We start from the raw sequence: 72,089 nt of genomic DNA, 5'->3' as shown, positions 1-72,089 counted from the left end.
AGTGAAACACAGCATTTTTAAGCCACTTTTCATGAGCAATAAATAGATCTTAATCACATCTAACATAGACAAATTTTAATCATCTGGGGTTTCCAATTCTTGCTTAGCTCATTGTTCATTGTTGGAAAGTTAATAAACCTCAATCACATCTAAGAGAACAAACAGTTTTGGGCTTTCCATATCATGTCTAAGTCATCATTAGTCATGGGAAAAATCTGTTACAAATCCTAATCAAACATAGATGAACCAAATCAACCCAAACTTGGCATTGCACTTTATGTCTAATTGCCATGGAATTTATTCCTTTAGACACTCTTATCGTGGAAATGGTGATTTAAAGTCCCAAAAATATTTCATTCCCAAAGAACATATTCACAGATGATGTTAGAATCTGATAAGAGTATTTATATCCAGTGAGGATGAGATAAGTTTTAGACATTTCTTTCATTCCTTTCCTTTTTGCCTTTTTTCCTTTTTTCCTTTCTTATTGAAAGAATATGAACATAGCTAGCTTTCTGCAGAGTGGCAATGTCTGGTCAATCTGGTTCACGGCACCAAATAAATTAGAGCTTTCCATGGTTTTCAAGTTACTGATTTCAGATTGGATTTTGGGAACCCAATAGAATTCAGGTACTTGTGAGAATGGTCTTTTGCTAGCATTGGTGGTTGAAGTCTGAAACCCGGATCAGACCAGCCTATTGGAGCCGGCGATGTAAAACTCATGCGTATAAATGGTTTGGTTCAATACACATCCTTCTGGTTTGAAATGCCAATTTTGACTGTTGAACCATTTGACCAAACTTTGAAGCTAAATCTAGAACAGGGTAATTCTACTACTTTGGGTTGTTTTAGGTTACCTGATTTGACTCTGTTATTGTTCAGACCACTGGCCTGACCAGATTGAACCGGCCTGACCCAACTTTGTGTCATTATGCGATGATGACTTGGAAATTGACTCTTTGATTGTGAAATGGGAGTTGTTGAGATGTGGGTTTGGTGGAGAATTAAAAAGGTTTGGGAGTTGATCACGTGATGATATGCTTTCTCAGTCCTCCATTCCTATAAAGAATTTCAGAAACCCTAGTTGAAGCCCAAACAGAAAAAGAACAAAGAAAAGTCTGTTTGAAGAATAATGGTGTTTCATGAACAGGAGGTGCCGTCCACTGTTTAAAAATTGGAATTATATTCGTTGAATGGGCTGTGATCAATCGATTCTGGATGTTTTCAATTCTGATGTTTATAACCCTGATGATTTTTAAGATATGGAATCGGATTTAGCTGATTTCATTTGATTCCATGGTGGTGGGTTACTGTTCTAATCTTCCTGAGAATTAGTCAAAATGTGCATAAGTTGACCCCGACACGTTGATTAAAAAAGAAAAAAAAATCTGATTCCATTTTAGATTAATTGAAATTGGCCAGATTCTGCCTAAACCCTAGAACCTAGATTGAATCGTAGGATTAAGAATAATTCGGTTCGAGATCAGGCTCTGAATAAATCGATTCACCCGATTTGATTCTGATTTTGAAATCCAAGGATGCTGTGCTAGTCATTCTTCTCCATGACACAAAAGTCACAAAGTCTACTTTTCTGCATAGTGGACCAACTAGACTTGCATCAATTCATGGTTGATAGAGCACTGGAATATGGGAATATGGGTGGGAGGGTTGGACTGGTCCATGTTACTTTCCTTTCTCCATCTATTTCGAGTGAAAGAATTTTGTGAGAATTACCTTAAGGCAAAGTGAGTTGTTTGCCTAGGTGCCTAGGTGCCTATTTATAAAAAGAAAAGATTTTTTTTTCCCATAAAATGTGATACAAAACACTGAAAAATTACTCTTAATTTATTTTTAGAGGCACCAACATTGTATGGCCACATCATATTGTTGGTTGGTTGGGCTTAAATTTCACGGTGGTCTCTCTATTGCTCATCTACTCATGTGTCAAATTTGCACGTTTAGCCTGATGGTTGTGCCCTGCGGTTGTTTTCAAGGCCAACGACTATGTTTTATATGCATAAAATCCTTTGTAGGGAGGTAGTGAGCGATAATGAGGATCAAACGATTAGGGTGCATGTCGGGCCCTCCTAACTATTGAATCGTCGCTGTCACTTACTCTCACCACAGAAGATTGAGGATTTGAACCCTCCTACAAAAGGAGAGAGAGAAAAAAAAAAAGAATAGTAAAATAAAAGGAAAGGAACCCGCCAACAACAAGAGCTTAATCCATATTGCTTTCGATGCTTATAATGGATTATAGAATCCATAGTTGAAAATATGAAGGCCTTAATCAACTATTGAGGTAGATAACATAATTTCAGCTGATTCTTCCGTCATGATTTTATACTCACCAAATCAACCTAAACATAGAGACCTATTGTCCCAAATGTGATGACCACGCAGAACCCATAATGAGAAGATTATTAGGCTTTGGCTAAGCTTGTAATTCTACGGTTGGACACAAATTGGGCCTGGGCTGAAACCCAAATCCCCTGGCTCGTCTGCACTTGGTAGAAACATTTGTAACTAGTATCTGAACTTCATTTGGGAATGGATATTTTCCTCTCACGCAGTCATAGCCTTTGAGCCTTTCTCTTCTCTCTCTCCTTATTAAATATTCCGTTTTGCTGCCCGCAATTGGCTTAGGTATAAGGGGCCGTGTTGATCCACCATTTTTTTTTAATTATTGCCAACTGCAGAACCGGTTGGGGGCTGGGAATTGCTACCTGGTGGCGTGGCCATTGATTGTGTCAGTCTGAGGACCAACCAAGAGGCTAAGGGAGGCACACTTGAATCCAACCAGGGGTAGAGTGGTTTGTTTTGCCAACCCTGTATCTTGGGGTAGAGGTTCACAACCAAGTAGGGATCTTTTTCTCCATTTTTCAAAATAAGGAGAGAGATTGCTACGATATCAGAGTGTAGTTTCCCACCAATAAAGGGGTGGGAAATTGATAGGGACATAGTAGAGGATGGAGAGAAAATAGGAAAGGAGAAAAATTAGGGGTGGGAATAGGAGAAACAAAATAGGAAAAATAAAGGATTTTTGCTAAATAGGAGGATGCCAACCTTTTATATCATTGGAGACTAATTGGGTTTCAAATCTCTACCATGGTTCATTCCCACTTTCTACTATATAAATACATTAAGAAGTAGTTATTGATTAGTACTATAACTCGTCCCATATTCCACCCATGATCACATAATCCTGTAACTCTTAATAACTCTTTCAACCACAAAATAACTTCTCCCTATAATAATTCCTACTTACATGATAATTAAGGATATAATGACATAATACTTTACATATACTTATGCACGTAACAGATATCGAATTGTCCAGTAGAGAGTTTACTTAGGAGAGAGAATGTGGGGTTTATAGGTGGGGTGTGAGAGGACGGGCATAGAAAATTGTAAGTTGGTGCCGTAACAAGTCTTTTCCTTTGAAATAAATCCCCAGAGAAAGTTTTCTTTCACCATGCCCAAGAATCTAAGATCATTATTACTCTTCCCAATTTGTTAAAAGTCTGAAATACCTATTACTAATCCATGGCACTCATCATACCACAATGAAGGCCATTGGTGAAGGAATTCACCGTGGCTTGAGGAAAACTGTCCCCTAAACCTCCATTAAAAAATAGAAGAAGCTTAATAAATTTCGTTATCTTTTCAATGTGGACAATTTAATGGCCTACATATATCAGATCCATTGATTGCTTCCATGCCCACAGCATTAAGGTCTGAACCAAGTTTCGCTTTGAATCAAGATGATAAGAGGTGGGTTGGACTTCATTTCAGGCCCCTATGGGCCTTCGACCGCATGGAAACCCATATATTTTGCCATTTGCATGGGCATTCTGCAAGTAGTTTGCGTGGCTGGGCTTGTGTTGGGCCATCAGGCCTATCCAATGAGATGGAAAATGCAAGCACAGACTAGGGGCCTCAGCCCATGTGGGTAGCATAGTATGAGTTAATGGTTTCCAAAAACACCTAGATCTCCTACTATCATTATAGGCCCAAGCCCATTTAAAAAATAAAGCCTTGGTCCAGCGGCTCCAGCCAGCAAGAGATCTATATCTACCCATTTTTGCAAAGAACACAGGTGGGGTTATGAAGACCAAGTCTTAATCAATAGAGATAGGGACGGGTCAAGATGGGTCCCCATTTGACCCGCCCCATTACTATCCAACTAATTGGGTTTTGTTGCTGTCCATAATGATATGGCAACCCATGTGTGGGTTTAACTGCTCCAACAGGTATTTCTCTCTGTCTACACTTGTCTCACTTTCAGTTTATTTCGGAATCTCATTTTACTCTCTGTCAGAGTTAAGATCCCTCCACGTACGATTCTCCTCAACGTACACTTCAGATTCCAACACGTGTCCCATTTAAAACGTGATGCCGTTATGAACCGTTACAACAGTTGAAAATGTCGTTACTCCCATAGCTCAGGAAATACTATTTAACGTAACGATGAGCAAGATGGTTAGCGTTTGGACCTGTTATCCACTTAATAAGATCAAAAAATTGAAATTCTAAAATCAGTTTCTGCGGTTCCAGGGTTAAGCAAACGGTCAGCTCAACAGTTGCTTTAATGGCATTCAAGAATGGGGATAAACCAGAGATACCCATCTCCAAATTTGGCTCCTTCTACCCTCAAACCCAATAGACCTGAGAGAGAGAGAGAGGGAGGGAGAGAAAGAAGAAGGGCGGGGTTGGGTGGCTTTAGTGGTATCCAATCCTGACTTCTTCCTCTAATGGAGCCCAAATTTCTTCGACTCATCTGTCACCAGTCCTTATTCTCCGCCGTACGATCTGGTAATATCGATTACCTAAAGCTCATCCTTGAAAGAGGATCCAATGGGGGTGAAGGAGATGATAGAGCTTCAATCCCTGCCTTAATGGCTTTGGGAAATGACGCCGGTCAGACGCCTCTGTACATCGCTGCTGAAAATAATCTAGAAGATGTCTTCAAGTACTTGGTGAACTTCTGTGACCTTCAGACCGTGATGATCAGATCCAAGTTCGATATGGATGCATTTCATGTCGCTGCTTCGCGCGGGAACTTGGGTATGCTTCCCTTCTTGCCTACCCTCTCTCTGTTTCTCTCCTTCGTTCTGTTATTGAATTGGGTCAATTTCAGACTTTCTGCCATGGATTTATATGTGCCATATCAAAACCTATGGTTCATTCAAACAATTTTCTTATAGTGTATCTCTTCTCATTATGGATTTCAGTCCCATAATCTTCAATATCATTGAGCCATTAGCGTACATTGAAGATGGTTGGATTGTCTTGGATTTTGTATAATAATCACAGGGATTGGGCTTTAAATGTTCAATCGTATCGGGAAAGCCTTGATCAATTTGTTACAAGAACTGGGCAGGGCCTGTTTTGTATAGGCATGCATGGAGAAATTCGCATCTATATTTGAATTTCCCAAGAACTACCAACATCAGATGGAGGAGTTCTGTTGTTTTATGTAAATCCTTGACTCAACTACTGTCAAGAACACCCAAGAATGTACTTTCTACTAGGCCTTGTAAGACATTATTAGATTTAATCCAACTCTTCCTTCAAAAAAAATGTATCCTCATTGATTTTGGAGCATATATAGAATTTTTTTTGGGGGGTGGGGGGTTCGGAAGAGCATATAGAATTGTGTGTAGACCAGATCAAAGGATTTGGACCCTGGGATTCCTGGTCACTTCTGAAAGGGATCAATGTAGAGTCTCTACCAGACCATTGTTAAACATTGCTGCATCGCTAACTGGCTGTAGAATTGGATGGCCTTATTAATCTGACCAATGGCTTAGGAGTCAGACTCTTCTTCTATGGCTCACTTTCCCTTGTTATTACAAATCCAGGCTTGAAGCAAAATCTATGCCGATTAAAGTTTTCTATCTCAAGAAATTCATGATCACATTTTCTATAATCATGTGTCTTTTGTTGAAAGATCCCTTCCTCTCTTGATGAATTGGCATTCGTATGTTGGTCAGTTCCTGGTTCTACCATAATAGCATCTTGTCTAGAGAATCTACTCTCTGATCATGATGACATTCACAAACAAGTATTTAAAATCTTAATTCTAGAATGATAAGAAAATGTTGTGTTTCATTTCAATTTTAGAAGATTTAAATTTTTGACGAACTTAATCTAAATCAACAACAACAACTAAAGCCTTATCCCAACAAAATGGTTCGGCTACATGGAGGTTCTAAGTAAGGACAAATGCAAGGATCCATGCAAAAAGATTGACCGGTTATGGCTGATTATAATAAAGTGCTGGTTGTCTACATGACGCACCACTATAGATCAACCACAAGCTCATTACGGCAGACTATAATAAGGTACCAGCTGTTATATCTGTGCCTAATTATTTCTTACTCTTGATGGCAAACTACTAGGGGGTTGTTTCGGGTTCAAGTTTGACAGGGACCACTTTATGCAACAAATTTCATGTGTTAGGACTGTTTCAGTTCATCCAGGATCCTGTGAAAGTGGGATTTGAACAGGGTTACAGCCCTGTATTATGGTAAAATATTGAAACACTGGAATAATATAGCGTATAAATCCCTAGGAACTGTAGGAATTTGGACTTCTATGTGATGGTGGTTTTCTGCAAATATACTGTTATGAGTACATATAACAAGAATTCCTGTTAATTTATTATGAAACATTATCTAAGGTAGTAGTGGAGCATTTAAACAGAGTGTAATTTTTGTGTCTAGGGGTCGTGAACGAGTTTTTGAGCAGGTGGCCTGAGCTTTGTAAATCATGTGATGCCACAAACACAAGCCCTCTTTATTCAGCTGCTCGAAAGGACCACTTGGAGGTGGTGAATGCCATATTAGATGCTGATGAAAGCACAATGAGGATTGTGAGAAAAAATGGGAAAACTGTGCTGCACAATGTTGTTAGGTATGGCCTTGATCGAATAGTAAGAGCTCTTATAGACAGAGATCCAGAAATTGTTTCTATTAAAGACAAGAAGGGCCAGACTGCACTTCACATGGCTGTTAAAGGTCAGAATCCTTATATAGTAGAGGAAATATTATCTGCTGATCTTTCAATACTTAATGCACGCGATAAGAAGGGAAATACAGCTCTGCATGTAGCCACAAGGAAATGCCGTCCACAGGTGTTTCTCTTACTTTAACATATTTTTTAGTATAAATTGTCATTATTTATTATTGCATTAGTTTTTAATTTGGAAATTTTAATGCCAATTAGAATTTTTAAGCATTTTGACAAGTTATAGTAATTTTCTTGCTGAATTTTTGTCTTTATGAATTTCATGACAACTTAATAAGCAGCATTTGGTGATGATTGTCATATCAGTCTATACTATTTTCCCTTTTTGATGAAAAACTTTCCCTACATATATTCTTTTTGTGAGGGGCAGTAGGAGATTAGGTATTTCGAACAGTAGATATGCTCATAGTATGCTGAAGCTTTGGTATATAGATCAGGATCACATTACTTGAAGTAGTTATTTTCAATATTCCAGCAGACATTGATTTGCTCAGGCAAGCATGATTGGAGGTGGGGTAAGGAACAATGGTAATCATCGGTTGGGCAAAGCCTTGATCATCGAAACGTAGTGCATCCTGCCTTCTAACTTAGTAGTTTAAAATGCTCATTCAAAAAGCAAATTATCTTAAAGAGGAACACCCAAAATAATATTAGGATCTAGAGTCCTGGCTGTAGGGATTTGGGTTGTGTGATTTATTTGAGTTTGAGTTTCTTGAAAGGAATAGTGGAAGTTTTACCAAATCAAGTCTGGATCTCATGAAACTTTATGACATTAGAAAGCAATGTAAATGAACTAGATGGGAGAAATTCATTTAACTCAAGAAAATAGGTTTCTGATTAAATAAAAGAACAGATCAGCATGGAAGATAATATACTTCAATTGGTTTCAAACTTGCTAGAGTGATGATATCCAAACAATTGTTGCTCTGAAAGATTTCTTGATTGGAAGAATATGATCAAAGAATATGTTGGTGGCCTGATCAGAACTCAAAGATTGAAGAAAAAAATAATAATAAACATCCAGAACTTGTAGATGGCAAGTAGAGGCGCGTTTGATAACGTTTCAAGAAATGCGTTTCTGTGTCCAGAAACAGCAGAAACGGAACAAAAAGTGTTTGATAAAACTGTTTCGTTTCACTTGCTTTCAAAATTGAAATTTCTACCTATTTATGGTTCAAGAAATGACCCAGACGTGAAACACGTTCTACTTGTTTCGCCGTTTCTGGAAACGACTCGTGGCCATTCTTTCGCTAGTTACTATCGACTTCCAGAAACATGACTTATCAAACACCTTTAATTCCGTTTCTGTTTCTAGAAACGGAAATTTATGTTTCTGCCGTTTCTTGAAACAGAAACGGCAGAAACGTTATCAACCGGGCCCTAGATCTTGACATGGCTATGAAATGTATGATCCTAACCTGGTTGTCATTTAAAACAGCGACCTGGGATTTTTTTACTATAATGAACATAGCATCTAGAAGTAGGTAACAACAGCAGAATAAGGCTTAATCAGCAAGGCATGCCTTACAGCCTGGTAATTCTGCAGGAAACTCAATTTTCTTATTTCCAAACCCCCAAAACTGGACACATAAGCCCCATAACCTGTATATATTTACAGACTCCATTGTAATTCCTACTTCTAGGGCTAGGATTAAGAATGTAATGTGGATTAAAGATCTAACTACTTAGAATGTTGGTGCTCCTACTCCAACCAGGACTTGGTTGTTTTACTCCAAAATAAAAAATTAAAAAAACTACTGTTCTCACAGGACCAGGATTTGAAAATGAATAAAAGAAACTATAAAAACTACTGATTGAAAACACTGAAAAATAATTTCCTATGACTTGATGTGGAGCATGTTCAGCATTCCCTATGCACTCTCGTTCAACTCTAGCCTTTTAATTCTTCAGATTCATGGATCCAGTGGACAGATTTGCGAGGACTTGAAACGCCCTTTTAGATTTATGTAGCTGAGGACGAAACTTTGGTCGGTTTCATTTGTGAACTTTACTGACAGAACCTGAAGTCTAGTTTGGTTGGGCTGTCATTTAAGACCTCAATTTGGTTTCATAGGGTTCTCAGGCAACTCATCCAGAGCCAAAGAAAATGTTCTATTTCTAGTTAGTATGAATTATGACCATCACAAATGTCTGGCTTGGTTTTGGAGCATTGCTTTGTGTTTGAGGTGTTTTGAGTTCAATTCATAACATTTACTCAAGGTTATTGTAGGTTGTTTAATATTAATCACACCTAATTTCATGCATCAGGTGCAGACCTGACCTAAGCTGCTTGATCCAACATGTAGCAACTTGAATCAAGGCCCAGGTTGTGCACTTTGGTATTATCCTTAGGTTTGTCGCATTATGAGTTGACAGTTCTATTCTTCAGGTTGAGCTTCAGTTGACCCAATAAACCCAATTTCATCTCTAAATAGCATATTTTTCAACCAGTTCAGTTTTATTTCTGACTTGGAAGGAAGCAAATCAAGATATTGAGAATGATTTTTTTTCTTCTGTTCTTATATTTGATTTTCCTTTGTAGAGGTGTCAGTTTATTGTTTTCTGCCATTAATGCAGTTCCTTCTGTAGATAGAAAGACATACATAATATGGAAGAAAATTGGATCCGGCCTTGTTTTATTCAAAATCCAAGCTTTCTGAATTATTTGTTCATCAATGTTTTATTTAGTTGTATCCAAAAATGGATTTCATCAATTTTAACATGTGATCTCTTTCTGTACAAACACTGTTCTGAAAACCCATAGATTTCCTCCATTAATGATTATGTTATAGGACTTGTAAAATCTTATTTTGTTTTTAAACCATGTCTTAGTTGGTGCTCTCCTCTCCCTCAGATAGTGATCCTTCTACTGGAATATGCTTCTGTAGAGGTCAATGCTATTAATTGTCAGAATGAAACTGTGATGGACTTGGCAGAGAAACTCCGGTATGGAGAACCTGCATTGGAAATTGTAGAAGCTCTAACAGAAGCTGGCGCAAAACTTGCTAGGCACGTAGGCCAAGTGGATGAGACCATGGAGCTGAAAAGAACTGTTAGTCATATAAAGCATGAAGTACAATCACAACTAGTACAGAATGCAAAGACTGACAGAAGAGTGTCTGGGATTAAGAAAGAGCTGAGGAAACTGCACAGAGAAGCTGTCCAGAACACCACCAATTCTGTGACAGTCGTTGCTGTTTTGTTTGCCTCCATTGCTTTCATGGCTATATTTAACTTACCTGGTCAATATTTTCGGGATGGAACAGATGTTGGGGAAGCTCAAATAGCTAATTATGTTGGGTTTCGTGTGTTCTGCCTTTTGAATGCTACATCTCTGTTCATTTCTCTGGCTGTTGTTGTGGTTCAGATCAGTTTGATTGCCTGGGATACCAGAGCTCAGAAACAGGTGGTTTCGGTAGTGAACAAACTAATGTGGGCAGCCTGCATTAGCACATGTGGGTCTTTTCTCTCACTAGCTTTCGTGGTAGTGGGAAAACACAGCTCTTGGATGGCTATTACTATAACAGTTCTGGGTACACCCATCCTTGTTGGGACTCTTGCTAGCATGTGTTACTTTGTTTTCCGTCAACATTTTAGAATATCTGGTGATGATTCTCAGAGACGAATAAGAAGGTCTGGTGGTAGCAAATCCTTTTCATGGTCTCGACACTCTGGCTTTTCAGATCCAGATGCTTATGACTCAGAGAAGATCTACGCTTTGTAACCTAGTATTCAAAAGTATAAAGCATGTAAGAGACTGGTTTAAGTTGTAAATATAGCTAGTTTTGGAAGTTCCAGTAGCTGTAGCTTTAAAGCTACTACTTTGAGTCCACCATCAGAGAATGCAGTTTTGGTTATATAGATATATATGCAAGAGGATTCTTTCTTTAATGTGGAAGGGTTCCATTTATGTATATATACAGGAACATTATGTGAATTTATGTATATGCAAGGAACAAGTTTAGATTATGCAGCTCTCATTGACTGTTAACCTTCTTAAGGCTGAACCAAAAGAAGGTCATGAACCAGCTGATCATTCATGTTGGGTTGTCATTTGTGAATGCCTCAACTTATTGAGGATCTTACAAAATCAACCCACCTCTCAAATGCTAGGCATCTGAGTCTTCTTCAATGAAGCCAGATGCAGCTGTATTATTGAGCTGATGGAAGCCTGAAAAAACCACTGGTTCCAGGACAGGCAAAAACTAAAGGGGATATCACACCAGCACCAGGTGAATGACTGTCAAGTTGTGGTGAGCAAGTAGGAGGACAAATGGATGCACATTGGAGCTAATTTTGGTATTATAGTTTCCATCACGGAACCACGTAAAGATTCCCTGGTTTTACCAGGACAGCCTCAATTATTATTCTGAAAGGAAATTATCTAGTGCCACCCCTAAAATCGAAAATAACTTGGAATAACCCCTAAAAATGAAAATAATGTCTACTGCACCCCTAATTTGTAACACCGTTAACTGAAAATGAAAAATGTCTCTTTTGCCCTTATACTTAAACTCTAAATAGAGTCCATTTTCTTCCAAATCATTACATGGAAGGTCCAAGTATCAATATACATGCTAAACCAATCCAAATTGACAAGAAACTATTTCCAAATCAGACCGATTGGTTTGGTTTCAGATTCAGTCTTTCCTGAAACCGCCCACGACCACTACGCCGTGATGAGGACTCAAATGGAGCCGCTGCAAACTCCGGCCAAGCTAAGCTTAGGATTAGAGCGATTATAATCAAAGGGGGAAAGTAGAAATTAAGAGCTCCGATTATTGCAAAGGAAAGTAAAAATTAAGAGCTTCGATTATTGCAAAAACCCAAACTGTAATCAAGTTAGAGCGATCATAATCCATGCTAATTTTATACGGTGATCGATTCGTGTAACTCCTTGAATTCAGATTTGGCAATGTTTGCTCCATCAATTAAAAGAACCCACAAATGAGTTCAAAGCCTCCCGGTTGGGCCTCAGTCTCACTTTTGTTGATGCCCTTGGCTCTTCCCCTCGAAATTCTTCATCTTTCACAACTCCCTGTTTCTCGGCTCAACTTCCGTCTTCCATCGATTGGAGGGAGAAAGGTGCAGTCACGAAGGTGAAAGATCAGGCGAGTTGTGGTATATCTCTTTGGCTCTTTGTTTCTCTTCACTTGCATCTTAATTATGATGTCTGCTTTGAGTACCCTTTAGAAAATATTTCTGGTTTATGCATCCATGCTTGATTCATTACTTCATAAACAAGTATAAATACTAAGGAAAGCATTTCATTGAGTGGTTGGCTTTTCAGTGTCTCCACAAACACCAAACTGGTCCAAAAACTAAGTTGTTCCTCCTTTTTAGTCATCGAAAACCCTAACAAGTTCAGTTCCTCTAATGTATATTGCATCTGTTAAACAACTTCTCATACCGTATAACAAACCATCTCACTTACTCCAGGAGTTGTAGAAAGAGGCATTGAAGAAGGGGGTTGTGCTGGAGGTGGTTGTGAAGGGGGAGCTTGAACACAAACAGGTCGAACTCCTTGAATTACAATTCTCAAAGTTCGACGGGTTCAGATTCCGTAGCTTGGAGGTTATAAATTCCATCGGAGATGATTCTGGAACCACTTTTTCTGCAAACCCATATTCCTTCTCCTTCTCACCTTCCTCTTGTCTCAATGTGACTTCTTCGTTTTCTCGCTCTAGTACCCATCAAATTTTACAGAAGAATGTCTGCAACATTACAAACTCTAAAATGAAAAACAGAATCACGAACAAGAGAGAATTCAAAAACAAATTCTTAGATGTTCTTAGGTGTAGTCTACGCAGCAGCGGCTACCAGAGGTTAGGGATATCAAAGTAGCGGTTGTCTGCTTTACTAATTGGGGGCGAAGGTCATTATAGTAACTTAACATATCTATAAGGGTAGATTGGTCAATTAGCGAAAAAATGACTGATGACATCATCACTTAACGCCTTAAACTTAACGGAATGGATTTTTAGATATAATTTTATGAAGGTGAGGGGTCTATTGGACATTATTTTCATTTTTTGGTGTTACTCCAAGTTATTTTCAATTTTGGGGGTGGTACCAGATAATTTTTCCGTATTCTAAATTCCAATAAAGAGACTTTCAATCTTGGTAATGCAGATACCAAAAGTGGAAAATTGTTCCAAAATGGGTTGAACATACTTGTGGTACTAGAAATCCCCTCGCCTTGAGGCCACTCCTAGAATTCATTCTATTTTTACCACCTTTATTTATTTATCTAAATCTTGTCCGACCTTTCCATTGGCCAAACAATGCTTCACATTCAAGATTGATTGAAACAATGGTAAATTTCATTGTGCATACATCTGCTTAACAGAAAGTCCTTAGAAACTAAGCAATCCTTGCAAGGAAAAAGAATGGTTGAGTGATAAGAAGTGATATTTATGCCGAATTATGATGCTTCTCTCTGTGCCATACATATTCTGAATCATCAGGGATCACTACTGCACTTTCAGATTCCAGGACAAAATCAAGACTTTTTCATGCCTTTGGGTGCAATCAGTGTCTCAAACTACCCTGAACTAACAAAAGGCTTCTGTTTATGGAGCATCAGCATCTCCAATGCATATGGCATTTCACCAAACTGTGCACGTACTCTAAAAAAACCATTGGCTCTTTTAGAAAAGCTGTGAACAAAGAGATTAAACTTCATTAGGGATTAATGGTTATCATTCAGGTAGGGAATAAGTTGAAGTAGCTCCTCTGTTATGAACCCAACGACTGGGGAGATCTTTTTTTTATTGTCAGTGAAGGATTGGCTACTACTGCAATTTTGGTTTTCTAACATCTTGTCAAAATCCACACACATCATCACCTTGTAGTATGAAAACTGAAAGTCAGAAAATTGTCCGGGAGAACTTTTGGAAAAAGTTCAGAACTGCTGAAAACTTGCTATAATAGTCCAACAAAATGTAAGGTATACAGTTGAGAGAGGCCACTATATTAGAGAGGTAACTTATCCAAAGAACCTAGCATTGTCATTGAAAATTTACAAAGCTTTTGGGAAAATGACCTCAATATTTTCACAAAATGAAAAAGACCTAATATTCAGTAAATTGAAACAAAAAATTAAATATTTCCCGCAAAACCTTCCAAAGTCAGACCTAATATTGGACTTAAGTCTTTTAGACAAGTCAAAACCTTGTTTTCTAACTGACCGACTCTCAAAGTAGCCAATACCGGATATGTCAAATGGATAGCCAAACGGTCGAAGTCCCTGGTCAATTTTCAGGCATATACACTGCAGGCCTAATAAAGGAAAAACTAATTTAATAGCAAATAAAAATGAAGTTTATATCCTACAAAGGTATGGTAATTGAACATGTACATTATGATCAGCAAACAAAAAAATAATGATTGCTTTAACATTGGCAAAAGACAACAATGTACATAATTCTTTGAACGACTTATTTTTTCTCAGATTGCTTTAACTGCAGACCCTAAATATTGAATTTGCCCTCCTGCCCACATGGTCTTCAATGGAAAAAATAACAGAACCACATGAGCATGCCCCGGTTTGCAAATGCAAAAGAATAGGCTTGGGAACATCCCAAGCTCAATCTTGAGTTAACCCCAATTCCCAACACCCCAACCCTCCAGAAACACAACACAACAAACCTCTACGATATACAATTTTACAATTACACCAGATCTCACCCATGGCTTGCAAAATATGGTATCTGATTAATATGCTCCTCGGGAACACAGAGATCGGTGGAATAGAACCCTAATCAGAGCCAAGAAAAACCAACATAATTAAGGTTGTGACTGTCCTGAGCCTCTCCATGATGATCTTGAAGGAGGACGGATAATTTCTGACACTGATGCAGGTCTGCGATGTTCTTCTGGTCTTTGCACCTCCTGCACATTAAATTGTCAAAATCTAAGGCGCTACCCAGAAAAATCCAATTACAGGTTACCTTGAAAACTGAAAATTCTATTTCAGATGAAAATACGCCATCAATACATAACATGGGTCATGAAGCAGTATGTAGCATGCAAGTATAAGCAACATGGTGGCAATACATGATTCCAAATATAGACCTGTGATAAGGTAGACGAAGTGGAATTCCGCGATTGCATCTCTGATTTTGAATGCATTCTATGTTGCTGCTGCATGCGCTCAAACTGTTGCAGTCGCAAATAAAAGTTAATCCCATTATGTGCATTCCCTGTATCATGGTTTCTTTCACCATCCTCCATGATATGTGATCCACTTGGCATCTGATGTAAAATCTGGTATGGATTCCCTGATGATGTTCGCTTGAATTGATCACCACCAAAGGAGTAAGAAGGTACAGTCTTCAGTCGAGTACGCAATATTTTAAAGGCTGAACTTTGCTGCAACAGGTGAAACCATCATCATCATTACTATTTAGGCACCTGGGGGGGGGGTGTGAGCGCGGAATAGTACCCAAAGATATGTATTTGAAATTTTGGGATCATGATTTATACTGTCAATGGCCTTTCAAGCTTAAACATATCAAGCATCTCTAAAACCAATGTAATTATGATTGGAGCTTTGATGCAGCCAATGGAGCAAAATTCCATTATTACGCTTGCGGGTAATGGGTTCAAAGGAAATTGAAGGAGAAACCCCAAAAATAGAACTAAAAAGGCAATTTAATGGAGAGAGAAGATTATAGCACAAGAAATAAGTACAAAGCTAGGAATCCAAGTCAGATCACCAGCCCCTTACCCCCAGGATAACAGCAATGAGGAAAAATGAGCCACAATTCTTACTCCAAACCAATATAAATACCCTATGGTTCAATTTTGTTGATGTATACATTGACCGTGCGCTTCCCTAACAGTTTGAGCTTTTAGGTGAAACGGTACTGAACATGGTACCATAACAGGGAGGTCAAGTGTTAGACTCCAGGGAAGTGCACCAGAAGAGTATTCGCGATGTCTCTTCTCCCTTGGTGCCGTGCGAAGGAAATGCAGCTTGACCTCCATGTGCAAGGACCATTGGAACTTGGATTGTACGTCTAGGGAGTGTTGATGTATACATTGACGCTGCCCTTCCCATGCCCTTCCCAAACAGTTCGAGCTTTTAGGTGAAACGATAGCAAACAAATTCCATAACACCACAAATAAAGTTGCTTACAGCCCTATATAGATCACACTTCTCAAAAAACGAGATTACAATTGGACTAAATATCCAGGAATAGACTCTCTTCCTTAAAAAGAGTCCTAATATGAATCTAGTAACAATATAGAAAATGCAATGAGTGTTCAACCCTTTAAACTAAGACTCAATAAAAGATACTAACAAAACTGGACCCGAAATAGAAAACCTACTCTGACTATACTTCCTAAATAAGAAATCACGACACTTGTAAACACCTTGTCAGCAAAGTAACCATATCTCTCCCGATACAAGTCGAAGTCACAAGATCTCAGTCTTGTGGGATATTGAACTCAAAAACCTCTCAAATGACACCAATTCCATGCAAAGAAGAGAAGTTTTGACCATCCAAAATAAGCTCTAAGAAAAATGATGGAAATAACACAATTTCCTATAATGTAGCGCTACCAAACACCAAAACTGATCCAATGGTTTATCAAACCATGGGAATTCTTCTCTATGTTGCTTCTGCATCAATCTTGCTATTAAAACCAATCAAGACCCTGTTCATCAGAATTTCAAATCACTTTTTGAAAATGATATCTAACAGTTTTTTGTGTACATTTAAAATAGATCTTTGGATGGGACTCCACCTTTTCTTACAGGACTCTTTGAATCTAGCCAATGGCTGGCTCAATAAGATTATTTCCTTTGGAATCTTCACTGCCGAAAGCAACATAACCTCCAGAAGCAGGGGAAAAGGGTGCTTCTTAATTTCTACAGCTTATGGCGGTCAAGATTCCAAGCAAAATAATCTTATTAAGCGTGACATTTTAAATTCCCATTATCACCAAAGGTTGGCCTCTACAGCCAAGAAGTAGAAGCCCAAGAAGCTTAGCCAAACATGCACTAAGAGTAATTAACGTCTCCCAGCCCAAGCATTCCTCACCTCAAATTAACAATCGAAAGCTAGTGAGTTACACAAAGGAGAACATGAAAGAATTAGAAAAAAAGAAAAGGGGGGCGGGGGGTGGGGGTGGGGGTGGGGAAGAGCTCTTCAAACTTACCTGGGGTAACAACATCAGTAGACCATACAATGCTTTCAACAACCATATGTATCTTCCAGGTTCAAGAAGCTGCAAAATCCATAGAATCAGTTAAGGTGACCAAAAGAAAATCCTAATCTAAGAAGAAAAGGTAAGAGTTTATCAATAACGGGACTCCTCTAATAGGAACACTAGCAAGGAAATTCAATGAGCATTTCCTGGGACCAAATTTTGAAACATGATTTACAATTGATACTGCATGTACAACTTCACTCGAATGCTTAAAAAGTTAACACTCTTATTTAAACTGAAGAAATCAAAACTAATTCAGAAGGAACTTCAGTCCTCTTACCAGTCCACCTAAGGGGAACACTAGATAACACAATTTCCTAGATCTGAAACACCATTTAAATCCTTGAATAAGTTCCTTCAAAAGCACATACAACTTGATCCGTGTTCCTCACACATTAAGCCCCTACTATGTATCAAGAATATCTATAATCTCATTTAGACTTATGGGTTCAGCTTCCTCCATGTAATTAAAGATATGTATGAGGGCATGGTGACTGGTGTGAGATCTATGGGAGATCAGGGCAAGAAATTCCTAACTACGATTGGTTACATCAAGAATCAGCCTTGGGCCCTTATCTATTCGTGCTTATCAAGGATGATTTAACCAAGGGCATTCAAGACGAGGTCCCATCGTGCATACTCTTCGTTGATGATATAGATTTGGTGGATGAGACAAAAGCAGGGATTAATGCTAAGTTAGAGCTATGGAGATCAACCTTGGAAACAAGAGGCTTTAAGTTTAGAAGAACGAAGATGGAGTATATGATGTGTAATTTTAGTCACACTATGATGGATAATAACATGGTGAAAATTGAGGAGAGAGAGATATTGCAAAATGACTATTTTAGATATCTGGGGTCAACTATAAATAAAAAAGGTGATAGACAATTAAAGTGGGATGGATGAAGTGGAGAGGTACAACCGGAGTACTGTGTGAGTGACGTATTTCTTTAAAGCTTAAAGGAAAGTTCTACATTTCTGTATGACATACTAGGATGTATGGGACAGAATATTGGGCAGTCAAGAAGTGTCATGTAGAGAAGCTGTGTAGCAAAGATGAGGATGTTAAGATGGATGTGCGCAAAAACTAGAAAGGATAAATGAATGACCGTATTAGAACTGATTTGGGAATTGCTTTGATCAATGACAAAGTCTGAGAAAATTGTTTGAGATGGTATGGCCATGTTCAACGAAGGTCTGGGGACACCCCAATGAAGAGTGATCTGAATATTTGATTCAGATTGAAGGAGCTAAAAGTGTAACGCCCCGGCCCTATTAACCTGGCACAATATTGTCTTCTTTGGCCCATGAACCTCAAGGCTTTAAAATGCGTTATGCCATGTTAAGGAGGCTAGAGGTTATTAACTAACCCAGTAATCTCCCCCTAGGCGATGTGAGACTAAAGTTTGCACACCCTCACCAATCTCCCAAACCCCTTGGTACTTGCTGTATTCTTGGTGGGGACACCTCACTGGTCTCCCAGGCAGGTCTGGTACTTACCGTATTCTTGGGTCATTACACTTCCCCCCTTTCAGCATAGCGTCCCCGCTGTGGCCCCAAGCTGTCGGGGTCAGCTCTGATACCATTTGTAACGCCCCGGCCCCATTAACCTGGTACAATATTGTCCTCTTTGGCCCACGAGCCTCAAGGCTTTAAAACACGTTGTGCCATGTTAAGAAGGCTAGAGGTTATTAATTAGCCCAGTAATATTTCCCTAGGTGGTGGGACTAAAGTTTGTACCCCCTCACCGATCTCCCAAACCCCCTAGTACTTGCAGTATTCTTGGTGGGGACACCTCACCAATCTCCCAGGCGGGTCTGGTACTTGCCGTATTCTTGGGTCGTTACAAAAAGAGCTAGGAGCATGCCTAAAATGTCTATAGAGAAATTGTGAGAAATGACATGCATAGTCTTGTCCCAAGTATGACCTCGGATGCCTATTGGAGGGCAAGGATCCATGTAGCACAACCCCATGTAGCTGAGATTCTCGTAACTTGTTGGGTTGTTCCTCTTTCCTCTTTCATTTTTTTCTTTCTCATCTCATTTCTTCATCTCTTCATTCTCCCTTCTTTGATTGGACCTCAGTTTTCCCTACTTTGTTTTGCATGGATTATGTAGCCGACCCTATTAAGTTGGGATAAGGCTGAGTTTCTTGTTGTTGTTTGGTTCAGCTTCCTCCATAAAAAGTAATAGGTTGCATTTGTACAAAATTAGTTGTATGGGATCAAGGACTAAGGACAACCTTCAAGGAAGAGATATTAATAATGTCCCATTCTACATGGATTATGGCCCAACTGATATGAATTTAAATACAGTAACGTTTTCACAAATAGATTCTCAGAGTTATGTTGTGTAGTTCTCGCCTTTGTTAGTTAAAACAGGAACGACAAAAAAAGGTTGTTCGGGACAGGCGTGTTCTAAACTGATCAAAACTTGAACGAGACGGTAAAAAATACGGTCAAATACGGGAAAAAATAAAAAACAAATGGTACGCATTTTAAATGTTTAAATTTAAACAATACGGTGCCAAAAAAACGGCAACATACATGCATAAATTGGTAAATAATAACCTAAATACCTGCATAACACGAACCAAGGAAACTTGTAATGTCAAGAATGGTGAACGGATAGCAGAAAAAAAAAACCCAAAAACCTTGTTAGCCTAGGGTTTTCAGAAACACGAACCTAAAGAGGCTATGGAAGGTGTAGAATGATCTATACCCAGAAAGGTAAACCCAAAACCTCACTTGAAAATAACTAATATTGTTTTGACAGTGAATACAGAAAAATTCTGGAATACAAAATATTCTCAAGAAAAATGGGAGAAGCATATTCTCAAGAACAAGAAATAGAGAGAGAGAGAGAGAGAGAGAGAGAGAGAGAAACGCCCCTAACCTGAGTCTTTTGCTTGCCGTTGAGAGAGAAGACGAGAGTCACAACGAGACCGAGTGAGCGGACAGTGGAGTAGCGGATTGGGTCACTGGAGTCGAGTGACTTTAAGAAGAAGGGGGAGAGTGGGACACGGTCACAAGGACTCATGGGCTTAGGTTAGGGTGAAAGGTGGGTTTTCTTATTTTCCCTTCTTTTTTTTTTTCTTTTTAATTGTCATGTCCGCTTTTTTAGATTAAAAAAAAAATTGCGTTTTAAATGCTTTTAGAACTTTAAGAGCTGCCGTCCCCGTTTTTTACCAACTTACTCTGGGCAGTTCGGAATTCGGCGTTTTAAATGGCAAGAAAACGTTAAACGCGAATTAACTAACAAAGGTTCTCGCCCCTCCCCTGACCTCACACATGCAAGAGCCTTGCACATTAGGTACGCCCTTTTAATGTTTTCACAAATAGACCAGAGGTCAAATCACTATGGCTGAGCACTTCAGAGGTCCAAACAATCAGAACCATAATACAATAACAATATATATATATATATACTAGAAAATTTGCACGTGTTGTATTTTGTTATGCGGCACGAGTAGTAATATATGATACAAATTAATTTATTAAATAAATCATTGCTGCCTTTTCAATGAGGTCATCCATAGGAAGACCTTCATGTTCCAAGATACATGTTTGTTCCATGCCAAGATGCCGCCCATCTATTTTGTAATAGATAATTGGACACCTATTTAAGCCCAAGAAGAGGTTAATTAATATTTTGAAATGGTTTAACTGTTCAAACTTTGCAGAGTTTTTAACAGTGAAGATTATATGTTATCATGAAATTTTGTAATAGATAATTGGACACCTATTTAAGCCCAAGAAGAGTTAATTAATATTTTGAAATGGTTTAGCTGTCCAAACTTTGCAGAGTTTTTAACAGTGAAGATTATATGTTATCATGTAAAGCTACACATAATTCAATAGCATGAACTTAGGATTTTGACAATTCAATAACTGGACTTAAACAAGATGGATTTCCACATGGGTTTTGTCTTTTTAGAAATATGGTAAATCAAGTTGCTTCGTGTACTCACCGTTGCTATCAATGTAATTGACTTCAAAGACTTAAAATATTTTGCTTCCAAGGCCAAAGCAATTATACATCCTATAGAGTTTTCAAGCAATTGATCGTTTGTCTGCTACAACCTAGCGGAAGGAAGGAAATGATATTAGAGGAGGGTAGGAGATAGTGATGAAGAAGGGGTAGGAGATAGTCAATATAAATAAAATTTTTGGAACATCAAAACTATTTCTGATTTTAAATAAGCAGCAGTTGCAAAAGAAGATTATCAAAGAGCAATTTGCAGCCAAAATAAGGTGCAGTGTTTCTATTGTATAGTATTTTTTAAAGCATGCCTAGATTAATACCCCTAAATAAACTGAAGGAGCTCAATGGCGTAGAAAATTGGTGTTAACAACCCCAATAAATCCAGTATGCTCTGGTTTTTATTCTACTTACCTGTTCCAAGGAAGATTGAATAAATTGTTTGTCTGCTGCAACCTAGCCGAAGGAGAAGATATTAGAGGAGGGTAGGAGATAGTGATGAAGAAGGGGTGAATGCCAACTAAATGAGATTGAAGAGATTTTGAAAACATACTTGATCGTCCCCAAGCTTGAATGTCTGTTCGGGTTCCTAAGGGCTTGAATTTCTTTTGGTGGGGGATGGAATATATACATTCATCCTAGGTGACAGTTGAGGATCTCTGTAGTGATTAGTCGTGTCTTTTAGGACTTAGCGCCTCATCTGGAGACGTTTCAAGAGAGGAGTGAATGAGAGAATTTGGAGTGAATGAGAATCATGACTTTAAGAGAGGAGTGAATGAAAGAATTTGGTAATTATTTCAGAAGGTGAGAGACTCTAGGTTACAAATGGGCAGCAATTTGCTAAGTTTGAAATTATAGATAGTGGGGAAGGAGAGAATTTTTGTCCTCCACGTTTAGGGAAGAGAGAGATAATTATGGGCAGTGAGACTTTTTTAAAATAAAATAATTATGAAGAGATTTAAATTGATAAAGTTTGCCTAAAAAATCGTAATTTAAGTACTAATCAGGGAAGGATTCCTAATTATTACTCCACGTTTAGGGAAGAGAGAGATAATTATGGATAGTGAGGAGGGAGAGAATTTTTCTCCTCCACATTTAGGGGAGAGAGAGAGAGAGAGAGAGAGTTATGGATAGTGAGAGGATGAGTGAGAATTTAGTAAACCGAGGGGGGTATATCATAATTATAAGGAAGGATTCCTTGATTCCTAATTATTATGGATCTCTGTAGTGATTAGTCATGTCTTTTAGGACTTAGCGCCTCATCTGGAGACGTTTCAAGAGAGGAGTGAATGAGAGTAGTGACTTTAAGAGAGGAGTGAATGAGAGAATTTGGTAATTATTTCAGAAGGTGAGAGACTCTTGGTGTTACAAATGGGCAGTAATTTGCTAAGTTTGAAATTATGGATAGTGGGGAGGGAGAGAATTTTTCTCCTCCATGTTTAGGGAAGAGAGTGAGAGAGAGATAATTATGGATAGTGAGAGAGGATGAGTGAGATTTTAAAAAAAATAAAATAAAATAATTATGGAGAGATTTATATTGGTAAAATTTGCCCAAAAATCGTAATTTAAGTAGTAATCAGGGAAGGATTCCTTGATTCCTAATTATTACTCCACGTTTAAGGAAGAGAAAGAGAGAGATAATTATGGATACTGAGGAGGGAGAGAATTTGTCTCCTCCATGTTTACGGAAGAGAGAGAGAGATAATTATAAATAGTGAGAGGATGAGTGAGAATTTAGCAAACCAAGGGGCAATATTATAGTTGTAAGGAAGGATTCCTAATTATTACGGATTTTTACTTCCCTCTTTCTCCTCAACGTTTTTCTCCTCCACATTTAGGGAAGAGAGAGAGATAATTATGGATAGTGGGGAGGGAGAGAATTTTTCTCCTCCACGTTTAGGGAAGAGAGAGAATTATGGATAGTGAGAGGATGAGTGAGAATTGTTTTTTAAAATAATTATGGAGAGATTTAAATATGGAGGGATGTTAAATGGGGGTATTAGTCATAATTTAAGTAGTAAATGAGGGCCTAGTGTTTTTTGGCAAACTTTATCATCTGACCCAAATGCCCCCAATTACTATTTAAATTACGACTAATGCTCCCATTTAACATCTCTCTATATTTAAATCTCTCCATAATTATCTCTCTTCCCTAAAAGTGGAGAAAAATTCTCTCCCTCCCCACTATTATAATTATACGACTAATGCCCCCATTTAACATCTCTCCACAATTATTTTAAAAAAAATTCCCTCATTCTCTCACTATCCATTATTCTCTCTCTCTTCCATAAACGTGGAGGAGAAAAATTCTCTCCCTCCCCACTATCCAGAATTATCTCTCTCCCTCTCTCTTCCCTAAACATGGAGAAGAAAAACGTTGAGGAGAAAGGGGGAAGTAAAAATCCGTAATAATTAGGAATCAATGAATACTTCCTTACAATTATAATATTGCCCCCCTCGGTTTACTAAATTCTCACTCATCCTCTCACTATCCATAATTATCTCTCTCTCCCCCACCTCTCTTCTCTAAACATGGAGAAATAATTAGGAATCAAGGAATCCTTCCCTGATTACTACTTAAATTACGATTTTTTTGGGCAAACTTTACCAATTAAAATCTCTTCATAATTATTTTATTAAAAAAAAAAAAAACCTCACTCATCCTCTCACTATCCATAATTATCTTTTTCTCTCTTCCCTAAACGTGGAAGAGAAAAATTCTCCCTCCCCACTATCCATAATTTCAAACTTAACAAATAGTTGCCTATTTATAATACCAAGAGTCTCTCGCCTTCTGAAATAATTACCAAATTCTCTCATTCACTCCTCTCTTGAAACGTCTCCAGATGAGGCACTAAGTCCTAAAAGACACGACTAATCACCATAGAGATCCGTAATAATTAGGAATCAAGGAATCCTTCCTTACAATTATAGTATTCCCCCTCCCCCCAGTTTACTAAATTCTCACTCATCCTCTCACTATCTATAATTATCTCTATCTCTTCCCTAAACGTGGAGGAGAAAAATTCTCTCCCTCCACACTATCCATAATTATCTCTCTCCCTCTCTCTTCCCTAAACGTGGAGTAATAATTATGAATCAAGGAATCCTTCCCTGATTACTACTTAAATTATGGTTTTTTGGGCAAATCTACCAATTTAAATCTCTCCATAATTATTTTATTTAAAAAAAAAAATCTCACTATCCATAATTATCTTTCTCTCTCTCTCTTCCCTAAACGTGGAGGAGAAAAATTCTCTCCCTCCCCACTATCCATAATTTCAAACTTAGCAAATTGCTGCCCATTTGTAACACCAAGAGTCTCTCGCCTTCTGAAATAATTACCAAATTCTCTCATTCACTCTTCTCTTAAAGTCACGACTCTCATTTACTCCAAATTTTCTCATTCACTCCTCTCTTGAAACGTCTCCAGATGAGTCGCTAAGTCCTAAAGGACACGGCTAATCACTATAGAGATCCTCAACGGTCACTTAGGATGAATGTATATATTCATCCCCCACCAAAATGAATTCAAGTGCTTGGGAACCCGAACAGAAATTCAAGCTTGGGGACCCTCCAATCTCATTTACTTGGCATTCACCCCTTCTTCATCACTATCTCCTACCCTCCTCTAATATCCTCTCCTTCCTTCGGCTAGGTTGCAGCAGACAAACAATTTATTCAATCCTCCTCGGAACAGGTATGTAGAATAAAAATCAGAGCATGCTGGATTTATTGGGGTTGTTAACACCAATTTTCGGCACCATTCAGCGCCTTCAGTTTATTTAGGGGTATTAATCTGGGCATGCTTTAAAAATATTATACAATAGAAACACTGCACCTTATTTTGGCTGCAAATTGTTCTTTGATAATCTTCTTTTGCAATTGCTGCTTATTTAAAATCAGAAATAGTTTTGATGTTCCAAAAATTCTATTTATATTGACTATCTCCTACCCCTTCTTCATCACTATCTCCTACCCTCCTCTAATATCCTTTCCTTCCTTCGGCTAGGTTGCAGCAAACAAACGATTAATTGCTTGAAAACTCCATAGGATGTATAATTGCTTCGGCCTTGGCAGCAAAATAGTCTAAGTCTTTGAAGTCAATTACATTGATAGCAATGGTGAGTACACGAAGCAACTTGATTTACCATATTTCTAAAAAGACAAAACCCATGTGGAAATCCATCTTGTTTAAGTCCAGTTATTGAATTGTCAAAATCCTAAGTTCATGCTATTGAATTATGTGTAGCTTTTCATGATAACATATAATCTTCACTGTTAAAAACCCTGCAAAGTTTGGACAGCTAAACCATTTCAAAATATTAATTAACTTCTTCTTGGGCTTAAATAGGTGTCCAATTATCTATTGCAAAGTAGACGGCCGGCATCTTGGCATGGAACAAACATGTATCTTGGAACATGAAGGTCTTCCTGTGGATGACCTCATTGAAAAGGCAGATTGATTTATTTAATTAATTAATTTGTATCATATATTATTACTTGTGCCGCATAACAAAATACAACACGTGCATTTGACTGTGCAAGTTTTCTAGTATATATATAATTAATATCAACCAACAAAGCTGAGTCATAGGTAGTAGTAAGTTGTTTGCACCTGATACGAGAAGTCATGAGTAAATTTTCACACACCCATTTATCAGTTATTTTATCATAATTTCGACGGTCTGAATGGCACAAATGATCCATTGGAACCCAAATGTCTATTGACCACCCGATGATTAGAACTCACGAGTGGTCTTGACCTAAAATCTGATTGTTAGCTATTAGCAGTTGACAATCTAAAATGGCCTGATCCCTCAATCTAAAGGTTCATGCAAAACCCTTATCATGCAGAATTTAAGTCTTGATACTTTTATACATGTAACTTAATACTCTATCAAAGAGTGATCCAACTCATACTCTGCCATGCTCGTCACAACTCATTCTGTCAACGGTTGTCAATGATGGACCTTTGTGTAGCTTGGCTCAGGCTTTTCAGAAGAGGGTTTTCCTCAAGATTGGCTCAGGCTCAAATCAGCTCACTAATTACTGGATATATTAAGCCTCAAAATTGCAAGGCCACGAATCCAGGCTACAACCCTAAATCAATTAATGAAAATAAACAATAAATCCTAAAATTAGTATCAGGGGAAAAAAATCATGAACCAAGATTTACAATCTTTTTTTTATATTATAAACATAATATAACATCTTGACAGGCCAAATCCTGGCTTGGCTGAGGATTGGCTCACAAGCTGGAAAATTGAGCTAATGCTCTGCTAATGGCAAACTAAGATAGTTCGGCTAGTCGACATCCATAATTATATGCCTGCCAGTGAATTTTACAATTAAAAATTCTCTAATTTTTATGTTTAGATCAGAATTTTTCCCGTGCATAAACGTGTGACCCATCTCCAATAGAATCAGCATCCATCAGGATCTGAAAATGACAATTGTACTTTGCGAAGCTAGTTCTTCCTTGAAATACTTATAAATTTCACCTTCAAGGCAAACAGAAGAGACATGCGTCTCAATTAAGCACCACTAATTAGTAATCATCACAGCTGGGAGGTGCAATTGTTTGTCATCTTGAGTAACCACCACTAATTAGTAATCATCACGGCTGGAAGGTGCGATTTTTTGCCGCAATCATAAATGTTGTATTTTTGCTGCCGAAAACTCTAAAATAGAAGGTTTTACTAGAATTAAGAGAAAAAAAAAAAAAAACTATAAAGGTCAATAAACCTCCACTGGGTACATGCATGGCAAGGAGAGCATCCAATCCCTAAATCAAATCACCATGGCACTAGCATCTTGAAATGCATATGCTTTCATGTGTTCTCCATCTTAAAACCCCTTGATGCAGTTAAATCATCTAAATAGGTTTGTTTTATTGGAAGCTGGCCCCACTAAGTTGGGACAAGGCTGAGTTTGTTGTTGTAGGCTTGTTTTATTAGAAATAAACCAGAACTACATTGCCCCTCTTGCAAACAGATAATTGAAGCCAATTCTACAAACTGGTGAGAGCTTATATGGAGACATGATACTGGAGCAAAGCCTAAATCTCTGTGATGAAACTAGATATAATGCAGAGAAGCTACACACCTGCAATCTTAGATAAGCAAATATTGGCGTCTCCAGCAAGCGGATCAATTTGTCCAGCTGGACCAGGAATTTGACATTGATATCTTCCTCCCCTAGAGACTGAATGACAGAACTTGCATGCTGATATGCCTGTCAGGAAAGAATACAAATAATAAAAAGAACCGCAAAAATAATATCCATGCAAAGATGGTACAATTGCCTGACAAAATACGTACCTGAGCCAATAAGCAAAGACTTAGTGTTGCCATTGGTGAATGGCACCAGGAAGAATACAATGACACAAATAAGTCCTTCCCAGCAGCATTCACTAGAGACTGTTTTAGAAGATCTCTCAGGTCAGATAATTCAGATGATGTAAGCAAAATCAAATTCAGGGCCTGAACCATCATAGATGCAAAATCCAAGTCTGCTTCTCCCTCAAGGATTGTTGAAAGCTCCCGGTAAACCCGTTCAGCATCCAAAAGCACACAAAGACGGCGGATTATTAAAGCACCACGCCTGATAAAACACCAAATTATGAAACTCCCTTCTGAAATACCAAGATTCATTACTCATTTGCTTTTAAAGAAGAACAAACTTATAAATATGGATTCCAGAATATCGAAGAAGAAACTCACTTCTCAAGAAGCGAGTGATCAACCCGGAAGTTATGCACTAGGAAAACGACAAGATGCCGAAAATGGGGCGCATCTCTTGCTATACATGCATGAACCTCAAGTACCAGGAGCACTACCTGTGGATAAACAAAGAATGAAGCCTCTTTGGATGGATTTTTTAAGAACCGAGGGGGGATGTCAAAACAGGAGATCATTAACAAGGATGCAGAAGAACAAGGGCTTGATAGTAGCAATGCTCATACACCAGTTAAGAACTTAATATGCCTCAATTTCAGAATAGAGATAAACAACAGCAAGAGAGAAAAAAATGCTTTATATTAATTCATTGTAGTCTCAGCAAGCAAGCAAGCCAGCAAGGTTTTTGTAGGTATACAAAGCCGTAGATAGTTGGAAAAGTTGCAAATAAGGACATCAACTGGAAGAAAATAGAGAACTGGTCATGCAGATTCGTCACTGAACCAGCTTGACACATCTGCCATCCAAACCAAGATGAACCAGGTCCAACATTTTTCTGGTTCAGTAGATATTAGAAGTTGATTTATTTATTTGAATTATCATGCAATTTTTTTATTGGAGTTTTAGTTAGACTTAGATACATAGAAGATTAGATTTATTTTCTAGTTTCCTAGTTAAATAGGTTTCCTTAGCTGGGTATTCTTCTTTTATATAGCTTGTAGCTACAATGGATTTCATGATAGAGATTGAAATTGAGTTTAGGTTAAGTGTGAGCCTGCATGGCCCCTTCCCCTCTCTCTCTCACTCTCTCTCTCTCTCTCTCTCATCTCTTCTTGTTTCTTTCCCCTCCCCTGAGAGACCTTTATTTTTCTTTGACCTTCTGTTATTCTTCTTCTTTCCCCTCCTTTCTTGTCGTTTCCCATTCCTTTCTGTTTCAGCCCCAAAACACTGTTTATCGTGCTCTGTGTCTGGGCGGTACCCCAACCCCTAAAACTTGAGTTTAAATTCCCTCATTCCTGATACTTTCTTCCAGAGATACGAGGGTCTAGTCAGTGTGGCTACTGAGGAGAAAACCAAAGTGCAGAATTGGTTTCTTTGTTCCACCAGGGGCTGTTTGCAGAAAAGCTAATACACTCGCCGTTAGATCTTTGGACTTCCTGTTTGTGGATTTCAAGAGGTCCAGATGCTGGGAGCATACGTTTGAAATCTGGTTGAAGTTGAATCAAGAGAGTTCACACAACTGAAGCAGGGACTTGGGTTATCAACACAAGAAGACCTTCCCCCCCCCCCCCGATTCCTTCTTTGTTTCTTTATTTTATTCTTCTACTTCCATTTATGCTCCTCCCTTTCTTATTTATCTCTACTCATCCTATACTTCAACTTTGTTCCAAGTCTATCCGTCCCTTTTAATCCATAATTCCCCTTATGTCCTACCTTTTATTCCTTAATAGCCATTTAAGATTTCTTTTATTTACAATCCTTCCACTATATTATAAATTTCAGTTTATTTAATGATTTAACGCTTTGATTGAGTGTTCTCTCGCTCGTGTGTGTCCATAGTGATTCCGAATAGGTTTTCTGAACCCTGGGAACGCACCAACTGGATAATTCTAGTTACAGCTACAAACACCACAGAGCCCCAAGTGACGAAAATTTGCATAGGTACATCCATTATCAACATCAAGCTAAACTAATTTTGAATCAAAATAATTCTCTCTCTAAATTTCTAATTATCAAATAACCACCACCACTTAAATGCAAAACTGTCATAACTACAGCAGCACCCAGAAAACTTAACTGATCTAATTGAGAACAGAAAAAGGGGGGGGGGGGGGTGGGGGTGGGTGGGCAAGAAGGCATAAGCAGACAAAACAAGAACAATATTATAACCATTCAATCATAGTTTTTAAGGCGCTGGTAAGGCGACGCGCCTTGGCGCTGATGCGGTCTAGAGATGGTAAGGCAGTGCTCTGCCTTATGTGAAGTGGCTATGGCAATCACCTTATAGCATAAGGCACTATAAGGCGTCTTAAGCGAAACTTAGGACGACTTAGGACAAAGGCGGTCGCCTTATGGATTTTTTTTTTTTTTTTAAACACATTTTAAAATTGCTTGATGAAGATTCCAAATATATATTTTTTATTGGTAGGTGTATGGTTTTGTTAACACTTGAGATGTATGGGATCAGCTTTACTCTACCAAAAATAACCAAAAAAAACAAAAACACGATTCACAAACAGGGTTTGGATTTTGTCAAGGGTTTTGAGAAAGGGCTTTGAGAAGGAATCAAGGAACAAGGAAGAACCACTGATCCAGGTGACCATTTTGCTCCGGCAAAGGTGAGCTTACTCCGGTGAACAGTCGTACCCCCTCTACAGGTATGTTTTTGTGTCTTTTTTTTCAATATTATTTCTTGTTCATGCAGAGCTACGGTGAGTGGTTTTTTTTCCTTGCTTCTTTCTTCTTCTTCTATTCTGCAACTACGGTAAGTTTTTTTTTCTTTGCAACTACGGTGACTGAGTGTTTTTTTCTTCTTCTTCTTCTTCTTCTTCTTCTTCTTCTTCTGTTCTCCTCATCCGCAACTTTTGCTACGATACTTTTTTTTTTCTTCTTCTTCTTCATTTTCTTCTGTTCTTCACTGCACGGATGAGCTCTGCTATCTCTTTTTTTTTTCCTTTCTTCAGATCTTTTTTCTTCTCCCTTATTTCCCTTTCTTATTCTGTTCTACAACTTCTGCAATCTGCATACCATACTTTTTTGTTTTCTTCTTCTTCTTTCTTCTTCATTTTCTTCTGTTATTCCTGTGCTTCTGTTTTTAATTAATTAATTCAATATTTCAATATGCTTATAGCCTCTTATATGCATCTATATATTATTTTATTAGTTATTACTGCCTAGTTTATTCTGTTAGATTGCCATTAAGTAGGTCATCAGTTGGACAGTTGCTGAATTGCATTTTGTTCTTAATATGACCTATTTTTATTTCAATTTTTAATTATGTTTGCTAGTTCTCAGCTCTAGTTTAGTCAGTGTTTTCAAAAGCATAAAGCAAATCAATCATCTATTGTCTTTCTTCAATGTTATTCTATTTTGTCTAATGTGTAAATGTGCAATAGGATTCAACTAGGATTTGAGTCAAATAGATTGGTTTTACAAAAAAATTACATAGGAACACTTTAGTCAATAAGGGACGCTTTATGCCCACCTTATTGCTAAGGCGCTCCGAAAGACCCTCAAACGCTTCTGTCGCCTTACCGCCTTAAAAACTATGCATTCAATACCTTCAACATTGACAAAAATCTGTACAATCAAGGTGTCAAGTACCAGTATCGGAAAGCTGGATTTAAAAGATGTATTGGAAAGATGCTAAGAGATGCTAGATACGCTTTGATATGCCTGAATATGATTGTGATACATGCAAAACAAGTGTTTTAATCATTGTGCACCATAATAAGCGATAAGAAATGATATCCAATGTAAGGTTCTCTCTGTCTTCATGGCATCCATGTGATTCAAATCTTCATAGGCAACTACTAATAAGTAATAAGAAGCGATTAAGTAAGAATATTTGAAAAAGAAAAACCTATTTAAGTATTAGAAATTTATGATATTGGCTTAAAGTAACCCTTAAAGGTCCAAACCAAGTAAGCAATATGTAAGCGTGAATACTGACGGTAGAAGTTGTGGGGGTTCAAAAGTAGAGCATATGTAACAAATATACAAGCATGTTTTTTTAGATGATCGAGTATACAAGCATGTTTTTTTAGATGATCGAGAAGTGAATTTCAACATGGTAAAAGAAAAGAATGATTTTGACCATATGAAAAACTTTTATAGCTTTGACGAATACATCTCTTTATGATGATTATAGAAAACAATCCAATGCATACCCCCACCCCCAAAGAGAGAGAGAGAGAGAGAGAGAGAGAGAGAGAGAGAAATTACCTCATCAGAAGGATCTGATAGCACTCTAAGAAGGGTGTCAAATATGTCATCCAAGAAAGATAAAACCTGTTACAGTGCAAGCACCGAAATAAAACAATTCCACATGAAAAAGAGTTCCAAGCTTGAAAACTAATGAAAGGAGTATAGAAACATGAATAAGTTACGGGTAATGGATTTAAATAGAATAAAATCTTTGTAGAAAATTAAATCAATCATTAAGTGGCCATGATGACCAAGGATGAGGCAATGGATAATCTATTAGCAGAAAGGAAGATCGAGGTACTCTAGATAGGCCGACAATAAAGAATCGAACGTTCCATAAAACTAGTTTCTTAACAGGTTTGGTGGCTACACTGCATATCATACAGAGAAAAGTGATCATAATGATTCTTTCTTGGTTTTTGTAGCCATCAAATCTTATGAGCTTTCGTTTATAATGGAGGGATACCATGCAAACTTGCATTTCTGTTAAACCTGGATTTGTTAGCTTTACACATCAACGACATTCCCCGCACTCCAGAAACCAGAGTTCTCTTCAAACTTGCACAATCAGGCTCATCGGCTTCAGTCTAACACTCTAACCCACTAGACTGCTTGTGAAACCTCCACCCCCCCCCCCGGCCCCAAAATGAGAAGTTTTCTGGTCTGCCGACCAGGTAAGGGAATCCGTGGTCTGGAGCTCCAAACCATGCAAATGGAATATTTCTCCCCCTCCCAACTATTTGACAAGGTCGATAATACCCCCTGTTTTTGTTCTCTCCCTACTTTGCCCCTAAAAGCACATGACCAGCTGACCAGCAAACCCCTCCCCCACCACGCCCAAAAAAAAAAAAAATACTATCAAAGCAATCATATATCATATACAATGTTATCCCATCATTCCCAAACAACAAAAAATAAATTTAAAGATCCCAAGCAGCCAAGCCCAAGAGGATATCAAGATAGACCTACAAGACCTATTACCGCAGGCCTTTAAAAATCCCATAAAATAGAAACAACCAGCATCCTGGTTTAGTAACTAGTGAATCAACATAGAAAGTGAATATGGCAACAAATAACTCACAGATCAGCAACTAAAACCCAAAACAGAAACTGGAGATGGAATCAGAAAGTAGAGAAAACAAATCAACAAGTGCCATGGAAAATAGAACCCAGTAGGATAATAGAAATCCAAATAAGGTATGGTGCTATCGCAGGGCTTTAATAATTGCAGATTACTGCTATCAAGTATAGGGAATTGATGGGAGAAAAGATGGAAGTATTAACAAGAAGTTCCAGATATGAAAACTGAAGAAATGATGGAGTGAAACTAACTTGCAGTAAGACAAATCACAACAGAAAGTGGATGCGCATGAAAGAGAACAAAAACCGAATTTTAGAAGGAAGAAGAGAGGATGGGAAGAAGAATAGGAAAAGGGATATGACCAGGCTTCTCACCAAGGCCTTGACCAGCATTTCACCAGCCCTATTGGTCTCCCACGAAGGTAGCATTGCTTCTCACAATAGTAGACTGCATCTCATGGAAAATAACAAGCATAAAGATCACAAATTTTCAAATCGTTACGGATTAGGCCCTTCTCCTTTATTTATAACTCCATAGCAATCATTAATGTCGGAAACCCCTATGTATGGTTGGAGGGATCCCTTGCAACTGAAGTCTCTCTTCAAAATAGAAACTATCCTAGAACATACAACATAGAAACTAACTACTTAATCCCATAGAGGACTTAAATCTCCAATATATGAGCCAATAGAATTGGCCCTTACAATAGAAAACCCAAAAACATCAAGCCCATGGCCTATATAACTCATTGGACATTCATATTAAGCCTAACTTAAACCAAACTTGAACCATATGTTCAGTTTGATCCAAAAAGCTAAACCAAACCCAAAACAACATGCCCATCTTCTCTTCTTGCTGAAATTCTGCATCAAGAAGGAACAAAAAATCTGTAAACATCAATAAATGCCTAAATAAGTTGAAAGATCCATGGATTACCTCAGAACGGTGTCTGGCTAAGAGAGTTGCAATCCAATGCAATGCCTCAATTCGAGTGGCATCCCATTCACTAGATAATTGCCTGATAAAAATAAAGACCAAACAATCACTACCGGTAAATATACATAGGGCTTATTAATTCAGGATGAACATTGTCAGTGAACTAAATTATAATATAAAAGAAACCCTCCCAGGGATTTTTCTCCTGTAGCTCTTCTAGAAGCACAAGAGCTTTATAAACCCATAGGTACAGAGGCATCAGAAACCTTTAAAACCCAGCTATTTTCCCAGGTGACAAAAACTGCACCTCCTTGCAATGGAGAGGATAGCCCCTATATCGAATCCCTCAGCTGGATCAGCCCTGATTGCACGAAGTTCATCATTGGTCTCACGAGCAACCTGTTTAATAGAACAGCGCAATTCCAGCCATGGAAGAAGCTTGATAATCCATCATTGGATAGAATAAGAAAAATTATTACTTTATATAATAATAGAAAAATCCATTACCACTCTAATTTTCTCCTCTTTATCAGAGATGCAGGGCAAGATGGCACCCAAAATATCAGCATAGTAAGGAACAAGCTGGTCTCCACCAAGTTTTACAAATTCATTTATCTGCATGATCAAGATGTATCGAAAATGATTTTCAATACAAACCCTCAAGGATAAGTCTACCAAATAACAAGCATTTAGAGAAACTTCCCATCCCCCTAACACCAAAATATTTGAGTAAAAAAATTGGGGACACAAATTCTGTCCGGGAGAGTGTCCCTGTACCCAGACACGGGGTGTGAAATGACCACCGCGCCCCTCCTGGTCGATGCCTGAGCATGCACTTTTGTTGGCCCGGGCACAGGGGCCACGATCCCAAGCAGAAAACATTTCTCCAAAAAAATTATATCAACAATGAAAGCTACAACACTAGACAAGCAGCATGAAATTTTCCATGATAAAATGAGCCAATCTCCTTACCCACGTGACAGCTGTCAGCCGAGTAAATTCATCTGGAGAAGCTGCCCTTTGTACCAATATTTCAGCCATGCGACCATAATCTACAGACTTAAAAGTAGCATTTCGCTAGTCAGCAATCAAAGACAAATGAGCCATCAAAGAATCAACTTGCATATGCCACCCCAAGTACATACTAAAATATATTCATCCAAATTCCTAATCTAAAAGCAAGGGCTGGGGGGGGGGGGGGGGGAAGGCAACCACTACCAGTCTTCCAAGAGATAGATTGATGCGAATCAGCATCAAGAAAGTTACTCTCAAAAGTACTAAAGGAGGATAACTCAACCTTGTGGTTCTGTTCCAGGTTCTGGTTCAGTATTGGGGGTCCTTGAACTAGTTTAGCTGGTTCTGTTCCAGGTTCTGGTTCAGCCATAAATCAGATCGTGGGTGGGGGTTTTTTCAAATATGTAAGTAGTGGGCTGGAATAGGTTATATAAGTCCAGGCCCATATTATTACAAGAGTGTATTTCATTTAAAACACTCCTGACTCCACCCAGCTCATGGTAGGAGGAGTTTTAAGTTAGTTTGAAACTTTTTAGTATCCCATGCTGTTTTATTTTCCTTCTTAGAGTATGAGATCTAATAACTAAATACCAAGGAATGTAAAGGGATAAATTCTACCCACATATTCAGATGAATAAATCAGGTTTTTACCTCTAATTCTGTGAGCCTGAGAATACTGCTATGGGAAACAGTAGAGCTTTGGTGGGAAGCCAAAACAGGCTGGTGGGACTCCAACCTAGGTCCAGGTGAGAGGTTTAGAACATACCCTTTTTTGTTCCTTCTTTCTATCATCTACATCAAACCAGGTTAGTAACTTGAATTCTCTTATGTAAAACGTATGCCTTATATGGTTAAACTTGATTGCTGAAATCAAGTTTCTGTTTGGTAATCACTTACACCAATCAGATATGAATTTCTGCAATTATTATGGGTAATGAAGGCCTTCGGATGCTTTAAATAGAGCTGATTGAAGAAAAAGGTTCCATGTAGCCAACCCCATTTAGTTGGGATAAAGCCGAGTTGAACTTAGTTCATTATCGATCAAGCTTTTGCTGTTCTCCGAGTTTCATATTCCAAGTAACAAATCTGTGTTTCTCTTTCATAAGACCTGATATTTGCAATCTGATTCAGATTCAGAGATAACCTTCGGACCTAGCTCTTAATTTGTTTCTGTTTTCAAAATCTGAATTTGCTGCTGTTTTGCTAGAGTCCTATATGATATTGCTACTCAACTTGCTAGAATTCTCCGAATACTCTATTTTCAGTTACAGTTTCTGGTTATGCTTCAGTTTGATATTTTATTGATACACTGTGTTGCTGTTTGATTATCCTTTAATACTGTGTTGAGATCAATCCATATCCTGCTATTGGTTCAGGGTTCTAAAACAGTCCTAATCTGACTAGGATTCTTCTATAACTTAGAATCCGGCCACTGGATTGGCTCTAAATTCTGATATTCTGTTCTCTTCACAAAATAGTGTATTTCATTAAGTTATGGTGTGCATATTGTTCATTCTTCAATTCTGGTCATCATTTAATCACTAGGAATCTTTCAACCAAGTTTCTGAACCTAATCTCTTAGGCTTCTAGAAACCCACTATAGGTAAGTGCCCAGGTAGCTAGATTAAAATTGATAAATAAAAGCAGAAATATTTGCACCAGCTACTTAACACAAGTCTTACTGGAGAATTCTTGATCTCTTGAAGAAATTCAGAGAGTGCTGAATCAGCTTGTTGCCGAATCTCATGGCTAGAATCACTTAACATGTTGAATAATCCTGAAATTATAATAAGTACTCTGAGATAGCATTCAATTACCAACAACAAAACCAAACTGTGCTTGAATGAAGAGTTTGCAACCAATATTTACCATCAAGAAAATCTGGAAGAAAGCCAAGCATATCAATATCTGGAACACTATCCAGTACAGTGATCCATCCTACCAAAAATTGGCGGACATAAGGATTTAAGACATTCATACGCTCCCTTAGCAATGGTATAAATTCTTCAATGCTGAGAAAAATCATGCAATCACAGAATAAGGCCATACAACCAATTGTTATTCAAAACTAGTGTGTCAAAATTTCTGATCTCCGGTATCAAATTACCCAAACTTCAACAGGAAACTGCATACCTGAATTGATCACTTTCAGTTACAATGTCCTGCACATCAAAAGATAAATTATTAAACTTTACATAGTGCATCAAAGATCTGATTAAAAAACATTATGTAGCATAACCAAAATATGATGGGAGAAAGCTTGGGTTTACCTTGACAAGCCGATCTAAAAGATGCGCAGCACTTTGAACATTGGCATCAGAGTCTGCTGAAAGCTTACATAGTGCATCAAAGATTTGATTAAAAAACACTATGAAATCACCTCTTACAACCTGCACAGCAGCTATCAAGAATGAGATTCAGCCAGAATAACAGTGATGATATCTTAGCAACAAAATAAGTAGTAGATAGAGGCTTACAATTTATTTAAAAAAAAATCATCCATTCTCACCTTTGCAATGTTATACAAAGCTTCACAGGCATAATAGCGAACTCTGCTATCTTGGTCAGAAAAGGAATTGAGCACAGGTGGGACAATTTGCTGTCATTGAAATAAAAAAGAATATAGCAATAAAAACAATATCCAGGAAAAGTGAAACAAAGATAAGGGCAAGACGGCATAATTAAACAACTCAACTTTAAAGGGGGAAAAAAAGACTGAAACATGAGAACATCTTCTTGTTCTCTATCATGGATATGACATCGGCCAACAATAATATGTGTAGTATGGTAACTTGGTAAGACATGTCGATGTTTAAAATTTATCATTTTATCCCCTAGATTCATAAACAACTTAGCCTGTATCTTCCAGGTACCAAAGATCAAGTTCTTTGGACCAATGTCTGCCTCAAATTGTATTTGTCCTTTTTCCAGTTGATAAAACTTCATCACCGAACAGGAAAGCAATGATAATAATGCAAGAATACATCAAAATAAAATGTAATAATGCAGCACAATCTGAGTTCAGATACAAAAGTATAATATTTAAGTCAGAATTCTAAGTATACGAGGATTTCTTTGTTTTTATTCTAAACGTATAACCAAGAATTTGTTAAAAAAATCAAAAGCGAAGTACAGAATCGTAGTGATGTAACAGGGCCGGGATTTTTAGAACCCCAACCCAATCCAAGGTCCCCTTAACTCAGCCTAGGCTCAGTCTGGTCGGCCTCAGTCCAGCCCACCCAAGCCCAACCCTGATTGACCCTAGCAGCCCATATGTATGATGTAATCATGAATAATTCTATATTAGATATGTATTACATCGGGAAACAGCCTCTCTGCGACGAGGAGGTAAGGCTGCGTACATTATGACCCTCCCCAGACCCAGTACCGGTGGGAGCCTCGTGCACTGGGTACGCCCATTTTTATATGTATTACATATAATAATATATTTTTACGTATATAAAGAGGGTTCAGACCGAGGCCTCAGCCCAGGCCTGGCCCTACCCTGAGCCTAGAAATCTCAGTCTTGGCCCAGCCCAAACCTTGTTGGGCTCAGGGCAGGCTCGGACTTGCCAGACCAAACTTGTACCTAAGGATTTAAGTATCAATATCAAGTATCATATCGGAGGGTGATTTTAAGAGACATATTGTATCATATCAGAGAGACTCAAGATACGCTAGCGATACGCATGGAAAGGGTAAAAAAAAAATGCATGAATGTGCTTATGATACATATAAAATACAGATTTGAAGCATAAATCACCTCATTATACAATATGTGAATATATATCATCTGCTTGATGCAAGGATTTGAGTCGTTTCCACCTAATCAAGTGATGCATAACAAAATAAAAAAGGTATTTGAGAACACACACACACACACACACACACACACACACACACACATAAAAAAAAAAGATCTGCAACTTTACCAAATTTTCACCCAAATCTGTTTCGATCTATGATTTGGCACCCTTCCAGCAGGCTATAAAAAACTTTCAGAATTCCATTCTGTCTTACTCTTAAGTGCACCACATTACAGAAGAAACAACCATCATTTTCCCTCTTGCAACACCTTTATATTTAACAAGAGTCTAAATTGAGAAACTAGTCTGATACATTCACCAGGTGAGTCAATTTTCAGAACATTGAGATTGACTGAGAAGGATAAATCCCACCAAACTGCACTGCCACACAAGTAACCTAACATCTATAACCAAAGGCAGAAGGCCCTTCAAATGCAACCACCGAGTGATGGTAATTTAAGGTCGGATCACTAATGACCTAACCCCAGTCAAGATCCTTCAGTGCTGATTTAATCCTCCAGCAGATAAACTGATGGAGAGATCGCCCTTAGGATTTTGCAGAAACCCCCCCTGCCCAAAGAAAATCAAATTGATTGGACAGCTGTGGAGGATTTTAAATCAGTAATTGAAGCAGCAACTCAGCAGCACATTGTCATCATTCGGTCATTGATTCAGCCTCATAATTACACTCAGGGTTGCAGCAGATCTCAGTCACAAAAGTGATTGGAAAAAAAAATAGAAAATAGAAGAAGATCGAATAATAGGATTGAGCCTCTCACCCCTCACAGTCACAGGTATAGGTATCTCACCCCTCAACTGTATCCCACAACCATCATTGTTTTCTCAAACCTAAACTCATTTTTTCTCAAATCATTGGCTACTGCAATCCAGCAGCGATCCATTAATTATAATAATTAATCAATTATAGCAAATGGATCCTTCCTTGTGTGGAAGGAAGCTCCTTACAGGCAGACATTATCCTAATTGGAAACTAATTAAAAATAAATCCATTCTATCTAGTTAATTAAAATAGAAAGAGTACTAGGAATAAAAAACTACTAATTACATCAGTCAGCAGCATCAGCCCATAAAATAGATCCTAACTTTAGCTAATAAAATACCCCACGCAATGAATAAGACTTCCCTAAAAATAGCACTAATACAAGCTGTCAAATCTTCTATACTCTTCTCCATGTATTGGCCATGGGCCTGCTGGAAAATTCTGGAAATTATTCCCCTTCAACTGCTGACAGTGGCTAATATATTTCCCAAATAAGCGGAGTTGATGGGCTGATGAACCTGGTGGACAGGTTCTTGTTCTCTTCCCTCAACTACCATCGATCTCCATCAGATGGTATTCTTGGATTCAACAAAAGGGGTCATCAAAGGACAGAAACAGAGAAACCATGGAAAGTGGTGTTTTGCATGAGATTGCATATGAGTCAAAACTTTCACGAGCTGACGTGTTCTGAATATTTCACCCAGAAAGCACCACTATAATATATTGCAAACTCACAACTTCACAAGTCACACCATAAGAACCTGGAAAAACCATTCGAACCCACAGAAAACCTCATACCATTTAGCACTAACCAAAAATTACTAATGTCATAGATATTGATACCAAGGAGTAAATATTTCGGCTTTTATGATACTATTAACAAATTCAGTTTCTTAAACCCTCTCCCACACCCCCCCCCCCAAAAAAGAGGTGCTTGTTACTTACAAGTGAGCAACTTCGACATGGCTAATGGCTGTCAAGGACACAATAACCAATGAATGGTCAAACAATAACAGATATGGTGCAAATTGATATAACCCTTTTTTTCTCCGGCTTAGACATCGTTCCAACTGTCGTCTATCACATCTGAATAAACTATTTCTACTGCACTTGAGGAAGCTAGCAATATCCATATAAGTCATCGACTGTTTCAGAGATTCCCGCGTTGATTTGCTAAAGCGGCTAGTTTTAATAAATAAAAAAGGGCGAGCTAAGGGAGATGGATTGGGTTAAGGGATGAGAAAAGATAAGAATTCTTGAGTCGACAACAGATATGACCACAAATTAAGGGAATTGGAGGAACAGGATTTATGTAACCAATCCCAAGTAGTTGCAAACTTGCAATTAGGCTTCGTGACCCATTTCTTAGGATTTCTTCTTTTATTTCCCCATCTGAACCGTGTCATATTTCACTTGTTCAAGTATTTGTTGATTCCAGAAAAGTAGCATCGATTTGAGAACACCAACTTCATCTTGTTTAGGTTATGCATTCTCCTTATATAAATTTAATATAGTCCAGAAGAAAAGACAACTCAAGAGTTATGAATTTTTATAGGGATGAAAAGAAAATTTTAAATAGAAAGATGGATATTGACAGTGAGATTGAGTTGGAAATTCAGATAGAACCCTTAAGGAAGCTGTAAGCTCACATATTTGGATTAAAGTATGTACAACGATGTTGACAATGATATATGGATAGGTAACCCCATTCCCTGTTATAAATAAGGTGATCTTGAGAGAAACACCCATAAATGTGCTCTAAAATGCTAATCCACTCCAAATGTTCTAGTAACCATCACTATCATCATCCCAACCGTCTAAACTCAGGCACACAAACCCTGTTCTTAGGCAGATAAGGCAATAACTGCAAATAAATAGATGGATACTGTATATTTTTTCCTACTAACCCTGGTTCTAATATTTCTAAATGGAGTAATGATATTGCAAGACAATAACTAATCCAATATCAGACAGTTACATGATGTGTTAGTATGTGGCAGTCTCCCTGGGTGATTTTTTTACGATTGCATCGATGTTGAGACTAATGATTTTTATACAGTCCAGATAAGAAGACCAAGATGAATTTCTTCACAGAAGCTATTGTTGAGTAAAGAAATGCAGAATGAGTGACATAACTACCGGGGATGTACAGTTATTACGGTCAAATAGAATAGACAGAGACCCTAAATATCTTACCTCAAGATGCTGAGCGGCTTCTGTTGTCAAGCCGACCGTTGCAGCAGCAAGTCCTATTAAACCTCCCTGTGAGGAAAAAAATGTTGCAGAAAATCCAAATTTAAAGAGATTATTGTGATTCTAAGTATAATAATTGTAAGTCAAACCAAACAAGAAGAAGACTCATCGCAGATAAACAAAGTGAACATCTCCATCCACGAACCTTACGGTGGTTGGCCTGTGGCGAGTAAGTGAACTCTGTGGTCAATACGTTGATAACAGCCGATATTTTGTCATGATCTCCGGCAACAGCAAGTTGTTTCACAATCCCTTCAACCTAAAGCATTCATTTCAAGTTTAGATACAACAATTCTAGAACTCCAAACCAATCAAAACCCTAAGACAATCAGAATAAGCAGAAGCAAACAAAATTGTAAGATGAGAAACAAAAACCTCCAGGGCAGCATTCTTCCGCTTCTCATAAAGTTTGTCCGCAAGGTTCCGAAGGACAAATGCCGGAATTGCCAACACTCCGTCTGACATAGCACCCAATCTTGTTTCCACAAAACTCAAACTCGTTTCGGAATCTTCTCTTCTCCGTATCTGAACATTTGCAAATATTTTTACACCAGATCGGAAATAAATAACGTCATTCAACGTGCTTCAATCTAAGTTTCTGAAACACAGATCGAAATAACTGAAAACCAGATCGGACAACTGAAGCCAAAACCCTACTTCGCTCTCTTCGTCCCTATCTCTTTCTTCCTCTTCCAATCCGTCTCTCTACTTATCGTGAAGACCTTCTCGTTTTTTGGTTGTTTTATTTATTTATTTATTTATTTCCTTTCGTTCACCCTTTCTTCTCCCCCTTTCTGTTTTGGCTTATCACCGTCGCTGCGATTACCGTTAGTCGTCTGACGTCTCGGCCACCGCGTTTAAACTGAGGAAGTCGTAGAATGGTTTGTATTCACGGAAACTGCCACTACATTTGTCCTTCAATGACGTAATTACCCTTCTCATCACCTACTCGCGTGAACTTCTGAAGTCGTAAGGCTCATAAGTCAAAACCGGCAGCTTGCGTGATACGTTTTGAACCCAGGAAACTGGTTCCCGCCCTTCTGAACTTAAATGACGAAAGTGACCTTCCCAAGGGCCGGCAAGCCCGGTATACTTTTGAACCATATCGAACCAATGGTCAAACCGGTTCTGCCAGAACCGAAATTATATACTCTCATAATTTCGAATTGAAACCAAACCTAATCGAAATTGATCGATCCAATCCCAATTCCTGAAACCATGGTTCAGAACTTTTTTTTTCCTTTTATAATGGGATCTAAAGTGCTCCCCACCTCACCAAAATTTTATATTGGTGAGATCTCTTCATCAGCCATTGAACACAGAATGTGAAGTTATCAGTGACAGAAGGTGATGGAGTGATTCCTCACTGATGTGTCTTTTCTTACTGATGGCAAAGACTTCATTAACTTGCCTTTCTGTTTGGGAAGGAAGAAAGGAAGTTTGATTTGGTTTGCATGCTTTTCATTTTATGGAAATCAAAAAGATGGGAAAAGGAGAAAGATTTGCAATCCCCAATCCCCAATCCCCAATCCCATCAATCAGAATGGTGACTTGTGGGGCTGGTATGCATGCTTTCTCGATATTGTATGAAATCCAATTACAAATTGATAGGGATTTACCTTCTTTCTTTCTTTCTTTTTTTTTTTTTTTTTTTTTTTTTTGTTGGGTGTGTGCAAGATAGGGATTTACCTTTTTCTTCAAGAATTATCCAAAATGGTTCAATCAATAGACCTTCTGCCACACCATATCCAATCAATTGATTGGATATAATTCAATCAGCACATAATTTGACTTTACATTGATTTATCATGGTCACTAATTATAATCATAATACCATATCTAGGTAAAGGTTCACTTGGATGTACACTCACTATGGTTGGTCTGCAAGTTCGGTTGTTGGATATTTAGGGAATTGTCTATGTCTATACTCTAGAGGATAGACTGGTCAACAAGGTTTGAAAGATCATAATTGTGATTTAGATCGGTCTTAGTCGATTCCATCTAGATTGGTCTGAAACCAACAAAAATATGCCTTAACCCTAGAAATCTACCAGGATCAAATAGGCCACGGTTGACTCATATCGAATTTGATCTTGATCCATACAACATGACTTATCACATCTCAAATTTTTATACTAAAATTCAATCAATCAAGTATTTTTCCATATCATTTTTTTCGTATTCACGTTTTCAATCGTTGTTTTTTAAAGAGATGGATCTACACTAAGTCGGTATATATTGACATCTTACACATCAAACCAATGGAATTTGGCAAAAACTTCACCAGTTAACTGAACTACGAAACATGGGATGTTACCCACCATAAAGTTACAGTCTTATATGACCTAAAACATGATAGGTAATTGTGTTGTCCATATATTCCATACTAAATGCCCCATTTAGGGATGTCAACAGATTGGATATGGATCGAATTTGGATCGGAAGTGTTTGGATCCAGATATTTTCTAGTCGGAAACGGATACCCCAAAACGAATACGGATACAAATCGAATTCGGACTTTCAACTATTTTTTTTTTATTGCTAACCAAGTTGTCTGGGCTAGCTTACGCCCACCTCGACTAATCCTCAGGGAGACTAGTGCAACAACTGATCACCACGGTCTCCACTTAAATCACAGATGTATAGATGGAAAATCGAACCTGGGACTGTGTGCCTATCCACACAATCCCCAATTCACACCTATTTGTTTACTCTCTGGCTTGTGTAATCCGAACCTTCCACCCCCAATGAATATAGTTTACTCTTAATCCATCTTTCTAGGTTGTTTTAACTATTTTTCTCATTTTCTAAAACATGTATAAACTTCAAGAACCCTCCAAATTATTAATTGATTATTTAATTGAATCAAATAATTATTTTTCAGATAATTCGGATACCTTTTAACTGGATATGGATACCCTTGAATGAATACAAATACGAATTCGAATTTGGATTTCAACTATCCATTTACATCCCTAGCCCATTCAAGTGAACTGCCCGTGTAAGTTTAATCAACTGTAGCAATCTATATTTTGCCAAGTTTAGAGGGAGAAGTGGATCCAATGCAATGCCAAGATTCATAGGGTGAGTACTTTTCTTGTTTAAGTGCTTAATTATAATTAAGTAAATTCAAATAACTATTTAATATATCAATTAAGATTTAAAAACAGTTGATTAGAAGACAAAAGGATATATATATATATATATATATGGGGTCCATGTTTGCTTTCTTCTGTCTTGGGTTTCAACTTCTAAGATACAAATGATGTGTTATTCCCTGTTTGGTTTTATGGGGAATGGATTGGTTGGTGCACCGCATGATAACTTGGTCAAGAGGATGGATAAGAATTTCCAAATCTGGTCATTGTTTGATGAGCCATTAAAAACTTTGGAGCACATTCTTGACAAAATCAATGCACTTTATAGGGATATGAAGTAATCCATGTTCTTTGCAGAACCTCCACCAATTTTAATAACAAAAAGAATATTTGGGGCAAGATTGGGATAGAGTTAGGATTGGGCATGGACTCATGGTATTTATTATTTTTTTTTTCCAAGAAAATTGACCAGTAAGTTGTACTGAATTGGCCTGAACCATGCATCTTTATGGATATATTGTCAAAAAATGGGTTTTGGTTTATGATTTTAAAATTTGGAATCAGTCGATTCAGACCAGAATGGATTGTGATTGATTTGAATGATTCTACTCTATTCCCGATTGGTTTTGGCTGATTCCAGCTAATTCATATAGAAATTAACACTGATTGATTCAATCCTGATTGATTCAATCCATGATTCTATCAATAATAATCAACTGAACCATTTGTGTGGTTTGTTCTAGATTTTAAAGCTGTTGGGTCACCCAAGAGCATCATTTTAGTGATAAAAATAAGGAAAATTTTTATTATAACTAATATTGGTGAAAAAAAACAGAGTCATAAACTTATTGTTATGCTCTTATTATAGTATTTTATTTGTCCAATAAAGATAAATCTTATAATTTTATGGGAAAATGCTGGGTATGCCACCGATATCAAGTATGTTAGCACCCATTGTGTCTATCTCTCTTTTCTCTTTTTTCTGAAATAACCCTCATATCCTTCCTGAATTATACTCCATCATGTGTTCCTATTGGTGCTATCCGCTAGCATAGTTGATATTGGCGGCATACCTATCATTCTCCCTTATTTTATATATCAATTCGAAATATATGCACCTTTAATAATAACATAATGATAAATCACTTTCAAAATTTTCAGAATAAATAAATAAATCATTTTTAAATTATTTTGAAAAAATCATTTTTTATTTCTACATTCAATAACTTTTGGATGAGCAAGCAAAAGATGGTTACAACTTCTCAATTCACCAATTTAGTGACAATAAGATGCATCCATTAAATAATTAATAACAAAATATATTCATCTTGAAAATAATTAATGGGAGACAGATTCTCCTGCAGAAGAGGTGGGAGCCATTACATCTTTTAGGTTATTTTTTCCCGTCGTCACATGGTAGTCCTAGTTAGCCACCAAATTGACATAATATCCATGGCAGAATCTAACCCCATGGATTGATTATCCTTAAATCAATAGTCTTGTTAAATATTAATATTATTAATTAAAGTTGTTTTATAATACATTATGAAAGAAAATAATGCTACAAAGGGGGTGGCAAGAAGCCACATATAATCAAATTTGACACGTAAATAATCCTATTAACTCACCATTAAGTATAACCAGAGTAAATTGCTTAATAAAACAGTATATATAGCAAACAAAACATGAAATGAAAGCACTCCAGCGGCCAGGTCACCTCATCTTCTTTGGGAATAATTGGATTAACAAAGTGAATCAGTGAAGCGTCTATAGAGTTCATTTTTCTGAAATTAATTAGGGTTATAAAAAGAAGTAAAATACTAACATATAGGTCCCTTATAATAGTTTTTGTTACAACTTTCAAGGGTGGTAAACTTCCTATTGTGCACTCTCTTATGGTACCAAATTTTCAAGGAGTATTCTCTATGTAAGCCTCTACAGTATGAAGATGACCACCTTCTTACATGTATGAAGGAGAGCAGAATTCTATTTGGTTATAATCTTAGAATTCATTTGATTGCAATTTAAGTGAAAGCAATCGTGGATAAAGAATGCTATCTTGCTTGTGCAAGCATATGTTAGCACACAGGCCTATGGGAAGGTGCACGAGAGCATCTTCAATGCATGATGGACTGGACAACACGTTCTTTTCATGCCTTATTGTGTTTAGGTAATTCTTACAACACCAGCCGAGTAGTGTTCTTTCTCCTTAGCTAATTATTGAAAAAAACTTGGCTAGAGGAGTAAAAGAATGATGAGGGCAGTATTAGATCTTGGAAGTTGGTCACAATAGTCCAAAGTCTTTATTGCTGGGGTAAATACTAAATAGCACCTTCAATTGTCAAACCACATAAAACTGTTTCTAGTAGCATTTGACATTTGTGGACTTACCGAAAAAAAAAAAAAGACATTTGCGGTGAAGTATAATATTCCAAAGGAAAATAGAAAATAGATTGATATGAATTTTAGAAATTTATTTAACCTTGTTTAATGTAACGATTAGCAAAGAAAATTTTAGGTGATAATTTTCCTTATCTTCAATGCCTGGTTAATTATTTTAAAAACATTGTTATATTCAATTTACATTCTTAAATAGGTAGAATAAAAAAATAATTTTGAAAGAACATACATTTTAAGAATGAGAATGCATGTCACTTACAGTATAGTGTCAAAATCTTTTGCGGTGAAATGGTGAGATATAGTGAATATCTAACGGTTGCTATATTATGCTGATTAGATTTTAGTCCAAGGATTTTATCCTCAAAGTACTGAAATTTCTAGGTTTTTCTGGTCCAATAAGTGGACCCAAGGACCAAACTTTTGTGCGTGTGTGTGTGACTAGAGGCTTCAACATAGTAAACATCGAGATCAATTCTACATCTACATATTTCCTGGAAGGATCTTTTGACTAATACAAAGTCAAGTCATCCAGGATGAAATTTGACTATGAATATTCAACGTTACAACCAACCAAATAAGATGCACTTGTCCGTAGTCTTTGTTTTTTAACCAAAACATGGATGATAATACCACCAAACACGGAAATCTAATCCTGAATAAAAGCTCTCTTATGTTGTTAACCAGACCTTGGTTAGATGGTTATCACCCCATATGGTTATGGCGGAAAGTATACTTTTAATCACATTGGTTACAATTAGATTTGTAACTCTATTTTTTTTTTAGATGGGGGAGGAACAGGGGTGGGCTTAGGGCCGTTTGATTTTGTTTCTGTTGTTTGTGTGTCTAAAAACAACATAAACAAATTTTCCCGTTTCTATTTAAGAAACAATTTTTTACCCAAAAAAAGTGTTTGCCTTTTATGTTTTAAGAAACATTTTCAGTAGATTTGGGGCCCGTTTGATAACGTTTCTGTTTCCAGAAAATGCAAAAACATAAATTTTCGTTTCTAGAAACATAAATGGAATTGAAGGTGTTTGATAAGTCATGTTTTTAGAAGTCGATAGTAACCAGTGAAAGAATGGCCACAAGTCGTTTCCAGAAACGGCGAAACAAGTTGACCTTATTTCGCCTGGGTCATTTCTTGAACCATAAATAAGTAAAAATTTCTATTTCTATTTATGAAAATAAGTGAAACAAAACAATTTTATCAAACGCTTTTTACTCCGTTTCTTGAAACGTTATCAAACGGGCCCTTGATTTCACATGTTTTTTGAAACGATTTATTATGTTTGTATCATTAATTATAGTTATGACATTAAAATTTTCACAAAAGGAAAGACATATGATACATTGAAGCTACAAATCTAGAAATTAAGAGCATCAATACCGAATAGGAATCAGAGAATAAGACCAAGTGTAGAAGTGGTAGACTTGTCGCAAGGAGAATGGTATATAAAACCCAATTTAAAGATATTAAATTAAATTAGAGAAAAGGTTGAGCACACCGCTAAGGCACTAATGCAATCTGGCGGAATTCAGCCCGCAATCTCATAATGTAATGTGCGGAATCTGCTATTTATCAGATTTACAATGCGGGTGTGGTTTATTTTTCTTAAATTATTTGATTTGTACTGAGAGATGCCTTTTAAAATCAAGGATTTGATTACCGTATGACAAGTGCGGGGGGCAGACTAAATGGGATATTGCCTCGGGGGTGGTTTGGGCTATTTGGAGTAAAAGAAACTGGACTGTCAAAGTAAAAGAAATTCAGTTTGACTCATAAGACGGGGGTTTCAGGTTTGAGGATGGGGCTTTGGCATCTCAAGAAATCAAAATAATTTCAAAATATCAATCGTGCATAAATTTTGAGAGATATTGCAGAGTTAGGATATAGTGAGAAGGAGATTGTAGATGGCGAGTTGGAGGTATGTGTTTGAGCGCTGTTTATGTATGTTTCACGTAAAGGCAATTATTTCACATGCCATTTGAGTAGCTTGATGTGAAAGACTTAGAGCCCGTTTGGTATCGTTTCTGTTCCAAAAACGTCGTTTCGTATCAAAAACGAAAATTTCAGTTTCTCTGTCAAAATGCAGTTTTTAAACCAAAAAATAATGTTTCAAAATTTCAGATTTTTATCGGGAAAGATATATATATATTTTTTTGTAAAATGGAACCAAAGTAATGGAGTTCCGTCTAATCTCGTTTTTTTAGTTTTTTTTTCAAAAAAATAGAAACAGACCATAAGTGCACCAACAAAAGATTCTGTTTTTTTCCAATAGAACCAAAAAACTCCAAAAACATTTTTTTAGAACGATATCAAACGGAGTCTTATATGTATTTAGACATTATTTTTTCAATGATTAATTTTGAAGGTCGAGTAATTTTTAAAGATGAGTTACCTTTACAGCACGCTTGTAAAAAAAAAGAGTCAGTTAAACGTGTTTGACCACTATCTGTCGGTAGACTAAATGGTCATTGACATTTAGTTTCTCATCCACATAAGTCTCTGTCATTAGTAGAACCGTAAAGAGCAAGGGGCATCAACAATTGAATACCTTACTCTGAGAATGGAGATGAAACTGAGAACTGACATCAAAACTTGAGCAATCTTTCTCTCTTTCTAGCTCTTTCCGTCTCTCCCCTTGTTGCTTCATCAAAATGTTGGAGATGCATCCAAAGGATGAAGAGAAGTCTCTGAAACAGAGATTTTTGAGTTGCGTTGATGCTGATTTGTGGCAGTCTGGGGCATGCTATTACGCTGATTTGGAGGGGACTGGGACTATGGCTTATCGGTCCTGGAAACATGTTCTAACAAGCACCGGCGGCAACGAATCAGACACCAGAAAATTGTACAAAGAAGCTGTGGGAAGAGTGGAGACACAAGCCAGGGCTGTGTATGTGGAAGAAGACACAAGCAGTACTAAAGATGAATTCGTGCGAGTAATGACAGAGCAAGGTTGTTTCATACTACAAGTAGCCTTATGCTCCTTGAGTGGTCCAAAGCCATTGGGATATCCTCCAGATGATCCATTTTTCGGCGCGAACAGATGGAACAAGGAACAGATCAGATGCTGGGTCACATCTATATTTTCTGCCAAGAAGCAAATCCCCCTTATAGTCCTCAAGGTGTTGATGAGACAGAGATTCTTCCAAAATGTACTGAAATTGGGGAAATGGAAGCGCCCCAATGACTTGGCCAGGATGGCTTTGTATGATTTCATGGTACAACCAATGCTAGATGACCCAATGAACAACCAAGGAAATTCTATGAGGAGAGTTCTTGGTTTTTGCAACAAGAGGAGCCATTGGCATCAAGAACAACCGACTACTCCACTCCATGCTCTTTGGTTGTTGGTGGCAGGACTAGGCTCCCATGGGACCAACCATATTGAGGAAGATGGGGGTGACCCATATAGAACCTTGTCCACAGTGCGCAGTGCTAAGGAGCTGCAAGCAGCTGGAATCATTTTCAATAGTGAAGAGGGAATGGGCACAAGACAGATAAAGTTCAAGCAAAAGATGTTAGAGGCTCATCTTTACCTCCCCTGCATCTACATGGAACGTAATACTATAGCTTTGTTCCAGAATTTGATCCTTTATGAAGCTGCTGTTGATTTGGACAAAAACCGGTGTGAGGTTTCTGCATATTTAAGCTTCATGAAAGACCTTATTCGCAGTCATGATGATGTCAAAGTGCTTGTCACTCAAGGAATCATCGATATTGATCCTGAATATGAAGAACAATTGCCGTTTATATTATCGGAGTTGCAACCATTGGAGGTGGGAAATAGCCACAATCTTGGTACCATTCGGCGTCAGATTCGAAGGTATGTGAAGCCAAGCACCCGGCGAAAGGTAATGTATCTTGCTGTTATAGGCATTGTTCTTACCTTGGTGCAGACCTTATACACAGTCCTTAGCTATCATCACCCTCTCCACTGATCAGAACTGATAGGGAATGGTTTAGCAATAAAGAAGCAAAGGAATAATGGATGGAAATCCCATCCCATTTGCTATGTTTCATTGATTTTGTTTGATGGGGGAAGTTTGTTATTTCTTTTCTATATTCTGCAATGAATGCCTACTTACTGGTTTGTTTAGACCTACCAAAATCAAATTGTTAAGCCAAATAGTTCAGGTTCAATCGGTTATGGTTCAGTTTTTTATTGGGGTGGTTTAATGGGCTATTATCGGGGTGTTTCCGTTTTGGTTTAGTTTTTCATATATATATATATATATATACACATTTAAAAAAATAACAAAAAGCCTCTTCTAGTAGGTTTTTCTTAATTCAATCAGTCCGGTTTGGATTCAATTTCTATAGATTTCATAAGTCCTCAAGCGAAAATCAAACCAATAAGAATTTGGGTCAGGCTCAACTGGTCGTTTCAACTGGCCCGATTATTTTGGGCTGCAAAATGACATCCATATGTCCCTAGTGCATTTGGTATAAAATGCACTCGGGTATGGATCGAAGTCGATCGATAGAGCCCGCCCACATTCTTACTAAATCAATGCCTTCAAATTTAAGGTAGTGTGATGATTTCCAATCAGAATGCCAATGGAATTGGGCAAAACTAATTGGTGCCATCATCCTTGATCTTATATATGCCCTGCACTTAAGGGGAAGTATTGAGATATCGTCGTTAGATCAACTAATCAATTGATATCCTGATAGAGAATGGTCTAGCAATTAATCAATAAGCAAAGGAAAAGCAAACAACATTGGAGAGAAGATTACAATTCTACAAACTCTTTACTTTCCAAGAGAAAGTGGTGACGAGTCTGTTCCATCTTTGTAAGTGAAGAGAAGGGACATGGACGTTTCTTACCTGGTCAACACAGACGCACACACACACTCTGTTACAGTAGTGGACATGGGGTCCTGGAGATGGAGGGAAAGTGCCCGGAGACTTCAGATGTCTCATTCAGAGAATGGTGATGGATACTTCTTACCCTGTAAAGGGTAGCTTCAATCGTTAAAAACCTCTTGATTTACAGTGGTCGACGCGTTATCTAAAGGCGGACAGAGAGAAAGGCAATGGAAGTATCTCAGACAGACTGCCTTTCAGTGTCTATCCTTGCTTATTTATACCTGAAGAGAGAAGAACAATGGGCATCAACAATTTAAGACCTTACTCTGAGAAAGGATTTGAAAGTAACTTGCCTGACCACCTGAGATCTAACATCAAAACTTCAGTACCCTGTGTCTCTCCTCCCTGCTTCACCAAAATGTTGGAGATGTGCAATCCTCATCACGCTTCATTGCAGCCAAAATATGAACCAAAGCCCCTAGAACACAGATTTTTTGGTCAATTTGATGATGCTTCCACGGCGGCTGTAGTATATCGCTCCTGGAAACATGTTCTAACAAGCTCCAGAGGTAATGAATCAGACACCAGCCAATTGTACAAGGAAGCTGTGGCAAGAGTAGAGACACAAGCCAGAGCTGTATATGTGGAAGGAGAGTCACGCAGTACAGAAGAGTTTGTGAAAGTAATGACAGTAGCCTTATGGTCCTTGGGTGGTCCAAAGCCCTTGGGTTATCCTTCAAATGATCCATTTTTCAGTGAGAGATGGAACAAGGAACAGACCAAACGCTGGGCTATGTCTATGTTTTCCGTCACAAAGCAAATCCCATTTGTAGTCCTCAAGGTGTTCATGAAACAGAGCTTCTTCTAAAAGGTACTGGAATTGGGGAAAGGGAAGCGCCCCAATGCCTTGGGTAGGATGGCTTTGTATGACTTCCTGGTAGAACCAATGCTAGATGACCAAGTGAACCAAGGAAACTCTATGAGGAAAATTCTTGGATTTTTAAACCAGAGGAACCATTGGAATCAAGAACCCACACTCCTCTCCATGCTCTTTGGTTGTTGCTATTGACTGGACCAATCTCCCATGTTAACCATATAAGGGGGATGAGGGTGATCAAACATATACCACCTTGTCCACAGTATAGTGCTATGGAGCTGCAAGGAGCGGGAATCACTTTCAAGAGCGATAAGAGATTGGGCACGGGACGGATAAAGTTCAAGCAAAGGATGCTGAAGGCTCATATTTACCTTCCCTGCATCTACATGGAACCTAACACTATGACTTAGTTCCAGGGTTTGCTTGATTGTGAAGCTGCTGTTGATTTGGACCAAAACCGGGGTGAGGACTCTGCATATTTAAGCTTCATGAATGAGCTCATCTGTAGTCATGAAGATGTCAAAGTCCTTGCCACACAGGGAATCATGGATACTGATACTGAATATGAAGATGTTAAGTTTGTCTCGAATTCTTGACCTGTTTTGAAGATTGACCCGCTCTGATATATTTTGGTGGCGACCCAAATGGGAAGTTTTTTGAGATTTGTGATGGAAGTAGAGGTTCAACCAAATTGACTGCTACCCTATGGGTCGATCTGTGACTTGGAGTATATAATGCCACTGTTGTCTTGTTGAGAAAGTTATTGTATTTTGGGAGGTTTTTCGAGCTAGGGTTTGAGGTTGAGTTTTCTCGCCGCTTCTTGGGTGTAATCTCTCTTTTGCATAGTAAAACATCTTCTTCTTCGCCCGAGGACGTAGCATACCACCTTGGTGAGTGAACCTCATTAAATCTCTGTGTTGTGCGATCTGTCTTGGTTTATTTATCGTATTTCTTGGTGTTTGCTCTAACAGAAGAAAAATTGCCAGAAGCATTATCACAGTTGCACCCACATTGGAGGTGGGGAACAGCCACAATCTTGTTGCCATTCGACGTCAGATTCGAAGGTATGTGAAGCCAAGCATCTGGCCAAGGATAATGAATCTCATTGTCATAGGTGTTGCTCTTACCTTGGTGCAGACCATGTACAGTGCCCTTAGCTATCATCACCCTCACAACTGACAGAGAATGGTTTAGCAATGCCAAAGCAAAGGAACAATGGATGGTAATCCTATCTGCTATGTTTCATTGATTTTGTTTCTTCTTTATTTCTGTAATGAAATGCCTCTTGTTTACTTGTTACTGTATATAAAATGGCTTTTGTACATTGGATAGTATTATAACCTAGTCCATGGTTTTCAGCAAACATGTGGAAATGGGATTTAACTAATAAAACCCATGAAACGTGCTAGCAGGCAGATTGCATTCGTATTCTGGCTATGGTTCGCAAAGCTGCACCTTGGAAATTAAATATGAATCATATCCAAACATATCTTGCACACAAATTGGGTTCCTAGAACCTTCAGTGAACTTTGATGTCCTCACTCATGGACTTTCATGGAGTCTATTTATCTTTCTAATTTCGGTTTCATCCCAAACATTATCCTCTGTGGATAGTTTTGTTTCTTCTTCCTTGCTAATAAGAGCAGAGATTGTGGTATCCTCATTAGTGCAGGCTACGCTTGACAAATTGGTATTGCCTTCACTGCAAGATTTTGGATCAATATGGAATGTCAATGAAGAAATGGGTGAGATCTTCAGCACCCTCGAGTAAATCCAAGCAATGCTTAGTTTCGTCGAGGAGACACAGGTAATTGATGCACTACTTAGAAATGGTGTCTCTCATGTTGCCGAGACACTGGGTGAGTTCATTTGATAAGCTCAGCTCAGAAATCTCAATCAGAATAAAGCAAGGAAACAATCGTGGGATATTTCCCCTTCTCCTTGAATACCCACAATTTAATGGAATTAGAGATAAGCTAGCTGGGATTAAAAAGAAGCTGGAACGCCACTACTTTATGGGTTCCTTTCAATGGAGGCATCAAGTGTAAAAGAATGCAAAAGATACACAGTGATGGCTCCTACCTGATGTTATTGTGAACAACTCAAGTTGATCGAACTTGAGATTAATTTTCATTCTCCAAACACGGTTGTTTGGCAAGGGTAACATAAATATATTTATGGTGAGTTCAGGGGCATGCCCTCTGAAATTTTCAGCTACATTTGATCAAATAATGACTGGTACAGTCCCTCACAACATACTATGGAACATCAAATCATCCATTCTGTGGGAACAATTTTACAATTTTTATCACCTTGTAGGATGATGGTAGCTAATCATGGCGTAGAGGGTCTGCAGAAATGTGAGGAAAACAGTTATGACGAAAAGATTCATAACCTTTCCCCATTTGCTTGGCTTCACATAGCTACGAATCTTACGGCGGACATCGATCATATGCTGGTTGTCTCCCACCATCTCTGGTAGTTGCAGACTCTCTAACATTTTAGGTAGATCTTCCTCTCCTTTAGGATCTGCATTCACAATCCCCTGCATCGCAAGCACTTTGGCATCATCCGGTGTACGGACGATCTCACCCATTAGCTTCAAATAAGAGCAAACCTCACACTGGGTCTTGCCCAATCCAATTTCGGTCTCGTAATCGATCAAATGCTGGAACAAAATCTCTGTGTTGGGTTCAATTGTGATGGAAGGAAGATATAGAACTGCATTGATCATTTTCTCTTTAAATTCTATTCCTCTGCAGCCCTTCTCCTCGTTATTCTTGAAGGTAATCTCCACCTTCTGCAACTCCGTCGCACTCCGCACTGTGTACCAGGAACTGCAGCTCTCATCATCATCATCATCATCATCATCTTCATCTCTGTCTTCGTGGATATGGCCGATAATGGTGCCTGGACCAGTCTGATGAAGCCAAAGAGCATGGAGAAGGGTAGGGGGTTCTAGGTCTGAAAAACCCATGCTTTTGTTGATAACGCCATTGACCAAGTGCTTCATGAAATTCACTTTGTGGCCTGAGCCTTCAAGCATAGGCTTCACCAATTGATCATACAAAACCATCCTCGCCATATCTTTGGGCCGATTCCACTGTTTTCTTGATCTCAACACGTCTTGGAAGAAGCTCTGTTTCATCAATTCCTTGAGGACTACAAGGGGAAGCTGGTTTCTGATGCCAAACAAAGAGGGGATCCAAGCTTTAGCCATATCCTTGCCCCAACCCATCTTCAGCTTCTCTGAAGCACCACCTAACGAGTACAAAGCCACTAGAAGTATGAAGCAGCCATGATCTATTATTCTGCGAACGAATTCGTCGCTGCAGGGGACCGGATTGAAGGGGTCCTCTTTATATATTTTTCGAGCTTGTTCCTCTACTGCTACCACTGCATCTTTGATTGCCATTTCATCAGCTTCGGTACTTGTCCGGACAAGATCCCATGCCCTGTGAACTTCGGATTGGGGAAATGATCCGGCAGAGAACATGCCCAAACGTGGCTCTTGTTGTTGGGATGTCTGTAACTGCGAGTTGCCAAGGTAGGAAAAGCATTTCAGCTTCATCTTCAAAGTGAGGTAGTAGTCCAGAGGTTTGAGGTGTTATTGCCTAGCTTCCTTCCTTTCTATATAGAAAGCATAGTTCAGTGAGGAAAGGGAAGCATTTCTTCACATTCAGGGGCTTCCAGGAGCTTTCGTCCATGACTAATGAGAAATTGATTATTAGTCTTCACCTTCTAGGTTTCCCCTGTTCAGTTCTACTCTTTTTCTATGGTGGTTTCATAGAAGGTGAGTTCAGAAAAAGAAAATAAATTTAAAATAAAGTCAGAGAAGTTGATGATGACGTTGACCCAAGCCTTTTGGGGTCTTCAAAATATCTAGAATTGTATTATTGTAAATGCATGACTCATTGGAGTGAAAATTTTATCCTTTCTGTGTCTAAAATAACACGATAACATGGGATTAATAGATGATCATACAAAAATTCCTTTAATCAAGTGTGTGGAAAGCAAAGATATTTTCTAAGGATTATATCGAAAGCCATAGCAGCTATCAACCTTGTTTAAGGGCTTGAGTTGATCGGTTCAGCAATTGGGCAACAACATGGATTCCCTACAATTCCAATTTTAATAACAGGTTGAAGGGCTTTCGATTACAAGGTTCAGTCAATCACGGAATAAAATTTGATAAAACTATTGTACATTTCATCATCAACACCTTCCTAGCTTGAGAGTCATAAAATGTGTTAATATTTCTCAGAACATATATTGAACAAATTAGACTCAAGAAGAATGGTGGATAAATGAATCGTGTTTTCAATCACAGGTAAGACAAATAAAGGCATATTGGAGATTCTTACCAACCATCTTTATTGGCTGCTCAAATCTATATTGAAAGAAAAATTTCCTTGAACAATAAGATTATGATTTCTAATTTTTTTTTTTTTTGGGGGTATTACTTATGATTTTTAATTTGAAATCATGGTAAATAACATCTCCCCCACTCAACACCAAAACTAGCATCGTAGTCAATGACTAAATTGGGACCCATACACATTCAATATGTGCAAAAAAAAAAAAAAAAAGTCACTCACATCCTGGTCAAACAATTGGCATCCAAAAAAATTTATTGACTTGGATATTTGGTTCAGTCTTATCCACAATAAACCCTCTTAACTAATCGACTGTTATCATGTCCTAATCAATCATGATTAAGTATTTTAAACGCCAAATATTTCAATGCTAACAATCTCCTAATCACAAAAAAAAAGGGTCTTTGGATATGGAACAACTTGATGAGCATTTTACCTTTATAAGAATGATTTATTTGTTGGAAAAGAGGAGATGGTCTACTGGACATATGGCAAGACCCTTATTTTTGAAAGAGTGAAGATCACATTTTTGATAGAAACTAGTACTACGGACTCATAATCTACAATATTTTTTTAAGAACCATTATTGCCAATTACATTCTGAAAATCCCACTAAGTGTCACACTTTGTGAAGACCAATGGATATCCCCTTTCACTAAATGGCACCTTTCCTTTCCCCTTGCAGAAATTTCTTAGTGAATAAAAAGATGATATCATAGGTTTGCTTACTAAACGCTGAAAAGAAGACGCATGGGGGAGTAAAGGAAGCTCTTATAAAATGAGTACATGGGAGCCTTAAAGTTGGAGAAAAGTATATACAAAAGAGAAAACATGGTACGAGCAAAGGAGCCTTTAAAAAGTTACCTCTCTGTTTTAAGGGCTGGTCTATAAAGTAAACTTTAACAACCTCTCCCTTCATTTTTATAACTAGGAGCCTTAAAGGTGCCTCTCTATTGTAAGGGCCAGCGATCCCACCTCCTTTCTCGTCCATAGGGTAAATATATGTCGCCGTATCCTTTTCTCTTCCATGCAGTGTCAGACCGCACGAAAACCCTAATCACAACTAATAACCCAAATCCCCATTATAAATACAAGCTTGTATTAATCAGTACCCTTTACCACCTTAAACCTAATCAAGGAATGGAAAGGCCAATTCCCTTCATAGCCACCCTTCACAACCTTTCTTATCATTTTCTTGTTCACCACATTGATCAGTCAGTCCCATGCAAAACCCAAAAGCCCGCTTTTTCACCAGTGTTATCTATTTAATTTTTTGCCCATTACCACCTGAGAACAAACACCAAAACCTGAGTGAGTTAGTAAACCCCCCCCCCTTCCTTTTCTCTCTCTCTCTCTCTCTCTCTCTGCTTGCTTCACGAAAATGTTGGGCATGTGTGATCCTCACCATGCTTCATTGCTGTCAAAAGATGAACGAAAGCTCCTAAAACAAAGCTTTGATGGTTACTCCTATAAGGAATTTGCTGATTTAGATTTGTTTCGCAGATGCTTCTACCCTCATGATTGGCAATATGATGAATTTTACCCCAAATGGGAGAGGGTGCTTAAGTCATACATCGGTGATGATGGTTCGGGGGTGCCTATGTTAGATCGGCTCTGGCAACATGTCCTAACAAGCACCGGCGGTAACGAATCGGACACCATCCAATTATACAAGAATGCAGTGGCAAGAGTGGAGACACAAGCTAGCCAGAGCTGTCTATATTGAAGAAGATATCATCAAATGCAGTCATGAAGAATTCCTGCAAGTAATGATACAGCAAGGTTTGTTCATACTACAAGTAGCCTTGTGCTCTTTGGGTGGTCCAAAACCCTTGAATTATCCTCCATATGATCCACTTTTCAGCGAAAAGGGGTGGAACAAGGAAGTGATCAGATTTCTTGTGGACAGGTATATTTTTTCTATCAACAACCAAATCCCACTTGTAATCCTTGAGGTGTTGATGAATCAGAGATTCATCCAAAATGTACTTAAATCAGGAAAATGGAAGCGACCCAATGACTTGGCTAGGATGGTTTTGTATGATTTCTTGGTAGAACCAATGTTAGATCACCAAGTGAAGATCCAAGGAAATTATACGAGGAGACTTCACGGGATTTTTCAAAAGAGGATGATGAGCCGTCGTTGGCATCAAGAACAACCTATGACTCTTCGCCAAGCTCTTTGGTTGCTATTGACTGCACCAAGCTCCTCCCATGGTGGCGCCAAGCATACCGAAGAAGGTGATTACCTTTATACAAACTTCCCCACAGTACGGGGTGCGATGGAGTTGCAAGCAGCGGGAATCAGTTTCAAGAGTGAAGAGGGAATGGGGACGAGACAGATAAAGTTCAAGAAAACGATGTTAGGGGGTTATCTTTACCTCCCCTGCATCTGCATGGAACCTGATACTATGAAATTGTTTCAGAAAGTGATCAACGATGAAGTTGAATTTGAGTTGGATATAAACCGGTGTTCAGTTTCTGCTTATGTAAGTTTAATGAAAGAGCTAATCCGTAGTTGTGATGATGTCAAAGTTCTTGTCATACAAGGTATCATTGAGGTTAATCTTGAATATGAACAACAATTGCCGGATGCGCTATTGAAGTTGCACACATCAGAGGTGGGAAACAGCCACCATCTTGTTGCCGTCCGGCGTCAGATTTGTAGGTATGTGAATCCAAGCATCCGGACTAAGATAGTGAATCTTCTTGTCCTAGGTTTTTTTTGTGCCTTGGTGCAAACCATATTCAGTGTCCTTAGCTATTTTCACCCTCTCAACTGTGATAGAGAATGAAAGAAAAATGGATGAAAATCTTAGCTGCTATGTTTATTTATTTATTTATTATTTATTATTATTTTTTTCGTATTATATAAATTAGCCTTTATGTAGGATATGTATGGGTTTGTCTAGTTGTTACCCCTTGTGTAGATTACAATGCATTATAACCTATTTTTCATTCTTTTGCTTACCCATTAAGAGAATCTCATGATTGGTTGAGAGGATGCTAAAAAATTGATTGTATTTTAACGCAGACAATTTGTAGACCGAGAAAAGGTTTTCCCAGCAAGCAAGGCCGAATTTACCACACTTCTCCACGCTAGCGTGTTAGTGACCTTCGGATGAAAGAAGAAATGATACCCACCATTCAATCCGTCTGGCACTCCAACACTTCCTCTCCATCCCCGCTGCCACGACCTATCATCTCTTGCATCTCCCTATTTGATCTCTTTCTTCTTTGCTCTCGACCGTTGGCAACCCCTTCTTTCTACTGGATCATCTATGCATCAATATCTAGAACCCTCACCCATGGAATCCTTTTCAAGTGATTCCTCCCCATAGAGCCCTGGACCATAAAGTGATTTTATAGTTGGGGTGACCTCGAGACATGTGACCAGATCCTACCAGTCGTGGGATCACTTATGGTCTATGGGCTCTATGGAGAGGATCTAGATCCATATTATTATAGTGGGCCCCCACCTCCTGGAACGTCAGTGCAGTCCCCCTTTCCCTCACCACTACTTAGGTGTCGCTTTGAAATAGTTTCCTTACATGTGATGTTTATCCGTGAAAGAGAGAAAAGTAGGTTGCATTTCAAAGAAACACAGAAAGAAACCAAAGATTTTAAAGCGATAAGGAACCTCGCACTACTAAATGACTTTAGATTCACAAACTTGAAAAGCTGATATCCAGTTTGATGGGGTCCCTAAAGGCTAGAATGAAAGGTTCTTTCGATGGGTTATCATGAGAACTTAAGGGGTTTCATCAGTGAAGGAATAATAGAAAGATGGGATCAGTCCTGGAGAGAAGCCAGAAAGGGTTCTCCCAGTAAAGGTCCCTACAATGGGGGTGGCTTGATCGTCTTCAAACGTCCAGTAAGCATCTGATGATTGGAGGGCTTTGGAGGGCATGTAGATCTTCCAAAGTGTCAGACGCGTGCTGGAGGGGTTAGGGGAAGCCCTCCCAGCAATTAGATGCACATCAGAGAGGATTTGATTCTTTGATGAGTCATTTGATAATCTCAACAATGCATTCTTGTTGACAGCAGCAGGTTCCGTAAAAAATTCTTTCTCAACCGACAAGAGAGGGGATTCATCAAATTGTTCACCTTTTTTTTTCCAAAAGGGTGCAAGACTAATAGCGAATAAGAAAAATTTATCACTGGTCATTCATTTTCGTAATTAAAAAAAAAAAAAAAAAAAAAAAATATATATATATATAATCACTACCCCATGTGACCATATCATTAACTTCAAATCATTTCATATTTAGTTATAAAATTTCACTTTACTTTGCATCCAAAACCCTTTGCTATAATATAAGAAAAATAAAAATTACATGTAATATGTATCATTATTAAATATGGTTAAAAAATTAAATAATTTATACAATCACATTTGCTCACATAGGATAACTATTATAAACATTTATTTTTTTAGTACGAAAATTTTACTTCCCTTCCCTTTATGTTTCTCTTGCAATTAAATGGAGTGCCGTACGTATTAAATTCCTATGGCCTAACTGGATGTTCCGTTCTGATTTTCAGGAACCCATGGAACGGTTCTATTCTTGCGATGCGGCACAACAATTTGAAAAATCTGAAACATTGAGAAAAATTAAAAAAATAAAAGAAGGTGAAGAATATGATGTATCGGTCAACTTTGAAATTGGAACTCTAATTTAGCCAACTTTCAATGTTGTTATTTTTCTTTTATTTTAGGCTACTGATAGAATGCTTCCAGGCGTTTGAATATTTTTTACTTTTTTATATAGGAAATTTGTGTATTGAAGATATAAAAGACATAAAAAATACACAAAGAAAGCAATCGCTACAAATTTATTTGGGCAAATCAAAAGAAAAGGGGCGAGGTCCTTAAATCAAACAGGAATGCAGGATAAATCCTGCAGCACAATTCATGAAATATAGAAAATAAAGCTCGTGCAATTGGATAAAAGATGCTATGGAAGAGTTAAAAGGCTCAATCATGGGAGCAAAGATAGTATGGAGCACTTTTCATGCGATGATTTTACCATAGAAAACTTCTCCCAACTAGATGGATAAGGTTTCTAAAGACAACAGCATCGTTATCATTTGACTCATAACACTTCCTCTGGCAAATCCTAATGAGTACCATCTATATTATCAACTCGATGAATCACCTCTACACTATGGTTCAACTCAACATGAACGATTACATTTGATTCAATTTGATTTTATTTCTAGTGCATTTGATGTAAATCCCCTATTGATCCCAATTTCTCCTCGTTAAGGATCGAATTCTTTAGAATCTGCCCAGATTTTTACAGAACCTTGTATTGTATTTTTATGGGCTAGGAAATCATAATGATTTTTCAATCAGAATGTGCTTCTATAATTGCCACTTTGCAATTCAGATGTGGTTTAAAATTTTTGGACCTATGGATTATACATGTCAAATTTCAAAGTGGGGTGGAACAATAACATTTTGCATGGCCCTTGCACCAACACAGCATAAAAGGCATCACCATGGTTAGGATTTTTTTTTAAGGGTGTAATCAAGTGTGTAATGATAATTTTGCATAATCCTATGTCGGGGCACAGCAACCACACAAATAGGAGTCCACATCCTCTGGAGCGAGTAGTGAGATGGTGAGCATCGGATGACTGAGAGCATTTGACATACATCCCAAAGACTCCCAACCACCCGATACTCACTACACTACTACAACGGTTCAGATGATATTTTTGCACCCCAAACAGATAGCTTTCTTTTTTCCTAAAAATTTTACTTCCTTTAAATCTTCAAATAAAAAACTCCAAATGGGATATCATGCTGACAGCAACATCCACCTGGCTAAATAATTATGGATGTTACATGAGGGTTTGTTTTCGTGTTTTTTGTTTAATTATTTATTTATTATAAGAGTGGTTGTCTTATGTGTCATAACGATTGAAAGTGATTAGAGCCTCTAGGTATAATTTTGTTAGTCGACATCTTAGTTGAGGGAGTGATGAGTAATGACACAATTATATGACATCATTTATCCTACATCTTGAAAGATCTTAAAAGCATTCACATCTTCGATCTTTGGATATCAGAAAGAGAGGCTATGTTTGGATGTGAAGAAAAGGAAAAAAAAAAAAAAAAAATTTAAGGCCAGAAATGAATCTTTATGTAATATTGTGATGGATGATGTTTCTTCCTTTTTCTTCCGGTTAATGCATTTCATTTTGGATTGAAAAAAAAAAAAAAATTCAAAAAAACAAAAAACTGCCACCCTTAAAAAGAAAGGCAATAAATCCCAATAATACATGTTCTATTGATACTTCTAAATGCGTTAACACTCCTTGAGTGAGAACTTTTCCCTCAAATTTAATAAAATATTCAAAAATTCTAGTGAGTGTCCTTTCATATCATTTTCTTAAATATTAAATACATACAGTTTTAAAGTCGTTTATCACATTTCATTAAAAACTTGTTAATAATTTAATGTATGAAGACTCCTGCTTTACCTAGTTTTGGATGAATCTCATCAAGAATCCAGATAAAAGGAGAAGGATTTCTATCAGCCACACAACCTATGTGTCTAATCTGTTCTTCCCTTTTATTTTTATGGAATAAATGATTCTCGTTTGCTTGTTTGTTACTGTATCGACAAGAAATCGAATTTAGATCAGATCCAAGCAGCACATGGAGTCCGGATCCTTTCCATCCGGATGGAGAGTATATACTCTCCAACCGCAGTTTCTTGACTGATGCTTGCCACCGTTAGAACTCTAATTAATTATTTTTTCTTCCTTTTATTTTTAATCCCCATTTTGTAGGAATTAATTCAATCTCTTTTGTATGAAAAAGGAAATTTGGATTCTCTCCTTCAATCCAATCTCCCAAGACTCTCTCTTTGCCTCTTCATGCGGAAATTAATCAATTAATTTCCGCAATTTCCCCTCAGTGATCGGTTTTTATTGATATGAATTCAAGTTGTAGTGAAACTCTTTATGTTTCAAGTTGATATACCAAGGGTGTTTGCTCGAGGCAAATTTTAATTTATGCTTCGTGTTGTTGCATGGCTCCAAATCATATGAACCTGCACAATATAGATTAGAGGCTAGCTTTGATGAGACTCTGGGATTAGGCTCCGATGCTCAAGTCAGATCCAAAGATACTCATTTCATTCTTGTATTTCAGTCGATTGAGAGTCTTACCTGTAGGGCTGGCTGGGTACCCCCTATATAGAGAATATGAGGCTTCCCTATTGGTCAAGCAACTCAGACATGTGTCCACGGGCCTTACCCTATTGGTGGGACTATCCCGCATGGCAGCTGACCTGGCTAGAACCATAACGATTAACTCAACTCGGGTTAGTTGCCCTCAACGGCTAACTTGACCAAGGTTAGATTTTCTAATGGCTAACTTAACTAGGGTGAACCGGGGGTTAGGTAACTTGGGGGTTAAGCAATCCTACCTGACCATTGTTAATGACACAGGGTTAGGTTACCGTCTAATCCTGGTTAGCTTCCTTGAATAAGGTTGCCAGAGTGGGGACCTCCCTTGGAAGTAGATTGGGGGGTCGAGGGCCTCCTTCGGGAATTGTTCAGGAGATCGGTAAGTGGGGACGAGGAGATTTAGTTTGCATTATTGAGACTCAGGGTGTGATCACACAACCATTGACTGGTCAACAAATGTACATGGTATATCACTTCACTTCCCTATCCCTCCAACGAAGCAATGCTTTTACAAATTATAAGAGAATGAAAATCCTAATCTATGGCTTAGATTAGAGCATTAATTAAAAGAAATTAGTCCAAGTTAAGTCTTAATCATCTTAGATAGTGATCAAGAGAACAAAAATCATAATCTACAGTGATTGGTCTACTCGTTGACACAATTGGCCATGCAAGCGGACAAGATATCACGGTGTCACCAATGGTCACCTGCCTAAATTTATTTATGATTGTTTTATGAGGTCTAAGTCATAACCATTATTAGCAAAAACATGTTTTGCCATATGCTACTATACAATATGGGAAAAGATGGAAACGACCAAAGAATTCGTTTAAAACACTTTTTAAATGCATATCCGAATTTTAAAGGGTAATATAGGAATTTTATCATATTCATTAGAAAGGGAGAAAAAAAAAAAAAAAAAAAAAAACCATTCGGTAGGGTTTTGGTTTCTTGCTTTTTCCCCCTAACCCTTCTTCTGCGTCTCAGAAATCAAAATACCGAAACAGGGGCACTCCCTTCTTCTCCAAGTTGGAACTTGGAACTCTTCTTCTAATCGTCATCATCATTCATCACCGTTCACCACCAACTTCCAGACTAGAGGTTGGTTTTGGATTGTCTCTCTCTCCCTTTCTTTGCCGGGACTGTGTTGTCTTGTATATGAAATATCTTCTTCGTCTTACAACTTTTTTTTTTTTTTTAATTATTATGCTAACAATAAGTATCCAGGCCTTTGGTCTGGCTAGTCCCATGGGCCCATACTGACCCCACAATAGCATGGATTAGATTTTATGGAGTGAAGAGCACCAATACCCCCGTGTGAATGGCCCAGGGTGTGCCTTGTGAGAATCGAACTTTCGATGTCTGAGTTTACGACTCGTACCAAATTCATTACTCACCAACTGCGCTACCCCCTTGGGTTCTTCTTCTTACATAAATTGCACTATATATGTAAATAAAGAGGATTATTATTCCCAAATACTCCAAAGATTTATCCAGAGATCCTAGCTACAGTTTCATTCCTTTCTAACGACCATTAATCCAGCAGTTACATTATGGGCACCTTGTCACGGCCTTAGACCTTTTTAAGCAACCGCGCCGGCACTTAGCACTCCTACTAGCACTAAGTCAACCTAACCGCCCTCCTTAAGGGATTTGGGAAGAGAAGAAGTGAACACAAGAGTGAGTTTGGGAAGAATGAACTTGTAATGCACTAAAGAACTCTTAAGTACAAGGCTTGAGAACTCACTTGCTTGGTGCCTTGGCTAAATGAGGGCACCTCTATTTATAGGCACTCCTAGTTACAATGAATGGCTAAGATATGTACATGTGTCTTTCATCCAACGGTTGGGGAGGAAACTAGAAGCTTCCCACCTCCTTAGTGGAGAACTCTAGAAACCTCCCATAATATTTCCTTATAAAATATCTAGAGTTCCACACTTTGGTAGAAATCTCTAGAAACTGGGCCTCTTACTAAGCCATTGGGCTTGTCTTGTGGGCCTTCAGTGGGCAGGCTGTGACACTCTCCCCCGCCTAAGTCGGCGACGTCCTCGTCGCCTCTTCTTCGTGGAACCTTTGTATGTGTTCTTGGAACTGCCATAAAGAGTCGGCGGGTTCCCAACTTGCCTCGCTCTCTGGTACCCCCTTCCACTTGACTAAGTACTCCCTACTAGGAGGTACGCCTCGCCTTCAGATGATTCGGTCAGTGATCAGGTATTCTGCCTCCTTGTCGTAGGAGGTGGTGATAGCCATTGGTGCTCTTGTTAAGGTTCCACGACTTGGGTCTTCCTTGTCTCCATGGTATGGCTTTAATAGGCTTGCATGGAAGACTGGATGGATCTTGAGCTTAGGAGGTAGGCTCACCTCATAGGATACTTTGCCCACCTTCTTGGTGATTTCGAATGGGCCTTCATACCGGCGCACCAACCCCTTATGTACTTGCCTTAGGGACTTGAATTGTTGGGGAAGAAGCTTCACAAGTACCAAGTCCCCGACCTTGAAATTTTCTGGTCGCCTCCCTTTGTCTGCCATTTCTTCATCTTCTTAGTGGCCTTGCCTAAGTATGACTTAGCCACATCTAGCCTTGCTTGCCACTCCTTGGCAACCTTAAACGCCGAAGGGCTCTTCCCCATGTAGCCGGTCATCACCGTGTTTGGCGTTAAGGGTTGTTGTCCCGTGGCAATCTCAAATGGACTTTGGTTCGTGGCCTCACTTCGTTGGAGGTTGTAAGAGAACTGAGCCACATCAAGCAACTTGGCCCAGTCATGTTGGTTAGCACTCACGAAGTGCCTCAAGTAGAGCTCCAACAAGCTGTTAATGCGCTCTGTTTGCCCATCGGTCTGGGGATGGAAGCTTGTTGAGAAGTGTAGTGATGATCCCAACAACTTGAATAGCTCCGTCCAGAACCTCCCTGTGAAGCGAGGGTCTCGATCACTTATTATGGATTGTGGCACACCCCAATGTTTGACGATGTGTTTTAGAAATAGCCTTGCCACTTCTTCCGCCGTACAATCCCTTGGTGCCGCCACGAATGTGCCATATTTGGAAAATCTATCAACCACCACCATTATTGATCCATATCCTTCTGACTTGGGTAGGGCACTGATGAAGTCCATAGAGACACTCTCCCATGGTCTTTCTGGTATGGGAAGTGGCTCCAGTAGTCCCCTGGGTGGTTGCTGCTCTACCTTATCTTGTTGGCATACAAGACAAGTTCTCACATAGGCCTCTATGTCATCCCGCATCTAAGGCCAATAGTAGGCCGCTTCCAGTAATGCCCGCGTGCGCCTTTGTCCTGGGTGGCCAGCCCATTTAGTGTCGTGGCATTCACGAATGAGGTTCCTCCGTAGGTTACTCCACTTAGGTACGTAGAGTCTCCTCTTCTTAGCATAGAGCAAGCCATTTTGCTCCCAAAATCTTCGTGTCTTGCCCTCCCGTGTAAGAGAAAGTAAGCTCTTAGCCACAGGATCATGTTGGAGGCCCTCTTTGATCAACTCTAGAAGTTCCCCCTCCGGTTGGCTAAGAGAAGCTAACTCTGCCTTTCTACTAAGCGCATCAGCCACCTCGTTGGCCTTACCTGGCTTGTATTCGAAGACGAAGTCAAACTCTGCCAAGAAGTCTTGCCATCTAGCTTGCTTAGGGCTCAACTTCTTTTGGGTTTGAAAGTAGCTAGTGGCAACATTATCCGTCTTCACCACAAACTGTGACCCAAGTAGGTAGTGTCGCCACGTCCTTAGGCAATGCACCACCGCGGTCATCTCCTTCTCATGGACTGTGTAGCGCCGCTCTGTCTCATTCAACTTACGGCTCTCATAGGCAATAGGGTGCCTTTCTTGCATCAACAACCCACCGATAGCAAAGTCAGATGCATCTGTGTGCACCTCAAATGGTTTGCCATAGTCGGGTAGGGTAAGCACTGGTTCCCCCATGACGGCCTTCTTTAAGTCCTCAAAGGCCTCTTTGCATGCGTCTGACCATAACCATGGTCGGTTCTTCTTTAGTAAGTCTGTAAGTGGAGCTGCCCTTCTTGAGTAACCTTGAATGAACCGCCGATAATAGTTAACTAAGCCAAGGAAAGACCTTAGCTCAGTTACTTTAGTTGGTGCCTCCCATTCTTGGATAGCCTGCACCTTGCTCTCGTCCATTTGTAGGGTTCCACCTCTAATCTTGTGACCAAGGAACATCACTTCCTCTTGTGCAAATGCACATTTCTCCTTCTTGACATAGAGTTGATTGTCCCTTAATTCCTTGAATATGATCTTCAAGTGTTGAACGTGCTCCTCCAATGTGTTGCTATAGACGACGATGTCGTCTAAGTACACCACCACGAACTTATCGAGGTAGGGGTGGAAGATCTTGTTCATAAGGGTGCAAAATGTAGCCGGGGCATTCGTGAGTCCGAACGGCATCACCAAGAACTCGTATGAGCCATATCACGTCACGCATGTTGTCTTTGGCTCATCACCTTCCGCAATGCGGACTTGGTAGTACCCCGATCGTAAGTCTAACTTGGTGAAGTACCTTGCCCCACCAAGTCTATCAAATAGATCTGCTATCAAAGGAATGGGATACTTATTCTTGATTGTTACCTTGTTCAATGCCCTGTAGTCGATGCATAGCCGAAGCGATCCATCATGCTTCCGCTGGAAAAGAACCGGGGCACCGTAGGGAGCTTTAGAAGGGCGAATGAATCCCGCATCCAACAATTCCTTGAGTTGCTTCCTTAGCTCCTCCAATTCTGGCGGTGACATTCTATATGGTGCCATTGCTAGTGGCTTGGCGCCTGGCTCCAACTCAATGGCATGATCCACCTCCCTCCTAGGTGGAAGTCTCTTGGGCAACTCGTTTGGCATCACATCCTTGAACTCTTCGAGGACCTTCTCGATTGGCTTGGGTAGCACCTTAGTTGGACCATCTTCCTTAGGCTCTAAGAGTGCTGCCAAGTATGTTGTCTCCCCCTTCTTAACTCCTTTCTCGAGCTGTATAGCCGAAAGAAGTTTTGGGCCGTCCTTGGTCCCATGTATAGTTGGGACCATGCATGGAGCTCCTTCCTCCATAATGCAAACCGTGCTGATAAATGGCATGGGTATGGCCTTAACCCTTCGTAAGAAATCCATGCCAAGCACCACTTGAAAATCATCCATGGGCACTATCGACAAGTCAACTGTGCCCTTCCAGGTCCCGATGTTTAACTCGACCCCTCGAGCAACACCATGTATGGGACGGGCCTGGGAGTTGACGGCCTTAAGCCATCCTCCCTCCTTGATCCCTTTAAGTCCAAGTCTCTTCGCCTCTTCTATTGAGACGAAGTTGTGCGTAGCACCTGTGTCTATCATGGCACGAGTGGGCTTACCTTTGACATGCACCTCCACGTACATTAGCCCTTTTTGTGAGGTTGTGGCATTGATCTCTGTCTTAGCCTTGATGGAACTTAGTTGTTGTAGGGACCCCATATGCACCTCATCGTCTTCTTTCTCCTCGAGTAGGGCATTAAGAGCCTTTCTCTTTGGGCAATCCCTGGCCCAATGGGGACCATCACACAAGAAACACTTATCCTTGGGCGTGAACTTGTCCCTTTTGTCTTGCTTGGGCCTACCCTCCTTGTTTGAAGATGGTTTACTGCTACCTTCCTTGGGAGGGTATGTCTTAGGCCCCTTCTCTCCCTCACCTTTCCCATTAGTACCCTTCTTGGCCTTAGAACTTGTCATCTCTCCTAAACTCTACCAATGACTCTGCCGCTGTGATGGCTGAGGCAAGGTCCTGCACACCTCGGCGTTGTAGTTCTTGCGCAGCCCAACCTTGGAGGCCATCCATAAAGTTGAATAGGAGTTCCTCCTCGGTCATACTCGGGACTTCGAGCATTAGGGTAGAGAATTCCTTCACATAGTCCCTAATAGAACCTGTGTGTTTAAGCCTTTTAAGGCTCTTCCTAGCCAAGAAGGTGGCATTCTCGGGATAGAAGTGTTTCTTTAACTCAGTTTTGAAATCATCCCAAGTGTCTATGGTGCACGTACTTCTCTCTATATCGGCATGCTTTCTACGCCACCATAGAGTTGCATCATCAGTGAGGTAAAGAGTAGCGGTCTGTACCTTTGATGCCTCATCATTAAGTGCCATTGCCTCGAAATACCTCTCCATGTGCCATAAAAAGTTATCGATTTCCCGTGCATCTCTCTTCCCAGGGAATGGCTTGGGCTTTGGCACCTCCATCTTAGGCACTTCTCGTGAGGTAGTAGCTCCCCCGGCCACCGCCCTTTTACACAAAGCCCAATCCTCACGTACCTCGGCAACACAAGCTTCTATCTTGGCCAACGCCTCCCGCATTTGATCCTTGAAGGTGGAAATGTCCTCCCACACATGAGCCTTAAATGATGCAAACTCCTCCTTTTGGTCATATGCCATGGTGTTGAGAGTACTCAATAGGGACTCCTTGAGCTCTCCTTCGAGCTCCTCCCCACTTTGCTCTACAACGTCGAGGCGTCCCTTCACCTCGCCCATTGCTAGCTCCACCCGAGCTAAGCGAGACTCCATAGCACAACCAACATCTACGGACTTGTCTTTGCTCCTCTTTTGCTTCCCAGTGTTGGGGTTTCCCTCCCTTCCACGGTTCTGCTCACATGTTGCAACGTCGTGTACCTCTGAAAGGTTAGACATAATGCTTATCCCACAAGCTTGGCTCCCTCGCAACCGAAGATCTGATACCACAACTGTCACTGCCTCAGACCTTTCTAAGCAACCGCGCCGGCACTTAGCACTCCCACTAGCACTAAGTCAGCCTAACCACCCTCCTTAAGGGATTTGGGAAGAGAAGAAGTGAACACAAGAGTGAGCTTGGAAAGAATGAACTTGTATTGCACTAAAGAACTCTTGAGTACAAGTCTTGAGAACTCACTTGCTTGGTGCCTTGGCTAAATGAGGGCACCTCTATTTATAGGCACTCCTAGTTACAATGAATGGCTAAGATATGTACATGTGTCTTACATCCAACGGTTGGGAAGGAAACTAGAAGCTTCCCACCTCCTTAGTGGAGAACTCTAGAAACCTCCCATAATATTTCCTTATAAAATATCTAGAGTTCCACACTTTGGTAGAAATCTCTAGAAACTGGGCCTCTTACTAAGCCATTGGGCTTGGCTTGTGGGCCTTCAGTGGGCAGGCTGTGACAACGTTGACACTAAGGAAATCAATGACAATAAGGAGTCCAAAGAAGATGCCTTTTGGAATCTATAAAAAAGAAAGTGTTGTATTTGATAGCATAATTTTCAATTTTTTTTTTTTTTTAAAGGAAGGGTGATTAAGTAATCCATGGAGACAGATTTTTAGATAATTAGGCAATTCATGGCATGACAATACTTCAAGATGTCGAGGATCAATATTGGTTAACATGTATATATATGTAGATATATTTTAATCAGTGAGACACAAGATACACTAAAGATGTATATGAAAATGGTCTAGAAATGCATAAGATGTTTAGGATACATATAGAATACAATTTTAAACTACAACATGCCATAATGAGCAGTACATAGGTTCAACCATAGGACATTAGATGGTGGGACCCAATATCCACCTTGGCCGATCAGTTGGGACTAAAATTATTTGTACA

General features: G+C 38.8%; 2 protein-coding genes across 2 annotated transcripts; one reads left to right on the top strand and one right to left on the bottom strand.

The window, feature by feature from the left end:
• Positions 1-4,502: 4,502 nt before the first annotated feature.
• Positions 4,503-11,001, top strand: LOC122070991 (ankyrin repeat-containing protein At2g01680-like). The gene is made up of 3 exons (XM_042635254.1): positions 4,503-5,067; positions 6,729-7,138; positions 9,887-11,001. Exons 1-3 carry the CDS (start codon positions 4,755-4,757, stop codon positions 10,754-10,756), a joined length of 1,593 nt encoding a protein of 530 aa, XP_042491188.1. The 5' UTR covers positions 4,503-4,754; the 3' UTR covers positions 10,757-11,001.
• Positions 11,002-14,396: 3,395 nt separating this feature from the next.
• LOC122070998 (protein VAC14 homolog) lies at positions 14,397-42,566 on the bottom strand. The gene is made up of 19 exons (XM_042635263.1): positions 42,087-42,566; positions 41,857-41,970; positions 41,655-41,720; positions 37,381-37,470; positions 37,142-37,261; positions 37,005-37,033; positions 36,741-36,883; positions 36,554-36,648; positions 34,830-34,916; positions 34,365-34,472; positions 34,165-34,256; positions 33,858-33,939; positions 31,859-31,924; positions 27,959-28,074; positions 27,557-27,839; positions 27,342-27,470; positions 17,203-17,271; positions 15,109-15,405; positions 14,397-14,925 (listed from the first exon to the last, which is right to left on the bottom strand). Exons 1-19 carry the CDS (start codon positions 42,174-42,176, stop codon positions 14,821-14,823), a joined length of 2,181 nt encoding a protein of 726 aa, XP_042491197.1. The 5' UTR covers positions 42,177-42,566; the 3' UTR covers positions 14,397-14,820.
• Between the last annotated feature and the right edge of the window lie 29,523 nt (positions 42,567-72,089).

The sequence above is a fragment of the Macadamia integrifolia genome, unplaced genomic scaffold (genome assembly GCF_013358625.1).
Source record: "Macadamia integrifolia cultivar HAES 741 unplaced genomic scaffold, SCU_Mint_v3 scaffold_170A, whole genome shotgun sequence".
Lineage (NCBI taxonomy): Eukaryota > Viridiplantae > Streptophyta > Magnoliopsida > Proteales > Proteaceae > Macadamia > Macadamia integrifolia.
The sequence above is the reverse complement of the archived record's forward strand: the minus strand, read 5'-3'. Positions and strand labels throughout refer to the sequence as shown.

What these genes read in the sequence shown, in the direction of transcription:
- LOC122070998 (XM_042635263.1), bottom strand. Translation starts at nt 42,176, where the DNA reads ATGTCAGACGGAGTGTTGGCAATTCCGGCATTTGTCCTTCGGAACCTT. An exon ending in GATCACTCGCTTCTTGAGAA is followed by an intron (nt 27,840 to 27,958) that starts GTGAGTTTCTTC and finishes GTGTTTTATCAG; the next exon opens with GCGTGGTGCTTTAATAATCC. An exon ending in GTCTTTGCTTATTGGCTCAG is followed by an intron (nt 27,471 to 27,556) that starts GTACGTATTTTG and finishes CTTTCCTGACAG; the next exon opens with GCATATCAGCATGCAAGTTC.
- LOC122070991 (XM_042635254.1), top strand. Translation starts at nt 4,755, where the DNA reads ATGGAGCCCAAATTTCTTCGACTCATCTGTCACCAGTCCTTATTCTCC. An exon ending in TGCTTCGCGCGGGAACTTGG is followed by an intron (nt 5,068 to 6,728) that starts GTATGCTTCCCT and finishes TTTTGTGTCTAG; the next exon opens with GGGTCGTGAACGAGTTTTTG. An exon ending in CAAGGAAATGCCGTCCACAG is followed by an intron (nt 7,139 to 9,886) that starts GTGTTTCTCTTA and finishes CCTCTCCCTCAG; the next exon opens with ATAGTGATCCTTCTACTGGA.